At 40.7% G+C, this 72,089-nt stretch overlaps 1 protein-coding gene and 1 long non-coding RNA gene across 2 annotated transcripts; both read right to left on the reverse strand.

Moving 5' to 3' along the window:
- Positions 1-2,217: 2,217 nt before the first annotated feature.
- Positions 2,218-45,168, reverse strand: LOC133611276 (uncharacterized). Its single transcript, XR_009815969.2, has 3 exons — positions 44,982-45,168; positions 24,788-24,979; positions 2,218-2,462 (listed from the first exon to the last, which is right to left on the reverse strand). It is a non-coding gene; the product is annotated as an uncharacterized lncRNA (long non-coding RNA).
- Positions 45,169-46,676: 1,508 nt separating this feature from the next.
- On the reverse strand, positions 46,677-50,591 carry foxa2 (forkhead box A2). Its single transcript, XM_061967974.1, has 2 exons — positions 50,342-50,591; positions 46,677-48,310 (listed from the first exon to the last, which is right to left on the reverse strand). The coding sequence occupies exons 1-2, from the start codon at positions 50,411-50,413 to the stop codon at positions 47,063-47,065; spliced, it is 1,320 nt and encodes a 439-aa protein (XP_061823958.1). The 5' UTR covers positions 50,414-50,591; the 3' UTR covers positions 46,677-47,062.
- Positions 50,592-72,089: the final 21,498 nt, after the last annotated feature.

The raw sequence follows: 72,089 nt of genomic DNA on the forward strand, positions 1-72,089 counted from the left end.
GATTGTTTATTGAAAGTCTCAATAAAGTTATTATACATTTAAGAAAAGTACATGATGCATTTAGGGCCTGATTGACTCAAGGTTTGCGTGTACTAAAACGTGTCTATGTCATGTCTGTTGATCATGTTTTTGTTTAGTTATGTTCTGCTTGGTTTTTGGACACTTTTTAGTTCCTGCTTTCACTCCCTTGCCTTGTCACCATGACTACTCATTAGTTTCACCTGTCTCACGTTTTGCACTCGCGCACCTGTCACAAATCATGTCTGTATTATTTAAGCCCACTGTTGCCAGGAAGTCAGCCTGGCGACATCACCCTCTACGCACCCTTGTTATCCATGCTGCTCTTTTTCATGCTCTTTTCTCTTTCCAAGTAAGTTTTCTTTATTCATGCTATAGTTTGCAAATTTTGTTTTATGTCCATAGTTATGCCTTTGTGCTAGTTTTGTTTTATTAGCCAAGTTTGTTCCCCGCCTTTTGTTTTCACCTTTTGATAGAAAAATTAAAAGATGTCATTACCTTCACGTCGTGTCCGGTCCAGTCGCTTTGCACCACGGGAAAACAAACCACACCGTAGTCCAAGTCCTGACAGTACAAACCTGATCCCGCACGCAAAGCTAATCTACTAAACATGTGCAAAGTGGATTGCGTCTGTTAAGTAAGCAGAATAATGCGTGCAAACAATTTTGCCTCTCTGTCTTCATTAATATGCAAAATATATGCTCATCATCAAAACGCCCGCAATACTGGGAGGAAAAGATGCAAATATAATTATTTAGCACACGCTATGTGATTTATCAACACTCATCACCGTTTTGTGAGCACTGTTTTATTTTGCACTTGTGGGAAGAACGTGCAAACGAACAGTTTCACATACGGCTGCTGAATCAGACAGACGATGGACAGAGAATCCTCCATCCTACATGTGTATCAACATTTTGGACGGTCAGAAATAAAACATTTGAAACATTGTCTATTCAGCAACATCCTTTTATAATGTCATAGCCGCTAGATGATTTGAGGGGCTGATTAAAACAAATTCAATTGATGTGTTTTGGTGTCCTTTTTAGATGATGTTCATTTTTCCACATAAAATTAATAATATTTAAATATTTTTAATATGAAAAAACACCTCTTTAAGTATGCATTTTTTCGTGTTTTGAGGGGAGTAAGTGCCCCTCTCTCTAAAGAGCGCACTTTTGGTGGTTAAGTTTCAATGTAGATGCTTTGCCCATAAAATGAAGTACATGTTTGCTGTTGCTGAAAACAGGAAAATACCACAGGTTGGAGCATGAGAAAATAAATGTGCAGTAAGTGTCTCTGTGGCGATGCCCCATACAGTACAAACAAATTCCTCATTGAAATAAAGAGGTCTTCACCACTTTACAATTGTACACGCAGTCTTACTAAATTGCATGCAACACGATCACTAATAGTAAACACTATTTTATAGATTGCACATGCTCTTTAGCGCGTAGTATTTGGATCTTAGTAAATCAGGCCCTAAATGCACATACAAGTAGGAAGCATGTTGAATTAACAATCCAGGTTAGTATCATCAACACAGTTTAACTATACTTTACAGCAGGGGTCCCCAAACTACGGCCCGCGGGCCGGATCCGGCCCCCCAGCATCCAAAATCCAGCCCACAGGACGTCCCAAGTAGAAAAAATATATATATATTTTTTTATTTTCTATTTATTTTTTTTATTTTTTTTAATCTTTCCTTTCTAATCCATTTTCTACCGCTTGTTACTCTTGGTGTCTCCTAGCCGCTCAGGCAAATCATATTGTCTAAAAATAAATGTTCCCATCGATAACGTGACAATGTTAAATGTTGATGAACATCAATGTTAATTGATGTTAAATGACAAAACGGATTATAAAGACAATGTATATATATATATATATATATATATATATATATATATATATATATATATATATATATATATATATATATATATATATACAGCCTGGCCCCCGGCCAAATTTTTTTAACCCAATTCGGCCCCCGAGTCAAAAATTGTGGGGACCCCTGCTTTACAGGATAAAGGCTGAATTGTATGCTGTTAGCTTTTTGCTAACTTATAATGGACAATCGTATTGACAGGCTAACGTAAATTAGCATTGTGATCATTTTGAACTTGTACAAACTTTTCAGAAATAACATCTTAACGGAACAAAATTGACATAAAACATAAAATTTATTTTTAGTCACCAAACTCTGTGGAAAATAATATGTCCGCCACGAGTAAATGAATGTATGGAAAGCACTGATTAAAGTTTGAAAATGTCATTTAGGTAGTGATTGGCAGGAAGATAATAAACAGAGCAAGTCTTCCACGGGATGGGAAGACATTTTGCCAAGGCCACAATTAATTAACCCGGTCTAATCTCAGTTTGCTCTCCATCTTGAACTGTCAATGAGCCCCAGACTCATTTCACGCTCATCAACGGGTCTTCTGGAAAAGAGAAAAAAAACATGAATTCATTTTACACAAAGCAAAGGGGCCAAATTTATCTAAAGGGGAGATGATGTTTGCACAGCCACATTCTTATAAAGCTGCACTAAAAGGGTCAGAGACACTCTTATCTGCCTGTTACCAAAGAATTCCAACGGTTCTTTTTTGAACGCCAGTTCGAAACCCACCCTGACACGAACACCACCCCTCACGGTGCTACTAACACTGCATGAAAGTGGGACCACAAACATTTAGTGGTGGAAACGTGGCACAAGAGCAGTTAAAGTGTCCACTAGCAGGATGATGGTGTGCCTCAAGTCAATCATTAACGGGCGCTGATACCTGGGACTCTCATGGAGGTTTTGTTTCAGGGAATTAAGGGACTATCTGGCTGGTTTTTGCAAAAACGTCAAATGGAAATATTCCACTGAGCTTTGAAAGGGAATAAAGAGTAGCATTATTGATTAATAAATGATGTAATTATGTAAATGAAGGATTGTTTTTCCAGTGTTCATAAACAAATTGAATGAATGCTGTAGTAGCAGGGCATTGAATTGATGGCAACTGGACAATTCAAGTTGTCTTCGAAGATGTTTCGCATCTCATCCTAGCACTCTTCATCAATTTTATGCTAAAAAAGAGTAGATAGGACAGCTTTGTTCTACAGCTTAAATCAGGGGTAGGGAACCTATGGCTCTCAAGCCAGATGTGGCTCTTTTGATGACTGCATCTGGCTCTCAGATAAATCTTAGCTGACATTGCTTAACACGATAAGTAAAGAATAATTCTGCTGGTAATCACAGTGTTGAAAATAACGTTCAAAATATTAAACATTCTAATGCATTGTAATCCATCCATCCGTTTTCTACCGCACCTGTTCAAGAAGTTAATGGTAAGAAGTATGTTATTTGTTATTGGTTAGTTTCAGAATAACAATGTTATTAAAAAGAAAAAGAGACTTATTATACTCTAAAAATGTTGGTCTTACTTAAAAATGCACGCATTTAGTTGTATTCAGTGTTAAAAAATATTATATGACTCTCATGGAAATACATTTTAAAATATTTGGCTTTCATGGCTCTCTCAACCAAAAAGGTTCCCGACCCCTGACTTAAATACTAGATAGGACAGCTATAGTGGAGGATATAGCTCTGAGACTAAATAGGACAGCTCTAAGTTAAGTACCGGTACCACTGATAGTCACACACACACTAGGTATAGTGAAATTACTCTCTGTGTTTGACCCATCCCCTAGTTCCACCCCCTGGGAGGTGAGGGGAGCAGTGAGCAGCAGCGGTGGCCTCACTCGGGAATCATTTTGGTGATGAATTGCCCAATTCCAACCCTTGATGCTGGGTGCCAAGCAGGGAGGTAATGGGTCCCATTTGTATAGTCTTTGGTATGACTCGGCCAGGGTTTGAACTCACGACCTACCGATCTCAGGGCGGTCACTCTAGTCTACAGATGAAAGACTAGATAGGAGTACCAACCTCGTCATGTCCGTTGTGTCCTGAGCAAGACACTTCACCCTTGCTCCTGATGGGTGCTGGTTAGCGCCTTGCATGGCAGCTCCCTCCATCGGTGTGTGAATGTGTGTGTGAATGGGTAAATGTGGAAGTAGTGTCAAAGCTCTTTGAGTACCTTGAAGGTAGAAAAGCGCTATACAAGTACAACCCATTTATCAATTATTTATAGCTATAGTGAAGGCTCAAAAACTAGATAAGAAAACTCTATTCTAAAGCTCAAAGACTAAATAGGACGACTTTAGTCCTAGTCATAGAGATGTGGCGCTCACAACCAAGGTATGATAGCACTAAAGCTCAGATAAAAGATAGGACAGCTTTATTCTAGTCTATAGCTCAAAGCTTAGGTAAGACAGCTAAAGCATAGTCAGGTAACTTTAATAAGACAGCATAAGTCCAGAGCTCAAAGACTAGATAGAACCCCTCCATAGCGGTCTATAGATCAAAGACTAGATAGGACAGCTCTAGTCTAGTCTATAGCTCACAGAGTATATAGGACAGATTTAGTGTAATCTAGTTAAGAGCTCAAAGAGTATATAGGACAGCTATAGCCTAGTCTAGTATAGTGCTCAAAGCCCAGATAGGACAGATTTTGCCTAGTCCGGTCTAGAGTTCAAAGACTAAATATGTAAACTCTAGCCTACTGTACTATACTGTAGAGCTCAAAGCCTAGATAGGACAGCACTCGCCTAGTGTCGTAAACTGTAGCGCTCAAAGCCTAGATAGGACAGCTCTGACCTAATCAGGTCGAGAGACCTCATAGACTAAATATGATGCCTCAAGTCCATAGCTCAAATACTAGATAGAACAGCTCCAGTCTAGCCCATAACTCAAAGACTAGAATGGACAGCTAAAGTGTAGTCAATAGCTCAAAGGCTGGATAGAAAAGCTCTAGTCTAGACTCCAGCTCAAAGACTAGGTAGGACAGATCTAGTGGTGTCTAGTTTAAAGCTCAAAGGGTAGATAAAGTACCGCCAGTCTAGTCTAGTATAGACCTCAAAGACTAGATATGACAACTGTAGTTTAGTCAAGCCTAAGGTACCAATAATTGTCACACACACACTAGGTGTGGCGAAAATATTCTCTGCATTTGACCCATCACCGTTGATCACCCCCTGGGAGGTGAGGGGAACAGTGAGCAGCAGCGGTGGCCGCGCCCGGGAATCGTTTTTGGGAGCTTTAGGACTAGAAAGGATAGCTTGAGTGTGCAGTCTAGTGCTCAACAAATAGCTAGGACAGCTCGTTAGAGTCAAGAATCCAGTTGCCCTCAATGCCCTGAAAAAGTAGCTAGGACAGCTCGTTCGAGTCAAGAGTCCAGTTGCCCTCAATGCCCTGAAAAAATAGCAAGGACAGCTCATTCGAGTCAAGAGTCCAGTTGCCCTCAATGCCCTAATAAAATAGCTAGGACAGCTCGTTCGAGTCAAGAGTCCAGTTGCCCTCAATGCCTTGAAAAAATAGCTAGGACAGATCGTTCGAGTCAAGAGTCCAGTTGCTCTCAATGCCCTGAAAAAATAGCTGGGACAGCTCGTTCGAGTCAAGAGTCCAGTTGCCCTCAATGCCCTGAAAAATCGCTGGGGCAGCTCATTCGAGTCAAGAGTCCAGTTGCCCTCAATGCTCTGAAAAAATAGCTAGGACAGCTCGTTCGAGTCAAGAGTCCAGTTGTCCTCAATGCCCTGAAAAAAAGCTAGGACAGCTCGTTAGAGTGAAGAGTCCAGTTGCCCTCAATGCCCTGGAAAAAAAAGCTAGGACAGCTCGTTCGAGTCAAGAGTCCAGTTTCCCTCAATGCCCTGAAAAAATAGCTAGGACAGCTCGTTCGAGTCAAGAGTCCAGTTGCCCTCAATGCCCTGAAAAAATAGCTCAGACAACTCGTTCGAGTCAAGAGTCCAGTTGCCCTCAGTGCCCTGAAAAAATAGCTGGGACAGCTCATTCGAGTCAAGAGTCCAATTGCCCTCAATGCCCTGAAAAAATAGCTAGGACAGCTCGTTAGAGTCAAGAGTCCAGTTGCCCTCAATGCCCTGAAAAAATAGCAAGGACAGCTCGTTCGAGTCAAGAGTCCAGTTGCCCTCAATGCCCTGAAAAAAAAGCTAGGACAGCTCGTTCGAGTCAAGAGTCCAGTTGCCCTCAATGCCCTGGAAAAAAAAACTAGGACAGCTCGTTAGCGTCAAGAGTCCAGTTGCCCTCAATGCCCTGAAAAAATAGCTAGGACAGCTCGTTCGAGTCAAGAGTCCAGTTGCCCTCAATGCCCTGAAAAAAAGCTAACACAGCTCGTTCGAGTCAAGAGTCCAGTTGCCCTCAATGCCCTGAAAAAATAGCTAGGACAGCTCGTTCGAGTCAAGAGTCCAGTTGCCCTCAATGCCCTGAAAAAAAAGCTAGGACAGCTCGTAAGAGTCAAGAGTCCAGTTGCCCTCAATGCCTTGAAAAAATAGCTGGGACAGCTCGTTCGAGTAAAGAGTCCAGTTGCCTTCAATGCCCTGAAAAAATAGCTAGGACAACTCGTTCGAGTCAAGGGTCCAGTTGCCCTCAATGCCCTGGAAAAGATAGCTAGGACAGCTCGTTAGAGTCAAGAGTCCAGTTGCCCTCAATGCCCTGAAAAAAAAGCTAGGACAGCTCGTTCGAGTCAAGAGTCCAGTTGCCCTCAATGCCCTGGAAAAAATAGCTAGGACAGCTCGTTATAGTCAAGAGTCCAGTTGCCCTCAATGCCCTGGAAAATTAGCTAGGACAGCTCATTCGAGTCAAGAGTCCAGTTGCCCTCAATGCCCTGAAAAAATAGCTGGGACAGCTCGTTCGAGTCAAGAGTCCAGTTGCCCTCAATGCCCTGAAAAAAAGCTAGGACAGCTCGTTAGAGTCAAGAGTCCAGTTGCCCTCAATGCCCTGAAAAAATAGCTAGGACAGCTCGTTAGAGTCAAGAGTCCAGTAGCCCTCAATGCCCTGAAAAAAAAGGTAGGACAGCTCGTTAGAGTCAAGAGTCCAGTTGCCCTCAATGCCCTGAAAAAATAGCTAGGACAGCTCGTTCGAGTCAAGAGTTCAGTTGCCCTCAATGCCCTGAAAAAATAGCTGGGACAGCTCGTTCGAGTCAAGAGTCCAATTGCCCTCAATGCCCTGAAAAAATAGCTAAGACAGCTCGTTCGAGTCAAGAGTCCAGTTGCCCTCAATGCCCTGAAAAAATAGCTAGGACAGCTCGTTCGAGTCAAGAGTACAGTTGCGCTCAATGCCCTTAAAAAATAGCTAGGACAGCTTGTTCGAGTCAAGAGTCCAGTTGCCCTCAATGCCCTGAAAAATAGCTGGGGCAGCTCATTTGAGTCAAGAGTCCAGTTGCCCTCAATGCTCTGAAAAAATAGCTAGGACAGCTCGTTCGAGTCAAGGGTCCAGTTGTCCTCAATGCCCTAAAAAAAAGCTAGGACAGCTCGTTAGAGTGAAGAGTCCAGTTGCCCTCAATGCCCTGAAAAAAAAGCTAGGACAGCTCGTTTGAGTCAAGAGTCCAGTTGCCCTCAATGCCCTGAAAAAATAGCTAGGACAGCTCGTTCGAGTCAAGAGTCCAGTTGCCCTCAATGCCCTGAAAAGATAGCTCGGACAGCTCGTTCGAGTCAAGAGTCCAGTTGCCCTCAGTGCCCTGAAAAAATAGCTGGGACAGCTCGTTCGAGTCAAGAGTCCAATTGCCCTCAATGCCCTGAAAAAATAGCTAGGACAGCTCGTTAGCGTCAAGAGTCCAGTTGCCCTCAATGCCCTGAAAAAATAGTTAGGACAGCTCGTTCGAGTCAAGAGTCCAGTTGCCCTCAATGCCCTGGGAAAAAAAAACTAGGACAGCTCGTTAGAGTCAAGAGTCCAGTTGCCCTCAATGCCCTAATAAAATAGCTAGGACAGCTCATTCGAGTCAAGAGTCCAGTTGCCCTCAATGCCCTAATAAAATAGCTAGGACAGCTCGTTCGAGTCAAGAGTCCAGTTGCCCTCAATGCCTTGAAAAAATACCTAGGACAGATCGTTCGAGTCAAGAGTCCAGTTGCTCTCAATGCCCTGAAAAAATAGCTGGGACAGCTAGTTCGAGTCAAGAGTCCAGTTGCCCTCAATGCCCTGAAAAATCGCTGGGGCAGCTCATTCGAGTCAAGAGTCCAGTTGCCCTCAATGCTCTGAAAAAATAACTAGGACAGCTCGTTCGAGTCAAGAGTCCAGTTGTCCTCAATGCCCTGAAAAAAAGCTAGGACAGCTCGTTAGAGTGAAGAGTCCAGTTGCCCTCAATGCCCTGGAAAAAAAAGCTAGGACAGCTCGTTCGAGTCAAGAGTCCAGTTTCCCTCAATGCCCTGAAAAAATAGCTAGGACAGCTCGTTCAAGTCAAGAGTCCAGTTGCCCTCAATGCCCTGAAAAAAAAAGCTCAGACAACTTGTTCGAGTCAAGAGTCCAGTTGCCCTCAGTGCCCTGAAAAAATAGCTGGGACAGCTCATTCGAGTCAAGAGTCCAATTGCCCTCAATGCCCTGAAAAAATAGCTAGGACAGCTCGTTAGAGTCAAGAGTCCAGTTGCCCTCAATGCCCTGAAAAAATAGCAAGGACAGCTCGTTCGAGTCAAGAGTCCAGTTGCCCTCAATGCCCTGAAAAAAAAGCTAGGACAGCTCGTTCGAGTCAAGTGTCCAGTTGCCCTCAATGCCCTGGAAAAAAAAACTAGGACAGCTCGTTAGAGTCAAGAGTCCAGTTGCCCTCAATGCCCTGAAAAAATAGCTAGGACAGCTCGTTCGAGTCAAGAGTCCAGTTGCCCTCAATGTCCTGAAAAAAAGCTAGGACAGCTCGTTCGAGTCAAGAGTCCAGTTGCCCTCAATGCCCTGAAAAAATACCTAGGACAGCTCGTTCGAGTCAAGAGTCCAGTTGCCCTCAATGCCCTGAAAAAAAAGCTAGGACAGCTCGTTAGAGTCAAGAGTCCAGTTGCCCTCAATGCCTTGAAAAAATAGCTGTGACAGCTCGTTCGAGTAAAGAGTCCAGTTGCCTTCAATGCCCTGAAAAAATAGCTAGGACAGCTCGTTCGAGTCAAGGGTCCAGTTGCCCTCAATGCCCTGGAAAAGATAGCTAGGACAGCTCGTTAGAGTCAAGAGTCCAGTTGCCCTCAATGCCCTGAAAAAAAAGCTAGGACAGCTCGTTCGAGTCAAGAGTCCAGTTGCCCTCAATGCCCTGGAAAAAATAGCTAGGACAGCTCGTTAGAGTCAAGAGTCCAGTTGCCCTCAATGCCCTGGAAAATTAGCTAGGACAGCTCATTCGAGTCAAGAGTCCAGTTGCCCTCAATGCCCTGTAAAAATAGCTGGGACAGCTCGTTCGAGTCAAGAGTCCAGTTGCCCTCAATGCCCTGAAAAAAAGCTAGGACAGCTCGTTAGAGTCAAAAGTCCAGTTGCCCTCAATGCCCTGAAAAAATAGCTAGGACAGCTCGTTAGAGTCAAGAGTCCAGTAGCCCTCAATGCCCTGAAAAAAAAAAGGTAGGACAACTCGTTAGAGTCAAGAGTCCAGTTGCCCTCAATGCCCTGAAAAAATAGCTAGGACAGCTCGTTCGAGTCAAGAGTCCAGTTGCCCTCAATGCCCTGAAAAAATAGCTGGGACAGCTCGTTCGAGTCAAGAGTCCAATTGCCCTCAATGCCCTGAAAAAATAGCTAAGACAGCTCGTTCGAGTCAAGAGTCCAGTTGCCCTCAATGCCCTGAAAAAATAGCTAGGACAGCTCGTTCGAGTCAAGAGTACAGTTGCGCTCAATGCCCTTAAAAAATAGCTAGGACAGCTTGTTCGAGTCAAGAGTCCAGTTGCCCTCAATGCCCTGAAAAATAGCTGGGGCAGCTCATTTGAGTCAAGAGTCCAGTTGCCCTCAATGCTCTGAAAAAAGAGCTAGGACAGCTCGTTCGAGTCAAGGGTCCAGTTGACCTCAATGCCCTAAAAAAAAGCTAGGACAGCTCGTTAGAGTGAAGAGTCCAGTTGCCCTCAATGCCCTGAAAAAATAGCTAGGACAGCTCGTTCGAGTCAAGAGTCCAGTTGCCCTCAATGCCCTGAAAAGATAGCTCGGACAGCTCGTTCGAGTCAAGAGTCCAGTTGCCCTCAGTGCCCTGAAAAAATAGCTGGGACAGCTCGTTCGAGTCAAGAGTCCAATTGCCCTCAATGCCCTGAAAAAATAGCTAGGACAGCTCGTTAGCGTCAAGAGTCCAGTTGCCCTCAATGCCCTGAAAACTAGTTAGGACAGCTCGTTCGAGTCAAGAGTCCAGTTGCCCTCAATGCCTTGGGAAAAAAAAACTAGGACAGCTCTTTAGAGTCAAGAGTCCAGTTGCCCTCAATGCCCTGAAAAAATAGCTAGGACAGCTCGTTCGAGTCAAGAGTCCAGTTGCCCTCAATGCCCTGAAAAAAAGCTAGGACAGCTCGTTAGAGTCAAGAGTCCAGTTGCCCTCAATGCCCTGAAAAAATAGCTAGGACAGCTTTTTCGAGTCAAGAGTCCAGTTGCCCTCAATGCCCTGAAAAAATAGCTAGGACAGCTCGTTCGAGTCAAGAGTCCAGTTGCCCTCAATGCCCTGAAAAAATAGCTGGGACAGCTCGTTCGAGTCAAGAGTCCATTTGCCCTCAATGCCCTGAAAAAATAGCTAGGACAGCTCGTTCGAGTCAAGGGTCCAGTTGCCCTCAATGCCCTGGAAAAGATAGCTAGGACAGCTCATTAGAGTCAAGTGTCCAGTTGCCCTCAATGCCCTGAAGAAAAGCTAGGACAGCTCGTTCGAGTCAAGAGTCTAGTTGCCCTCAATGCCCTGGAAAAAATAGCTAGGACAGCTCGTTAGAGTCAAGACTCCAGTTGCCCTCAATGCCCTGGAAAATCAGCTAGGACAGCTCATTAGAGTCAAGGGTCCAGTTGCCCTCAATGCCCTGAAAAAATAGCTAAGACAGCTCGTTCGAGTCAAGAGTCCAGTTGCCCTCCATGCCCTGAAAAAAAGCTAGGACAGCTCGTTAGAGTCAAGAGTCCAGTAGCCCTCAATGCCCTGGAAAAAAAAAGGTAGGACAGCTCGTTAGAGTCAAGAGTCCAGTTGCCCTCAATGCCCTGAAAAAATAGCTAGGACAGCTCGTTCGAGTCAAGAGTCCAGTTGCCCTCAATGCCCTGAAAAAATAGCTGGGACAGCTCGTTCGAGTCAAGAGTCAAGTAGCCCTCAATGCCCTGAAAAAAAAAAGGTAGGACAGCTCGTTAGAGTCAAGAGTCCAGTTGCCCTCAATGCCCTGAAAAAATAGCTAGGACAGCTCGTTAGAGTCAAGAGTCCAGTAGCCCTCAATGCCCTGAAAAAAAAAAGGTAGGACAGCTCGTTAGAGTCAAGAGTCCAGTTGCCCTCAATGCCCTGAAAAAATAGCTAGGACAGCTCGTTCGAGTCAAGAGTCCAGTTGCCCTCAATGCCCTGAAAAAATAGCTGGGACAGCTCGTTCGAGTCAAGACTCAAGTAGCCCTCAATGCCCTGAAAAAAAAAAGGTAGGACAGCTCGTTAGAGTCAAGAGTCCAGTTGCCCTCAATGCCCTGAAAAAATAGCTAGGACAGCTCGTTCGAGTCAAGAGTCTAGTTGCCCTCAATGCCCTGAAAAAATAGCTGGGACAGCTCGTTCGAGTCAAGAGTCCAATTGCCCTCAATGCCCTGAAAAAATAGCTAGGACAGCTCGTTCGAGTCAAGAGTCCAGTTGCCCTCAATGCCCTGAAAAAATAGCTAGGACAGCTCGTTCGAGTCAAGAGTACAGTTGCGCTCAATGCCCTTAAAAAATAGCTAGGACAGCTTGTTCGAGTCAAGAGTCCAGTTGCCCTCAATGCCCTGAAAAATAGCTGGGGCAGCTCATTTGAGTCAAGAGTCCAGTTGCCCTCAATGCTCTGAAAAAATAGCTAGGACATCTCGTTCGAGTCAAGGGTCCAGTTGTCCTCAATGCCCTGAAAAAAAGCTAGGACAGCTCGTTAGAGTGAAGAGTCCTGTTGCCCTCAATGCCCTGAAAAAATAGCTAGGACAGCTCGTTCGAGTCAAGAGTCCAGTTGCCCTCAATGCCCTGAAAAAATAGCTGGGACAGCTCGTTCGGGTCAAGAGTCAAGTAGCCCTCAATGCCCTGAAAAAAAAAAGGTAGGACAGCTCGTTAGAGTCAAGAGTCCAGTTGCCCTCAATGCCCTGAAAAAATAGCTAGGACAGCTCGTTCGAGTCAAGAGTCTAGTTGCCCTCAATGCCCTGAAAAAATAGCTGGGACAGCTCGTTCGAGTCAAGAGTCCAATTGCCCTCAATGCCCTGAAAAAATAGGTTGGACAGCTCGTTCGAGTCAAGAGTCCAGTTGCCCTCAATGCCCTGAAAAAATAGCTAGGACAGCTCGTTCGAGTCAAGAGTACAGTTGCGCTCAATGCCCTTAAAAAATAGCTAGGACAGCTTGTTCGAGTCAAGAGTCCAGTTGCCCTCAATGCCCTGAAAAATAGCTGGGGCAGCTCATTTGAGTCAAGAGTCCAGTTGCCCTCAATGCTCTGAAAAAATAGCTAGGACAGCTCGTTCGAGTCAAGGGTCCAGTTGTCCTCAATGCCCTGAAAAAATAGCTAGGACAGCTCGTTCGAGTCAAGAGTCCAGTTGCCCTCAATGCCCTGAAAAGATAGCTCGGACAGCTCGTTCGAGTCAAGAGTCCAGTTGCCCTCAGTGCCCTGAAAAAATAGCTGGGACAGCTCGTTCGAGTCAAGAGTCCAATTGCCCTCAATGCCCTGAAAAAATAGCTAGGACAGCTCGTTAGAGTCAAGAGTCCAGTTGCCCTCAATGCCCTGAAAAAATAGTTAGGACAGCTCGTTCGAGTCAAGAGTCCAGTTGCCCTCAATGCCCTGGGAAAAAAAAACTAGGACAGCTCGTTCGAGTCAAGAGTCCAGTTGCCCTCAATGCCCTGAAAAAAAGCTAGGACAGCTCGTTAGAGTCAAGAGTCCAGTTGCCCTCAATGCCCTGAAAAAATAGCTAGGACAGCTTTTTCGAGTCAAGAGTCCAGTTGCCCTCAATGCCCTGAAAAAATAGCTAGGACAGCTCGTTCGAGTCAAGAGTCCAGTTGCCCTCAATGCCCTGAAAAAATAGCTGGGACAGCTCGTTCGAGTCAAGAGTCCATTTGCCCTCAATGCCCTGAAAAAATAGCTAGGACAGCTCGTTCGAGTCAAGGGTCCAGTTGCCCTCAATGCCCTGGAAAAGATAGCTAGGACAGCTCATTAGAGTCAAGAGTCCAGTTGCCCTCAATGCCCTGAAAAAAAAGCTAGGACAGCTCGTTCGAGTCAAGAGTCCAGTTGCCCTCAATGCCCTGGAAAAAATAGCTAGGACAGGTCGTTAGAGTCAAGAGTCCAGTTGCCCTCAATGCCCTGAAAAAAAGCTAGGACAGCTCGTTAGAGTCAAGAGTCCAGTTGCCCTCAATGCCCTGAAAAAATAGCTAGGACAGCTCGTTAGAGTCAAGAGTCCAGTAGCCCTCAATGCCCTGAAAATAAAAAGGTAGGACAGCTCGTTAGAGTCAAGAGTCCAAATGCCCTCAATGCACTGAAAAAATAGCTAAGACAGCTCGTTCGAGTCAAGAGTCCAGTTGCCCTCAATGCCCTGAAAAAATAGCTGGAACAGCTCGTTCGAGTCAAGGGTCCAATTGCCCTCAATGCCCTGAAAAAATAGCTAGGACAGCTCGTTCGAGTCAAGAGTCCAGTTGCCCTCAATGCCCTGGAAAAAATAGCTAGGACAGGTCGTTAGAGTCAAGACTCCAGTTGCCCTCAATGCCCTGGAAAATTAGCTAGGACAGCTCGTTCGAGTCAAGAGTCCAGTTGCCCTCAATGCCCTGAAAAAAAGCTAGGACAGCTCGTTAGAGTCAAGAGTCCAGTTGCCCTCAATGCCCTGAAAAAATAGCTAGGACAGCTCGTTAGAGTCAAGAGTCCAGTAGCCCTCAATGCCCTGGAAAAAAAAAAGGTAGGACAGCTCGTTAGAGTCAAGAGTCCAGTTGCCCTCAATGCCCTGAAAAAATAGCTAGGACAGCTCGTTCGAGTCAAGAGTCCAGTTGCCCTCAATGCCCTGAAAAAATAGCTGGGACAGCTCGTTCGAGTCAAGGGTCCAATTGCCCTCAATGCCCTGAAAAAATAGCTAGGACAGCTCGTAAGAGTCAAGAGTCCAGTTGCCCTCAATGCCCTGAAAAAATAGCTAGGACAGCTCGTTCGAGTCAAGAGTACAGTTGCGCTCAATGCCCTTAAAAAATAGCTAGGACAGCTTGTTCGAGTCAAGAGTCCAATTGCCCTCAATGCCCTGAAAAATAGCTGGGGCAGCTCATTTGAGTCAAGAGTCCAGTTGCCCTCAATGCTCTGAAAAAATAGCTAGGACAGCTCGTTCGAGTCAAGGGTCCAGTTGTCCTCAATGCCCTGAAAAAAAGCTAGGACAGCTCGTTAGAGTGAAGAGTCCAGTTGCCCTCAATGCCCTGAAAAAAAAGCTAGGACAGCTCGTTTGAGTCAAGAGTCCAGTTGCCCTCAATGCCCTGAAAAAATAGCTGGGACAGCTCGTTCGAGTCAAGAGTCCAGTTGCCCTCAATGCCCTGAAAAAATAGCTGGGACAGCTCGTTCGAGTCAAGAGTCCAATTGCCCTCAATGCCCTGAAAAAATAGCTAGGACAGCTCGTTCGAGTCAAGAGTCCAGTTGCCCTCAATGCCCTGAAAAAATAGCTAGGACAGCTCGTTCGAGTCAAGAGTACAGTTGCGCTCAATGCCCTGAAAAAATAGCTAGGACAGCTTGTTCGAGTCAAGAGTCCAGTTGCCCTCAATGCCCTGAAAAATAGCTGGGGCAGCTCATTTGAGTCAAGAGTCCAGTTGCCCTCAATGCTCTGAAAAAATAGCTAGGACAGCTCGTTCAAGTCAAGAGTCCAGTTGTCCTCAATGCCCTGAAAAAAAGCTAGGACAGCTCATTAGAGTGAAGAGTCCAGTTGCCCTCAATGCCCTGAAAAAAAAGCTAGGACAGCTCGTTTGAGTCAAGAGTCCAGTTGCCCTCAATGCCCTGAAAAAATAGCTGGGACAGCTCGTTCGAGTCAAGAGTCCAGTTGCCCTCATTGCCCTGAAAAAATAGCTCGGACAGCTCGTTCGAGTCAAGAGTCCAGTTGCCCTCAGTGCCCTGAACAAATAGCTGGGACAGCTCGTTCGAGTCAAGAGTCCAATTGCCCTCAATGCCCTGAAAAAATAGCTAGGACAGCTCGTTAGAGTCAAGAGTCCAGTTGCCCTCAATGCCCTGAAAAAATAGCTAGGACAGCTTGTTCGAGTCAAGAGTCCAGTTGCCCTCAATGCCCTAAAAAAATAGCTGGGACAGCTCGTTCGAATCAAGAGTCCAATTGCCCTCAATGCCCTGAAAAAATAGCTCGGACAGCTCGTTAGAGTCAAGAGTCCAGTTGCCCCCAATGCCCTGAAAAAATAACTAGGACAGCTCGTTCGAGTCAAGAGTCCAGTTGCCCCCAATGCCCTGAAAAAATAGCTGGGACAGCTCGTTAGAGCCAAGAGTCCAGTTGCCCTCAATGCCCTGAAAAAATAGCTAGGACAGCTCGTTCGAGTCAAGAGTCCAATTGCCCTCAATGCCCTGAAAAAATAGCTAGGACAGCTCGTTAGAGCCAAGAGTCCAGTTGCCCTCAATGCCCTGAAAAAATAGTTAGGACAGCTGGTTCGAGTCAAGAGTCCAGTTGCCCTCAATGCCCTGAAAAAGCTAGGACAGCTCGTTAGAGTCAAGAGTCCAGTTGACCTCAATGCCCTGAAAAAATAGCTAGGACAGCTTGTTCGAGTCAAGGGTCCAGTTGCCCTCAATGCCCTGAAAAAATAGCTAGGACAGCTCATTCGAGTCAAGAGTCCAGTTGCCCTCAATGCCCTGAAAAAATAGCTCGGACAGCTCGTTCGTGTCAAGAGTCCAGTTGCCCTCAATGCCCTGAAAAAATAGCTAGGACAGCTCGTTAGAGCCAAGAGTCCAGTTGCCCTCAATGCCCTGAAAAAATAGCTAGGACAGCTCGTTCGAGTCAAGAGTCCAGTTGCCCTCAATGCCCTGGAAAAAATAGCTAGGACAGGTCGTTAGAGTCAAGACTCCAGTTGCCCTCAATGCCCTGGAAAATTAGCTAGGACAGCTCATTCGAGTCAAGGGTCCAGTTGCCCTCAATGCCCTGAAAAAATAGCTAGGACAGCTCGTTCGAGTCAAGAGTCCAGTTGCCCTCAATGCCCTGGAAAAAATAGCTAGGACAGCTCGTTAGAGTCAAGACTCCAGTTGCCCTCAATGCCCTGGAAAATTAGCTAGCTCAGCTCATTCGAGTCAAGGGTCCAGTTGCCCTCAATGCCCTGAAAAAATAGCTAGGACAGTTCGTTCGAGTCAAGAGTCCAGTTGCCCTCAATGCCCTGAAAAAAAGCTAGGACAGCTCGTTAGAGTCAAGAGTCCAGTTGCCCTCAATGCCCTGAAAAAATAGCTAGGACAGCTTGTTCGAGTCAAGGGTCCAGTTGCCCTCAATGCCCTGAAAAAATAGCTAGGACAGCTCATTCGAGTCAAGAGTCCAGTTGCCCTCAATGCCCTGAAAAAATAGCTCGGACAGCTCGTTCGTGTCAAGAGTCCAGTTGCCCTCAATGCCCTGAAAAAATAGCTAGGACAGCTCGTTAGAGCCAAGAGTCCAGTTGCCCTCAATGCCCTGAAAAAATAGCTAGGACAGCTCGTTCGAGTCAAGAGTCCAGTTGCCCTCAATGCCCTGGAAAAAATAGCTAGGACAGGTCGTTAGAGTCAAGACTCCAGTTGCCCTCAATGCCCTGGAAAATTAGCTAGGACAGCTCATTCGAGTCAAGGGTCCAGTTGCCCTCAATGCCCTGAAAAAATAGCTAGGACAGCTCGTTCGAGTCAAGAGTCCAGTTGCCCTCAATGCCCTGAAAAAAAGCTAGGACAGCTCGTTAGAGTCAAGAGTCCAGTTGCCCTCAATGCCCTGAAAAAATAGCTAGGACAGCTCGTTAGAGTCAAGAGTCCAGTAGCCCTCAATGCCCTGAAAAAAAAAAGGTAGGACAGCTCGTTAGAGTCAAGAGTCCAGTTGCCCTCAATGCCCTGAAAAAATAGCTAGGACAGCTCGTTCGAGTCAAGAGTCCAGTTGCCCTCAATGCCCTGAAAAAATAGCTGGGACAGCTCGTTCGAGTCAAGGGTCCAATTGCCCTCAATGCCCTGAAAAAATAGCTAGGACAGCTCGTTCGAGTCAAGAGTCCAGTTGCCCTCAATGCCCTGAAAAAATAGCTAGGACAGCTCGTTCGAGTCAAGAGTACAGTTGCGCTCAATGCCCTTAAAAAATAGCTAGGACAGCTTGTTCGAGTCAAGAGTCCAGTTGCCCTCAATGCCCTGAAAAATAGCTGGGGCAGCTCATTTGAGTCAAGAGTCCAGTTGCCCTCAATGCTCTGAAAAAAATAGCTAGGACAGCTCGTTCGAGTCAAGGGTCCAGTTGTCCTCAATGCCCTGAAAAAAAGCTAGGACAGCTCGTTAGAGTGAAGAGTCCAGTTGCCCTCAATGCCCTGGAAAAAAAAGCTAGGACAGCTCGTTTGAGTCAAGAGTCCAGTTGCCCTCAATGCCCTGAAAAAATAGCTAGGACAGCTCGTTCGAGTCAAGAGTCCAGTTGCCCTCAATGCCCTGAAAAGATAGCTCGGACAGCTCGTTCGAGTGAAGAGTCCAGTTGCCCTCAATGCCCTGAAAAAATAGCTAGGACAGCTCGTTAGAGTCAAGAGTCCAGTTGCCCTCAATGCCCTGAAAAAATAGTTAGGACAGCTCGTTCGAGTCAAGAGTCCAGTTGCCCTCAATGCCCTGGGAAAAAAAAACTAGGACAGCTCGTTAGAGTCAAGAGTCCAGTTGCCCTCAATGCCCTGAAAAAATAGCTAGGACAGCTCGTTCGAGTCAAGAGTCCAGTTGCCCTCAATGCCCTGAAAAAAAGCTAGGACAGCTCGTTAGAGTCAAGAGTCCAGTTGCCCTCAATGCCCTGAAAAAATAGCTAGGACAGCTTTTTCGAGTCAAGAGTCCAGTTGCCCTCAATGCCCTGAAAAAATAGCTAGGACAGCTCGTTCGAGTCAAGAGTCCAGTTGCCCTCAATGCCCTGAAAAAATAGCTGGGACAGCTCGTTCGAGTCAAGAGTCCATTTGCCCTCAATGCCCTGAAAAAATAGCTAGGACAGCTCGTTCGAGTCAAGGGTCCAGTTGCCCTCAATGCCCTGGAAAAGATAGCTAGGACAGCTCATTAGAGTCAAGAGTCCAGTTGCCCTCAATGCCCTGAAAAAAAAGCTAGGACAGCTCGTTCGAGTCAAGAGTCCAGTTGCCCTCAATGCCCTGGAAAAAATAGCTAGGACAGCTCGTTAGAGTCAAGACTCCAGTTGCCCTCAATGCCCTGGAAAATTAGCTAGCTCAGCTCATTCGAGTCAAGGGTCCAGTTGCCCTCAATGCCCTGAAAAAATAGCTAGGACAGTTCGTTCGAGTCAAGAGTCCAGTTGCCCTCAATGCCCTGAAAAAAAGCTAGGACAGCTCGTTAGAGTCAAGAGTCCAGTTGCCCTCAATGCCCTGAAAAAATAGCTAGGACAGCTCGTTAGAGTCAAGAGTCCAGTAGCCCTCAATGCCCTGAAAAAAAAAAGGTAGGACAGCTCGTTAAAGTCAAGAGTCCAGTTGCCCTCAATGCCCTGAAAAAATAGCTAGGACAGCTCGTTCGAGTCAAGAGTCCAGTTGCCCTCAATGCCCTGAAAAAATAGCTGGGACAGCTCGTTCGAGTCAAGAGTCCAATTGCCCTCAATGCCCTGAAAAAATAGCTAGGACAGCTCGTTCGAGTCAAGAGTCCAGTTGCCCTCAATGCCCTGAAAAAATAGCTAGGACAGCTCGTTCGAGTCAAGAGTACAGTTGCGCTCAATGCCCTGAAAAAATAGCTAGGACAGCTTGTTCGAGTCAAGAGTCCAGTTGCCCTCAATGCCCTGAAAAATAGCTGGGGCAGCTCATTTGAGTCAAGAGTCCAGTTGCCCTCAATGCTCTGAAAAAATAGCTAGGACAGCTCGTTCAAGTCAAGAGTCCAGTTGTCCTCAATGCCCTGAAAAAAAGCTAGGACAGCTCATTAGAGTGAAGAGTCCAGTTGCCCTCAATGCCCTGAAAAAAAAGCTAGGACAGCTCGTTTGAGTCAAGAGTCCAGTTGCCCTCAATGCCCTGAAAAAATAGCTGGGACAGCTCGTTCGAGTCAAGAGTCCAGTTGCCCTCATTGCCCTGAAAAAATAGCTCGGACAGCTCGTTCGAGTCAAGAGTCCAGTTGCCCTCAGTGCCCTGAACAAATAGCTGGGACAGCTCGTTCGAGTCAAGAGTCCAATTGCCCTCAATGCCCTGAAAAAATAGCTAGGACAGCTCGTTAGAGTCAAGAGTCCAGTTGCCCTCAATGCCCTGAAAAAATAGCTAGGACAGCTTGTTCGAGTCAAGAGTCCAGTTGCCCTCAATGCCCTAAAAAAATAGCTGGGACAGCTCGTTCGAATCAAGAGTCCAATTGCCCTCAATGCCCTGAAAAAATAGCTCGGACAGCTCGTTAGAGTCAAGAGTCCAGTTGCCCCCAATGCCCTGAAAAAATAACTAGGACAGCTCGTTCGAGTCAAGAGTCCAGTTGCCCCCAATGCCCTGAAAAAATAGCTGGGACAGCTCGTTAGAGCCAAGAGTCCAGTTGCCCTCAATGCCCTGAAAAAATAGCTAGGACAGCTCGTTCGAGTCAAGAGTCCAATTGCCCTCAATGCCCTGAAAAAATAGCTAGGACAGCTCGTTAGAGCCAAGAGTCCAGTTGCCCTCAATGCCCTGAAAAAATAGTTAGGACAGCTGGTTCGAGTCAAGAGTCCAGTTGCCCTCAATGCCCTGAAAAAGCTAGGACAGCTCGTTAGAGTCAAGAGTCCAGTTGACCTCAATGCCCTGAAAAAATAGCTAGGACAGCTTGTTCGAGTCAAGGGTCCAGTTGCCCTCAATGCCCTGAAAAAATAGCTAGGACAGCTCATTCGAGTCAAGAGTCCAGTTGCCCTCAATGCCCTGAAAAAATAGCTCGGACAGCTCGTTCGTGTCAAGAGTCCAGTTGCCCTCAATGCCCTGAAAAAATAGCTAGGACAGCTCGTTAGAGCCAAGAGTCCAGTTGCCCTCAATGCCCTGAAAAAATAGCTAGGACAGCTCGTTCGAGTCAAGAGTCCAGTTGCCCTCAATGCCCTGGAAAAAATAGCTAGGACAGGTCGTTAGAGTCAAGACTCCAGTTGCCCTCAATGCCCTGGAAAATTAGCTAGGACAGCTCATTCGAGTCAAGGGTCCAGTTGCCCTCAATGCCCTGAAAAAATAGCTAGGACAGCTCGTTCGAGTCAAGAGTCCAGTTGCCCTCAATGCCCTGGAAAAAATAGCTAGGACAGCTCGTTAGAGTCAAGACTCCAGTTGCCCTCAATGCCCTGGAAAATTAGCTAGCTCAGCTCATTCGAGTCAAGGGTCCAGTTGCCCTCAATGCCCTGAAAAAATAGCTAGGACAGTTCGTTCGAGTCAAGAGTCCAGTTGCCCTCAATGCCCTGAAAAAAAGCTAGGACAGCTCGTTAGAGTCAAGAGTCCAGTTGCCCTCAATGCCCTGAAAAAATAGCTAGGACAGCTTGTTCGAGTCAAGGGTCCAGTTGCCCTCAATGCCCTGAAAAAATAGCTAGGACAGCTCATTCGAGTCAAGAGTCCAGTTGCCCTCAATGCCCTGAAAAAATAGCTCGGACAGCTCGTTCGTGTCAAGAGTCCAGTTGCCCTCAATGCCCTGAAAAAATAGCTAGGACAGCTCGTTAGAGCCAAGAGTCCAGTTGCCCTCAATGCCCTGAAAAAATAGCTAGGACAGCTCGTTCGAGTCAAGAGTCCAGTTGCCCTCAATGCCCTGGAAAAAATAGCTAGGACAGGTCGTTAGAGTCAAGACTCCAGTTGCCCTCAATGCCCTGGAAAATTAGCTAGGACAGCTCATTCGAGTCAAGGGTCCAGTTGCCCTCAATGCCCTGAAAAAATAGCTAGGACAGCTCGTTCGAGTCAAGAGTCCAGTTGCCCTCAATGCCCTGAAAAAAAGCTAGGACAGCTCGTTAGAGTCAAGAGTCCAGTTGCCCTCAATGCCCTGAAAAAATAGCTAGGACAGCTCGTTAGAGTCAAGAGTCCAGTAGCCCTCAATGCCCTGAAAAAAAAAAGGTAGGACAGCTCGTTAGAGTCAAGAGTCCAGTTGCCCTCAATGCCCTGAAAAAATAGCTAGGACAGCTCGTTCGAGTCAAGAGTCCAGTTGCCCTCAATGCCCTGAAAAAATAGCTGGGACAGCTCGTTCGAGTCAAGGGTCCAATTGCCCTCAATGCCCTGAAAAAATAGCTAGGACAGCTCGTTCGAGTCAAGAGTCCAGTTGCCCTCAATGCCCTGAAAAAATAGCTAGGACAGCTCGTTCGAGTCAAGAGTACAGTTGCGCTCAATGCCCTTAAAAAATAGCTAGGACAGCTTGTTCGAGTCAAGAGTCCAGTTGCCCTCAATGCCCTGAAAAATAGCTGGGGCAGCTCATTTGAGTCAAGAGTCCAGTTGCCCTCAATGCTCTGAAAAAAATAGCTAGGACAGCTCGTTCGAGTCAAGGGTCCAGTTGTCCTCAATGCCCTGAAAAAAAGCTAGGACAGCTCGTTAGAGTGAAGAGTCCAGTTGCCCTCAATGCCCTGGAAAAAAAAGCTAGGACAGCTCGTTTGAGTCAAGAGTCCAGTTGCCCTCAATGCCCTGAAAAAATAGCTAGGACAGCTCGTTCGAGTCAAGAGTCCAGTTGCCCTCAATGCCCTGAAAAGATAGCTCGGACAGCTCGTTCGAGTGAAGAGTCCAGTTGCCCTCAATGCCCTGAAAAAATAGCTAGGACAGCTCGTTAGAGTCAAGAGTCCAGTTGCCCTCAATGCCCTGAAAAAATAGTTAGGACAGCTCGTTCGAGTCAAGAGTCCAGTTGCCCTCAATGCCCTGGGAAAAAAAAACTAGGACAGCTCGTTAGAGTCAAGAGTCCAGTTGCCCTCAATGCCCTGAAAAAATAGCTAGGACAGCTCGTTCGAGTCAAGAGTCCAGTTGCCCTCAATGCCCTGAAAAAAAGCTAGGACAGCTCGTTAGAGTCAAGAGTCCAGTTGCCCTCAATGCCCTGAAAAAATAGCTAGGACAGCTTTTTCGAGTCAAGAGTCCAGTTGCCCTCAATGCCCTGAAAAAATAGCTAGGACAGCTCGTTCGAGTCAAGAGTCCAGTTGCCCTCAATGCCCTGAAAAAATAGCTGGGACAGCTCGTTCGAGTCAAGAGTCCATTTGCCCTCAATGCCCTGAAAAAATAGCTAGGACAGCTCGTTCGAGTCAAGGGTCCAGTTGCCCTCAATGCCCTGGAAAAGATAGCTAGGACAGCTCATTAGAGTCAAGAGTCCAGTTGCCCTCAATGCCCTGAAAAAAAAGCTAGGACAGCTCGTTCGAGTCAAGAGTCCAGTTGCCCTCAATGCCCTGGAAAAAATAGCTAGGACAGCTCGTTAGAGTCAAGACTCCAGTTGCCCTCAATGCCCTGGAAAATTAGCTAGCTCAGCTCATTCGAGTCAAGGGTCCAGTTGCCCTCAATGCCCTGAAAAAATAGCTAGGACAGTTCGTTCGAGTCAAGAGTCCAGTTGCCCTCAATGCCCTGAAAAAAAGCTAGGACAGCTCGTTAGAGTCAAGAGTCCAGTTGCCCTCAATGCCCTGAAAAAATAGCTAGGACAGCTCGTTAGAGTCAAGAGTCCAGTAGCCCTCAATGCCCTGAAAAAAAAAAGGTAGGACAGCTCGTTAAAGTCAAGAGTCCAGTTGCCCTCAATGCCCTGAAAAAATAGCTAGGACAGCTCGTTCGAGTCAAGAGTCCAGTTGCCCTCAATGCCCTGAAAAAATAGCTGGGACAGCTCGTTCGAGTCAAGAGTCCAATTGCCCTCAATGCCCTGAAAAAATAGCTAGGACAGCTCGTTCGAGTCAAGAGTCCAGTTGCCCTCAATGCCCTGAAAAAATAGCTAGGACAGCTCGTTCGAGTCAAGAGTACAGTTGCGCTCAATGCCCTGAAAAAATAGCTAGGACAGCTTGTTCGAGTCAAGAGTCCAGTTGCCCTCAATGCCCTGAAAAATAGCTGGGGCAGCTCATTTGAGTCAAGAGTCCAGTTGCCCTCAATGCTCTGAAAAAATAGCTAGGACAGCTCGTTCAAGTCAAGAGTCCAGTTGTCCTCAATGCCCTGAAAAAAAGCTAGGACAGCTCATTAGAGTGAAGAGTCCAGTTGCCCTCAATGCCCTGAAAAAAAAAGCTAGGACAGCTCGTTTGAGTCAAGAGTCCAGTTGCCCTCAATGCCCTGAAAAAATAGCTGGGACAGCTCGTTCGAGTCAAGAGTCCAGTTGCCCTCATTGCCCTGAAAAAATAGCTCGGACAGCTCGTTCGAGTCAAGAGTCAAGTTGCCCTCAGTGCCCTGAACAAATAGCTGGGACAGCTCGTTCGAGTCAAGAGTCCAATTGCCCTCAATGCCCTGAAAAAATAGCTAGGACAGCTCGTTAGAGTCAAGAGTCCAGTTGCCCTCAATGCCCTGAAAAAATAGCTAGGACAGCTTGTTCGAGTCAAGAGTCCAGTTGCCCTCAATGCCCTAAAAAAATAGCTGGGACAGCTCGTTCGAGTCAAGAGTCCAATTGCCCTCAATGCCCTGAAAAAATAGCTCGGACAGCTCGTTAGAGTCAAGAGTCCAGTTGCCCCCAATGCCCTGAAAAAATAACTAGGACAGCTCGTTCGAGTCAAGAGTCCAGTTGCCCCCAATGCCCTGAAAAAATAGCTGGGACAGCTCGTTAGAGCCAAGAGTCCATTTGCCCTCAATGCCCTGAAAAAAAGCTAGGACAGCTCGTTCGAGTCAAGAGTCCAATTGCCCTCAATGCCCTGAAAAAATAGCTAGGACAGCTCGTTAGAGCCAAGAGTCCAGTTGCCCTCAATGCCCTGAAAAAATAGTTAGGACAGCTGGTTCGAGTCAAGAGTCCAGTTGCCCTCAATGCCCTGAAAAAAGCTAGGACAGCTCGTTAGAGTCAAGAGTCCAGTTGCCCTCAATGCCCTGAAAAAATAGCTAGGACAGCTTGTTCGAGTCAAGGGTCCAGTTGCCGTCAATGCCCTGAAAAAATAGCTAGGACAGCTCATTCGAGTCAAGAGTCCAGTTGCCCTCAATGCCCTGAAAAAATAGCTCGGACAGCTCGTTCGTGTCAAGAGTCCAGTTGCCCTCAATGCCCTGAAAAAATAGCTAGGACAGCTCGTTAGAGCCAAGAGTCCAGTTGCCCTCAATGCCCTGAAAAAATAGCTAGGACAGCTCGTTCGAGTCAAGAGTCCAGTTGCCCTCAATGCCCTGAGAGTGATGACCTGCATGAATATGAATATTCACAGATGTATCAATAATGCAACATGCAATAAGTTTGTTGTTAAATTGAACCTTATATATATATCAGGTCACATGATAGCTAAGAATATCTCTTATGCTCATGCCGCCATAAAACTTGACCTTCCTTACGTGCAGCCGGACTCCACTGTAGAGTATTTATTTGCTAACCCTGGTCACTGACGATAAGGTTTGGCGTCCCCAAACTGTGGCTCCCTGCTAACAAGGTTTCCAACAACACATGCTCACCCAGCAGCTCACAATGAGCGCAAAATGGAGAACAAAACCTAGGTGAAAATAAATCCTGCTGTGGACGATGAGGAAATAAATTAGGTTGAGGCGAGTCAAAGGATGGGCTTAACAAGTGTACGCTTCTAACAACAGTTCCTGTTTCAGGAGGGGCGGTTCAGGTGTGATGGATGGCTGTGCAAACATAGTTGACATACCTGGCCAATGCCGTGGACCGGTCACAAGCCACGGCTGAGAGGGACATTGTGTGAGCGCTGGAGTGTGTTTGCGTTTGAGTGTGTGCAGCATCAGTGGAGCTCTTCCCCGCCGCGATCCCATCTTCCCTGCCAGGCTGCCGCTCCTTCCTCAGCCGCGCTCGGCCCGCCGGGATCACTTCAGTCAGCAGAGCCCTGTTTGACAGAGACACGGGCCGCGGATAAATTCCACCCTCCTATTTATGGGATGTGCACTTCGACTAGGACGCCTTCGATCCGTCCTTGGGGAGCCCGCATCTGAAAACAGTCAAATAGTCTGGGTGCAGCGATAAGCACTGGGGTGGAATTATACTCCCAAATCCTTAAAGAGCTTTGTTCCATCCCATTCACATCAATACAACCTGCATTTATTTACACAACATACAAGGTTTATTTAGCCTTATTTGTCTTTTTTATTTTTGACTTTAGTTTTTTCTTTCTGTGATCACACCAAAGCTACCATATTGCCTCTTTAAACGCAGGGAGTGAACAAACTATTCCTAATTGCGACACTGTGAAAATTTACCAGGATTTCACAACATTAAACAGTAGTTTTTCACAGTAAAATACTCTGATCAAAATTTCCTCCAAAAATGATTCTTAAACAGTAGTACGTGTACCACCAGTGGTGCGTGAAGTGAAGTGGAGTGAATTATACTTATATAGCGCTTTTTCTCTAGTGACTCAAAGCGCTTTACATAGTGAAACCCAATATCTAAGTTACATTTAAACCAGTGTGGGTGGCACTGGGAGCAGGTGGGTAAAGTGTCTTGCCCAAGGACACAACGGCAGTGACTAGGATGGCGGAAGCGGGGATCGAACCTGGAACCCTCAAGTTGCTGGCACGGCCACTCTACCAAGCTCGGTTGGTAGAGTGGCCCCTATCAAGTGGTACACCAAATAAAAAGAGAGTGTTTTTTTTTCTTCCTATATTCAAACACAGTATTACTGTCAAAATTATGTGTAATGTTACAATGGCCAAACATATTCATTATACGTGTTAAATAAAACCTCTGCCTTGTATTAATGAATACTTAGGCCTACTACGCTACCATATTTTTAATGTTGGTCATTATGGTGGTACTTGGAGAGCCAAGTTTTTTTCTGAGGTGGTCCTTGGTAAAAAAAAAAAAAAAAAAAGAACCACTGCACTAAAATGTACAACAAATGAAAACATTTTACAAGAAATTCCAACAAATGAGTGTAACAATTTTGATAACCTTATATTATATTGTATTTGATTACATTACCTGACACCATGTTAGCTACTTCTCTTTGTTTATAATGTTTATAATGTCTATTTTCTATTTCCTGCTGGATCCACTCTCTATTTTATGCTGCTGCTGTCACATATACTGTATATACTGTAATATTGTACATGTGTTGTATATATTGTATATTGTATATATTGTATATATGTTATAGACATAATATAATATATGTATGTATTCGTATATATGTTCGATTTTTTTATCGCTATATTAGTTTATTTATACCTGCATTGTCCTTTCCATCCTTACACTTTCCATCATTGTAACTGAGCTACTGTGTTGAACAATTTCCCTTGTGGATCATTACAGTTTGTCTAAGTCTAAGTCTAAGTCTAATCAACTGTTATTTCACAGTAAAGTGCTGTAATCATATTGCACTGTAATATATCACAACAAATGTAATCATATTGCACTGTAATATCACAACAAATGACTGTAAATTCAAACTGGTTTGTCTCTTAAGGTGTTCCGTAGACTACGTGTCTCACAGATTTACTGTAACCATACAACAAATTACTGTAAAAAAGTTTATTGTAAGGCAAATTACTGGCTAATAATTGCATTACTTTCACAGTAAAACCCAACAGGCACACATCAATAAAACAACGTTGAGAACTTGTTGAAATAGGTCTTGACATTGAGCAGCTCAAACATAACGTTAAAACAACAAGCTTTTTGACAACGTTTAATCAATGTTAGGTTCTGATGCTGATTTGACCATTGAAATGTATTAATTTTCCAACCAACAATGTGGATGCAACATTACACATAAACATTTACAATTTACAAATACAACTTTTTTGCAATGGTGTTTCAAAGTCAGTTTTAAAGGACCAGTATGTATAATCAACATTGTGTCAATGACGTATGCCTGCTGGGATTTACAGTAATTAACTGTAAAATGTCTTTAGAATAATTTACTATAACTGCAGTGCTTTAATTTTATGGTAAATTACAATAATGTTAGAACTAAATGCTGTAACTTCAAAATAGTAATTGTATAATGAATTACTCTGGCGGTTTAACAGCGCACCACCACATACTGTACAAGAGTGAGCAACATAGTCTACGAAACACCTTAAAAAACAAATCACTTTGAATTTACAGTAGCTTATCGAGGACTAGGATTACATTATTTTAACGTGCTAAAATTGTTCATTGCTGTGAAATATAAGGATATTGTCATTTTTACATCCATTTGTTGTAATGTTACAGTACATTTTGATTACAGTATATTACTTTGAAAAATACTGTTAAATGATGTGAAATTGTGGTAATTTTTTTCCAGTGCAAATATTAGCCAGTAATTTACTATGAATTTACAATAAACATTTTTAGTGTCTTTAACACATATTTGGTGATATCTTAATGTAAATACATGGAGATGAAAAGTATATCCAGTAGGGTGTTTATGTTTTTTGTTGTTGTTTTTTTTTACCGTGCATGGGAGATGGGTCAGTGCAGCCTGGTGGATGAGCGGTAAACCTTTATTGGGAACACCCAGGAATGTTTAGTTAACTCGCCCGTCACATTCAAGCATGTGTGCCAAAGGTGTTTACAGGGTGTTGACATTCACACTTTGGCACTGAGGCACAAGCGGCCATGTCTGACTGAGCTGGAAGAATGGAAAGTCCAAAATATTGCTCCCCAAATGTTTGCAGTGCAAGTAGTTTACTTAGTTAACAAAATAAATATCAACTAGTAGTAATAATATTGTAATTCCTACTTAGAGTGATATAGTTTTGAAATAAATATTGCTAATAAATGTATGTTAGTAAAGCAGCGTTGTGACAACCTAGAACACCATTCTTAATTAACCCACTGACATTATTATATTATAACAAAAAGTAATTACAAAATATTTACGGATCAAAAATGTTTTCATTTTAAAAATGATTTGATGCTTTCATTTTTACCTGATTGTAATCTGTGTTAGAATACGTTAATTATTTTTGGCATGTTTCTGTTCAGTTTAAAATGTTATCTTTTTTGCTGTGTGGAGTTTTAAATTGTTTTTATTAATTTAAAAGTGGTATGTTCACACACATTAAGTATTTGTTCAATACAATTACCTGTTATATTTAAATCAAATATAAGAATTATAAATTCCATGTATTATAATTCAAAATACTAAAAAAATGTAATTACATGTTTATAATGTGAGAAAACGATAATATTATGTTATTACTTGTTACATTGTTATGTTCATCAGATTAAACTATTGTTAAATACCACTAATTTGTATATTACTTACAATTTAATTTGTATTATTCATGCTACTACTTGCTCAACGTTATTGCACCTTTCTTTGTATATATTTTAAATTTATGTTGTATTTACTGTTATTCTTATTCATTCCTTGTCTATTTATATTTATGTCAATTTGCTTTTTTAAACCCTCTTAATTTATTTAATTCTTTAATCAATCTATTATATTGTTGTTTTCTTATTGTAAACTATCACTTTTTGTACTTGGTATTTTTTATCAAATTGTATTTTTTGTCTCACTCTTTTCTAGTGCTTTTGAGACTTTCTTTTTATCTTTTCTTCTTGTATTAGAGGTATTGTGATCAAACAGTTTTGGAGAGTAATATATTGTGTCTAAGTCTAAATATACAATTTGTATATTCTATAATATGGCTTCAATCTTATTTTTTAAAAACACTGTAAAAATTTACCAGAAAGTATTAAAACTATAATTTTTCACAATAAAATGTACTGTAACATAACAACAAATGACAGTCACAGTAAATTACTGTGAATCTTACTGTAAAAATATTGCAATTATTAGCAAGAAATTTGCTGTGAATTTACAATAAAATGTTTTACAGTGAGCATATTGTCAGTTTTACGATACAAAAACAGTTGTATCAGTTAAACCTGATAAGGTAAGCAATTAAACATAATTACATGGTCATATTTCCACACTGTCATAAAAATAAACACACAATATACCAAAAAGTATATAAATATATACACACACACACACACACACACACACACACACACACATAAACACACACACATACATGCACACACTCTTTTCAAAAGTCAAAACTGTTTTATCAATAAGACCAAAAATAGATAAAGAATTACTGCTTTATATTTTATGTATATGTTTTAAAATATAATTCTTATATTTATAAGACAGCTCTAAATACGTATATATATATATATATATATATATATATATATATATATATATATATATATATATATATATATATATATATATATATATATATACGTATTTAGAGCTATATATATATATACGTATTTAGAGCTATATATATATATATATATATATATATATATATATATATATATATATATATATATATATATATATATATATACATACGTATTTAGAGCTGTCTTATAAATATAAGAATTATATTTTAAAACATATACATTCAGATTCAGATTTAGATTTAGATTTATTGGTCCCCTTGGGGAAATTCATTGTCACTGCCGTACATTTAAACAATAGACATTACACATCACAAAAAAAAATATATATATATATATATATATATATATATATATATATATATATTTTTTTTTTTTTTTTTTTTTTTTTTTTTTTAAAGAATGTGTGTATGTATGTGTGTGTGTTTATGTGTGTGTGTGTGGGTGTGTGTGTGTGTGTGTGTGTGTGTGTGTGTGTGTGTGTGTCTGGCCCAGTGACCACCCACAGAGAGCATGGAGTGAACGTCTCCTGCCCAGCTCCCCTGCACTGACCCGGGTGACAAAGCCCACGTAGAGGTGTTTGTACACGTAGTGGCCTACATTCAGCGACAGAAGCACACTCCACAAGTGTGCAGGTATCACTCGGGCCAACGCCGTCTGAGGTAATTGGAGGAGTGTTGTAAGTTTCCTACATGACTCACTCGACTCTTCTCTGTCAGGCTGGAAGATTGTAGGTCTGGGTGAACTTTAAAAAAACCTGAGTCCTCTTAACTCATAAATTACCCGGCCGTGGACAACCTTAAGCGGTGTTGAAATGCCTCGAACAGAGCTTTATTTCAGTGCTGGCGGAGCGTGAAGCTGAGAACGCCGCCCCACAAGGAGCCCCGGCTCTCACGTGCACAAATAAAACAGCTATTTATGCTGCCATACCTGAGCTCTGACATGCTACCGAACATCCAGTGGAATAGAAATGTATTGTTGAAACTGTTCAAATTATCCTTAATTGCCACAAACACTTGGAAATGATGGATTAGGAAGCTTCTCGATAATGCATCGTGGTTCTGCCTTGTGCCAGGTCAAAAACACACATCAGGGGAATGTTTCTATGTTTTTGCTTCCACAACATCATATTGTGTAAAAATCATCCCCAGTCTGACCACCCAGGGGGTCCCTGACACGGCAACCTTTACAAAGGGGGATGGGTGTGTGTGTTTGTATTTAGGCAAGTGTCTGCTCACATGCATGAATATGCTCCTTCATCTTATGCGTATTGATCTTCCGCCGATTCTTTCTTTTCCTGGTTATTTGTTTGTTGCTATACATTGCTAGATTTGAAAGCCAAGTATCCTGGACTTGATTACAACGTTTTGATATTACACCATCGATTGGTGTTAAGAAAAGTCAACTTGATTGTTTTATTGTTTAAGAACAGTTCCAGTCATCTGTGTCGGTTATTTTATTCCATGCAGACCTAATTCCACAATTTTACATGCATGGAAAGCACAAAGAATACACAATCGGTATAAACGCAAACACAAACCAACAGGACCAAACAAAAGGGCACCACATGGATGCTTTTAACATCCAGCTGCACTACACTTGCTCTGTTTGCCCACTCTTCTACGCTTAGGTCATAGAACGAGTGTGTCTTATTTCTCTCTCAAGAGCCCTTGGAGGCTTTCGGTTGTAAAAAAAAAAAAAAAGCATCGTTTCTTGCCTCCTCTCCCATCGATGCTCTGCAAGAACCCCTCCGTGCTTGACTTGTGCTAAGAAGAGAATTAGGGGTCAGCCGTCATCCCCTTTCAAAGTGAGAGCCCCTAAACGGGAACACGTAAAGGTGAAGCAAGACGCGATAACCCCTCCAATTAGACAATGAGGACAGATAAATGACCATACAGTATGGCGTACAATGGGAATTAAAAGTATAAGGCAGCTGCATGGTTTCTTATCTGGGCCGAGTAAGAAGAAACCAGGCAACAAAGGGAGGCTAAGACTAAGAGGCTTGATGCATGGGAAAGCCATGGGCCGGCCATTGTGGCTGCCCTTCTGCTAAGCAAATAGTCCAAACTGTTCATTCCCCATCTCCCATTCTCTCGCCGGTACATTGTTTGTGTCCTTGCATTTCATTCTGACTGGGGAAGATTGCTCTCAGGGCCAGTGAGCAAACAGTCCAGAAAGGAGCCAGCTATCTCCTGCCTGTTCCCAGGAGAACTAGCATTTTTATTTCAGCTCCAAGCTGTCAAAGGATTGGAGAGTTTATGTCAGGATCCTGAATTAATTGCTTTAAGCCTCAAGGCTGACGCCGGCGTTTTTATCACCAAATGTTCAGTAAAATGTTTCCTGGCAAATTATGCAGGGACGACCCCCCACCCCTCCAACCGCCTGGTACTTCTATACCAGGGGTCGGCAACCCAAAATGTTGAGAGAGCCATATTGGACCAAAAATACAAAAACAAATCTGTCTGGTGCCGCAACAAATTAAAAGCCATATTACATACAGATAGTGTGTCATGAGATATACATTGAATTGAGATGACTTAAAGGAAACTAAATGACCTCAAATATAGCTACAGATGAGGCATAATGATGCAATATGTACATATAGCTAGCCTAAATGTGTACATATAGCTAGCCTATATAGCTTGCAGTCATGCAGTGACTAAATATGTCTGATTAGCACTCCACACAAGTCAATAACATCAACAAAACTCACCTTTGTGCATTCATGCACAACGTTAAAAGTTTGGTGGACAAAATGAGACAGAAAAAGAAGTGGCATAAAACACGCTCTAGAAAGTCAGAGAAAGTTAAACATGTAAACAAACTACGGTGAGCTCAAGGACCGCCAAAATTAGTAGGACAAAACGGCGCTCGCCAAATACTCGAATCAGTGAAGCATGTTTAATATAAACAGTGTGCTTTATAACAATTAGGGAGGTTTGTGTCATGTTTGTCCTCCTACAGAAACCATATTAAAACAAAAAATATATTTTTTCCCCTCATCTTTTTCCATTTTTCATACATTTTTGAAAAAGCTCCAGAGAGCCACTAGGGCGGCGCTAAAAAGCCGCATGCGGCTCTAGAGCCGCGGGTTGCCGACCCCTGTTCTATACCATCGCCTTGCATGTTATTGGATACATATTCATCTAAAATAAGGCATGGTTGGTGAAAGATTGGTTTAAATGAACACAACAAATGTTTGTGTGTAAGTGGGTGTGAAAGGCCAGCTCATGGCCCAACTAGTCAATGCAGTTGTTTGAGGCCACAACCACGATCACAAAGACCACTTACAAGTCCAATTAAATCGTACTGTTCAAAGGACCCATATTGTCCAGATCACTGTTTTTCAACCTTTTCTGAGCCAAGGCACATGTTTTTCATTGAAACATTTCTGAGACACACCACTGGCAGAAAACATTAAAACAATGAAAATCAGTAGCCAATATTGACAATAAAAAGTCGTTCTCGCAATTGTTGGATATGAATTGAAACCATAACCAACAATGCATCACTATAGCTCTTGTCTCAAAGTAGGTGTACCGTCACAACCTGTCCCATCCCGCCGTGACTTATTTAGTTTTTTTGGTGTTTTCCTGTGTGTAGTATTTTAGTTCTTGTCTTGCGCTCCTATTTTGGTGTCTTTTCCTCTTTTGTTGTATTTTCCTGTAACAGTTTCATGTCTTCTTTGAACGCTATTCCCCGCACCTGCTTTGTTTTCGCAATCAAGACTATTTAAATTGTGCAGACACTATCCTTCTTTGTGGGGACATTGTTGATTGTCATGTCATGTACGGATGTACTTTGTGGACACTGTCTGCTCCACACGCTATAAGTCTTTGCTGTCATCCAGCATTCTGTTTTTGTTTACTTTGCATCAGTTTTAGTTTCGTTTTGCATAGCCATCCCTAAGCTTCAATGCCTTTTCTTAGAGGAACTCGCCTTTTGTTTATTTTTGGTTTAAGTGTTAGATACCTTTTTACCTGCACGCTGCCTCCCGCATATTATGATCATGACAAACCATGTTCCTGACATCTACAAAGCAATTAGCTGCCACCTACTGATATGGAAGAGTATTACACAGTTACTCTGCCGAGCTCTAGACAGCACAGACACTAAGAAAAGGCACATTTGCGGATTATAATTACTGGTTTGCAAAAAATATTTTTAACCCAATTAGGTGAAATTACATAATCTCCCACGGCACAGCAGACTGTATCTCACGACAGTGGTTGAAAAACACTGGTCCAGATGACCACAATGTCAATAACAAGTTCTCTTCATGTAGTTTTACTCCTGTAAATGCATCTGGAAGTCATTTCTCGCATAATATCAATTAGTTTTTGAGTAATCTGTAGATAAATAACTGTACTTGGAACTCCTCCATACCATCACCAGACGCGATTTACCCCCTCCTGGTGTGATGTCATCTACAGAACTGCAGCCCATTTCCCCGCATAGACAGTGTGCATAAAGGCATGTAAAACTATTATTTTGATCACTTAATTGCCTGTTTTTGTCACCGTGGTTCATGATTACTTCTAAACTGATATGGTTAACATTATGAGCAAAAAATAGATAAATATATAATCATTTATAGACCCAAAAGCCTGTGTTTCCTTATTTTCAGTGTCTGCCTGTTATGGCTAGTTTATTAAGCTTATAGTGACTTTTCTAATGTTTTCTTGCATGCCAGTGTGTGTTCCCACCCTTGTAAAGCTTCTGGAAATATACATTTATGTTGAAGACAAACAAAGTATTTATCAATGTTTTTTGAGCATTTTCGCAAGAATAACTCAACAGTAGGAGAGGACGCAAAATAGAATAGTAGCAGTACCTTGTTTTCTTTTTCTCTTTTTCTTTTTCCCTGCTTTTTGAGCGTCGATTTGTTTGGCAAAGCCCATGCTGCGATAGTGAAGCGGCGCTCCACTTTTGTGTTTACGATACGAATCCTAATACGCTACATAATGTTGCCAAAGAGAAGTCGTAAAAACCGCAAAAAAAAACAGCATCTACGAAGCGAAAAATCTCCATTCCCCACACCACTGGACCGTTGTGTCTGCTCCAAGAAGGAACCACAACCTGCGGATAAATGTCGCGAAAATGTGAACAAAATGTACTTCTTCAAATTGTGCTCCAAAATAACATGATTTGGGATGAAGATGCTTCCAAAACATCTTCAATGCAACATGAACGTCTTCTCTGGGTTGCGCCAGCAGGCTGATCCAGGCAAGCCCACATTTTGGAGCTAAAAGTGGGCATTCCAAAATGTGCAAAAATTTGTTACAAAACAAGCCTAAAATCATGACGGTGTCTACTTTGGGGGATTTTTACCTGTAGACATAATTTGTAGGCTCTAAATAAGAGACAATGTTGTCAAGCATTAGAGGGGCCTTTTAAGGGTAGGTTCAATTAGATTAGCAACTTATAAAATCAAACTTTTCGGGCCAAAAAAAAAAAGATTGTTTAAGGCCACAAAAGGACTATAGAGCCGTGTGTGTGTGTGTGTGTGTGTTGTCCCCTCCCTCGCCATGACGGTAGGTGCACGAGCCAAGCTTGGCAAGAAAACGAGTACCCTTACAGATGCCTCAATAAACCATAGCTGTTCAGACATTTGGTGGACCAGGTTTTTAAGGCTCCAAACTGTCCTCAGAACTGCCAAACTGTCTTCAGAAGCGTCTGCCGTGCTCAAATGCCTACTTAATAACGTATACGCAGTATATGATTTATCGCAAGCTGCAGAATCATTAGCAACTGTGTTGTTGTTCAACACAGCCAAACTTTTCAACACTTCTGACATATTATAGCCTATTATGTGAACCCGAAATAGCCAATTGATCCGGTGCTGACATAAAACATCATTATGTTGGCATGGCTACATGTGTTGTCAGTGTCTGTTGGCTCTTAACGTGAAGAGGCCAAAACCAACAAAGGAGGAAGCGGCCCGGCGGTTCCAGCCCTCAGCGCCACACGTCAATAACTGAACCTGAAGCCACCATCTGGAAATTGCTTCTCTTTACACAAATGCATCTGACGGCGTCTGGGACCAATATATTTGCATGTAAAACGGAATTGTTTGAGCGTGTCGCATGATACAGTGTGTGTCGCCGTATGCAAAGGGGCGTCTATGGAGGGATATTGTACAGGGGCCCCAAGCAAAAATTTCAAATGGCCACAAACTCAGCACCATCATTTTGGTACAAGAATGAGGTGATAGAAGAAAGGTAAACAGATGATAAATCTACCTAATGCAGAGTAGGAGAAAGTTATGGCAAGTTCACTTTTGCATCTCATTGCCCATAACTGTGGTGTGTTCAAGGATACATCGATAAAAGTTGGAAACAGAGGTGACACTGTAGGTTTTAAAGACACATTTCTTATTACACACCGATGAAGCAGTTAATTGCTGGTTTACACTCTAAAGTAGTGAAGTGTGGAGTGAATTGGATTTATATAGCGCTTTTCTCTAGTGACTCAAAGCGCTTTTACATAGTGAAACCCAATATCTAAGTTATATTTAAACCAGTGTGGGTGGCACTGGGAGCAGGTGGGTAAAGTGTCTTGCCCAAGGACACAACGGCAGTGACTAGGATGGCGGAAGCGGGGATCGAACCTGGAACCCTCAAGTTGCTGGCACGGCCACTCTACCAACCGAGCTATACCGCCCCAAAGTAAAGAAAAAGTTGACAGATTTATAACGATAGGTTATTCAAATTTGTATTCTGGCCACTTTATGGTGAATTTGATGACACGTTTTTGAAAAAAAAAAATATCTCGATCTGTTTAATACATGTTAGTCCCACCTTAATAAGTCAAAAATCAACAAATGCTTTAAAAAGCTGGTTTCAACCAAAATAAGGCAATAGTTTGTTTTTTATGCATGTAAACGTACCAAGTATGTGTGTGTATAGGGTGGGGATGAAATTTTTTTTAAATATAATAAGCAAATATATGAATGAAATAAAATAAATACATAAATAATAAAAAATAAATGAAATACAAAAAAAATCACATTCAAATGAAAAAATATATACAATAAAACAATAAGAAACACATTAAGTTCAAAAAACGTAGAGTGCCTTTCAGGAGTCTTGTCTATGGGGCCCAAATATTGGTCCTAGATCCCTGTGTATTCACACAAGAGTTGTTTCTGAAAGGTGCAAAAGTCATCCTACAAAAATCGCTTTGCATTTGAAGGAAAACTCCAAGCGATATTTGCATGCTTCTTTAAACACAACTGTTTCTAACGCCGTGACCTCACCCGCTGACATGTTGGAACAGGCCTTGAACACACCGCTCATTTAACTGCAACCGCAAATGCATCATCTCCAGGATGTGCACCTTTCATTATCTTTCTGCCCGGGCACTTCAAGATAAGAGTATCCAGGCTCCTGCCAATAAATCAGGCAGTTGACTCCTTAATCTGAGAGGATATTAAGTGACAAACACGGCGATGTTTCTGTCAGCGTCAAGCATGCGAGGGTTAATAGTGTGTATCAGGGGACTACTCTGCAGCGGGGAGAACATACAGGCCTCGTAATCTGCTCAGCAGCCTTGTGGACACCTCCCAGCTTTCCTCAATCCTTCACCCAAAGCATCCTCCTTTCCATTATAAATAACACAGCCATTTATACCGGATTAAATTGGGGATTAATTTGATTCCAGTCCGGGTATGGGAATTCATTAGCGATCTGACAGTGGCGCTATACATGCAAGGAATTTAATTTGGATCCCCCTGAGGGCAGGCGGGGTATCCTCCTCCACACTTTGAATTTGTGCAAAGTGGTACTTCATTGCTGTTGATTCCTTGTTATTACGCTGAAATACTATTAGTGGAGTGTTTTGGAGACGGTAATTCACGTTTGGCCAAAAAAACAACATTTGGCTCCCACTCATAAGGTATTAAAATGAGCACATTATTTGAATGTCATTGATTCTCCTGACAAGCTGTGTGGTATAAAGTAAAGACGTGCAATTCAAGAATCCATGCACGCCCCCCAGCACCAATCTGCTGCTCACTAAATTGGACAAGTCCCATTGTAAGGAAAGCTGTCTCCATGCACATGTCTGCACAGGAGAACATATGCAGGACAAAATATTCCGTAGTTTGTTATTCCGACGACGGCACAGGGGGCACACTGGCTTGTTTGCCTTGACTGGAAGAGGAGATTGGATTGGGGGTTTAAATGAATCGCTGGCGCACCACATTTATAGGTTTCATTAACTTTTAATGAGTTGGGTGTCCTTCGCCGTGATTGGCTGGCCTTCACTTCCTGGAACTGGAGCTGAGGGGAGAGTTTGCAGTTGGACCAGTTGGACTGAATGGGCCATACTGCCATGGAAATGGGTTATTATCGTGTGATACTATTTCCAAAAGCCCCCAGATATCCATCAGCACTGCAGGCTGCAGGAGAATAAAGCAACCTTGGCACATCCATCCTGCAGTCAGGCAGGCGTCTTTTTAGCACCGCTGACCAGGGGCGTCCAAGTCGGGATGTTGTACTAGGGGCCCCGAGCAGAGAGATGGCCCCCCTGGGCTTTTGTCAATTTTGAAGAATTGTTTTTCTATGATAAAAAACAACAACCTCATAAATGTAAAGATAAAATGAATATGGCCGTTGTCGCGGCCCGGGCACACTCCAGTGCGCACCACTCCGGCTGCAGCAAGCAGCTGCAATCAATCGGCAATCAATCAGCACTCTACACACCTGTCGCTGATGAGCTTCCTGGGCTTCTTAAGCCAGTGCAAACCTGCGTTCCGGCCAGAACGTAGCGACCTGTTCCAGTACAGTACGCCGACTTATCTAGCTCCATGTTCATTCTCTCTCTCCGTGTTTCCCTACCTCTGTGCTCATTGTGTGTTGTCCTGTGTCGTGTTCCAGCAGCATTCCTGCGTTCCCGCGTCACAAGCTGTGTGTCTCGTCTCCCCGTATTCCCTCTGGTTCCCTAGCTGCCTCAATGGATCTCGACTTCCCGCCAGGACACGGACTCTGACGCCTCGCTCCTGCCCTTGACCTCACACCTGCCCACAAACCTCCGAGCTTGCCTAGCTCCCTTGGACTTCCGCAACTCGCTCAACACTTCCGGTAACACTCTACAGATACTCGCTACACATAGTCACACACATACACATTTAGGATTAGTTTCACAATCCATTGTATTGTAAATATATAATAAATATAGAGCTAAACAACGTCCTGCTTTCTGTGCCGTAGTCTTCCACAGCCGTGAACGTATAATAATAAGGTTGCTTGAATCAAATGCATTTTGGTATGAGGTGGTAGACAAAAGGTAAAACTACACTAAATCTTTCAAGACCTGTCACTCTAGGTCATACCTTTGTTTTGTTTTTTTGTTGTATTCTTTCTGTAGTCAGCATTTGTTTCCGTTTTTCAGGGCTCCTTCCTCTTGTCTACTTCCTGTGGGAAGTCATTGTCAGTTTACTTCCGAGCTACATGCTTGTGCTTCAGGTGCAACCCCACGCTGCACTCTCTTTGATTTTAAAAATGATCCGGCCTCTGTTACGTTTCCGTGGCATTGTTGTGGTATAGCTGGGACCCCAAGATGAGGAGATAGAATATGGCATGCAGGTAAGAAGTATATTTAGTTCACATAAAGCCAAGCAAGTGCAGCATGGGGGTGCACTTGAAGCATAAGCATGTAGCTATGAAGTAAATTCACATAACACCATGCATGAACAGTAGACAACAAACAGTAATAATCCAGCATCAAGAGGCAGGTGATACTGGACTATAAACCCTCTTGATTAGGATAGGGGACAGGAGCAATCAGCACGCCCACAGGAAGAAGACAAGAGGAAGGAACGCTGAAAACGGAAACAAACACTGAACACAGGAAGAATACAACACAATACCAAAACAAGGTATGACATGTTGGCACAGGTCATAACAAAATGTACCTATTGCAGAAAAGAAAAAAGTTTTGCACAAGTTTCACTTTTGCATCTCATATAAACTTTGGTGTGTTCAATGACCCTAAATTGAAGTGATGAACTGAGGCATAACTAAGTTTTAACGACAGGGGGGAACTTATCCCCCAGGAGATGCACTACTAATAATATAATCATAATAATAATGATGTATTATTATGTTTCGTACAGTATGTAGCCACTGATGAATCAGCTAGTCATAAATGTTAATACAAAATATGTGTAGCCATAAACACTAAATTGATAAGGTTGATTGAATCAAAGTAAGAATGTTTAAGACTACCTATACCTTTCAAAAATCCGAAAAGGATGGTACAACCTGGATAGCAGCAAACCTAACTTTGAACGATTCACTCAACACGGACTTCATAGCATCATCAAGGCTCATCTTTAAGCATTCTCACACAGCACCAACATTTTTCGGACAAGAATAGAAGATATGTAAAAATATAATAAATATATTTGTGGCAAAATGGAAGAAAGTACTAAATAGAAAGTACAAGTTTCACTTTTGCATCTCATTGCACATAACTGTAGTGTGATCAAGGACCCACGATTAAAGTTCAAACAGAGTTGTTACTAGTTTTTAGAGGGGGACTTAACTCTGAGGAGATGCACTTTTAATAATATAGTAATAATTAATTAAAGTATTGTTTTGATGATAATCCTATGTGTATCAGATAATGTCTATTCTATACACTCTGAAGTAAAGGAACACTTGACAGATGTATATTTAAGTGAGTAATGACAGGTTATATGATTATATAAGATCATATTCTGCCCACTTAGATTGAGTTTCTTCACTTTTTTGTTAAAAAAAAAAAATTCTAAACTAAACTCAATGATTTGGGGGGTTGTATAGATATTTACCAGATATGTTTTTAAAAAGTCAAAAACCTAATTAAAGTTTTTTTTACATGTGTTTTAAAAAGCTGGTTTCAACCAAATCAATGCAAAAATGTGTTTTTTAGTGCACGTAAACATAACAAGTGTATGTGTATGGGGCGGCTAGGTTGGGATTAGGATGTGATGGGGGGGCCTTTAGGAGTCTTGTGGGGGCCGAGAATTTGGTGCTACCCTGTCGCTAACTGGCTGAGTTTATATGCTAGCTTTACCCGCAAGGCTTGATCTCAAAGGCGGGCATGAGGCCTGCTGGGAAATGCCAAAGAACAGCATCAAGCGTGTGCACCTCATGGGCTACACCCAGTTTGCAGTGTTGGTCTATATATTGCACTCTATGTTTTTCTAAAGGCAGCATTTGCATGTAGCAATATTTCACAAAGATAAATACTGACCATCCATCCACTTCCAAGCGTATAAAAGCAGCAAGGCAGAGAGAGGCGCCCCATGCTGGCCTCAATAGAGCGCCTGTAGGTCACTGCATGTCCCACCAGCTGCTGCCTCCCCCAGTACTCAATGGCCATTGTTGATGGACCTCTCTCACTCCCTTTTTTTCTGTCTGTCTTGTTTCACTCTCTCTCTCTCGCACGTCCTGTCACCCCGACATGAAGGAGTCCCACACTGGAATGTCACAGAGTCATGTCAGAAGAGACGCGGACACATCACAGTCAGCAGCCGCATTCTCGCCCTGTCCATCCTACTCTCTCTCTCTCGCTTTACCGCTGTCTGCCCTTCAAACACACACACACACACACACACACACCTTGCCAGCCCAACACATCCTCAAGATGACCCTATATGTCTAGATTTTCAAAATAAATGTCACACCTGTCGGTTTTGTTCAATGTAAAAGTGTAAACTCTAAACCTGAATAAATGTTGAAGAGTCCTTTTTACACAATTAAATGCAATTCATAACATAAAATTATATATTAATATATTGGCAATAACACATTTCATCATATTTATTATTTAAGTAATATAGATGTGTTACACGTATTCCTATTTTTTTAAAAGATACATATTTTCAAGTGTGTCATCTTAATTTTGGATCCTTCCATCCATCCATCCAACCCCGTGTTCTTTATATCTTTTTCTTTTGACTTCTTTAAAGCACATGTATATTGTATATTTATTAGGGCTGCGAATCTTTGGGTGTCCCGCGATCTGATTCAATATTGATTCTTGGGGTCACAATTCAATTCCAAATCGATTATTTGCGATTCAGCGTGATTCTCGATTCAAAAACAATATTTTCCTGATTCAAAATGATCCTCTATTCATTCAATACATAGGATTTCAGCAGGATTCACCCCAGTCTGCTGACATGCAAGCAGAGTAGTAGATTTTTGTAAAAAGCTTTTATAATTGTAAAGGACAATGTTTTATCAACTGATTGCAATAATGTAAATTTGTTTTAACTATTAAATGAACCAAAAATATGACTTATTTTATCTCTGTGAAAATATTGGACACAGTGTGTTGTCAAGCTTATAAGATGCATGCAAGTGTAAGCCACTGTGACACTATTGTTCTTTTTTTTTTTTTTTTATAAATGTCTAATGATAATGTCAATGAGGGATTTTTAATCACTGCTATGTTGAAATTGTAACTAATATTGATACTGTTGTTGATAATATTCATTTTTGTTTCACTACTTTTGGTTTGTTCTGTGTCGTGTTTGTGTCTCCTCTCAATTGCTCTGTTTATTGCAGTTCTGAGTGTTGCTGGGTCGGGTTTGGTTTTGGAATTGGATTGCATTGTTATGGTATTGCTGTGTATTGTTTTGTTGGATTGATTAATTAAAAAACACCTATATATGAAAAACAAATAAACAAATAGTTTAAAAAAAATAGATTTAAAAAAAAAATGAGAATCATTCTGAATTGCACAACGTGAGAAACGTGATTCGAATTCGAATCGATTTTTTCCCACACCCCTAATATTTATAGTAGATAAATATGCAATATATATTGCAGCAAATCATGATCTAAAAAACAAAATGTAGCACAACAATTAATTTGAATGTGTAAAATAATAATAAGAACAGTAATACTAAATAATGGTTATAGTTATAATTTATTTCGAACAATATAGTTAGCACATCATATATTATCAGTTTTAATTCCAACATATCATTTCATGAATAAATAATGTCATACAATGTGAAAAGAAAAAAAATCATGGTAAAATCACACTAAATTACTGGCTATTAATTGCATTGCTTTCTTACTTACTTTGGAGTTAGACACAGCTGAATATAAGGGTACTGTTATTTTTACAGTAATTTGTTATAAGGTTACAGTACATTTAGATTTTTAATTATTTTACTGTGAAATAATCCTGTGAAATCCTGTAATTACAAGTGTAATAATTATGCCTTGCGGGGCAAATTAGATTCGTTCAAAACTAAAACATAATGTTAATGATTTTTGAATGCAGCTGAGATAGGCTCCAGCGACCCCCTGCGACCCCAAAAAGGGACAAGCGGTAGAAAAAAATGGATGGATGGATGGAGAAATAAGCGGTAGAAAATTGATGGATATTACAATTATAGTTCGGCCCTTATAATTTGTGTTTTCCCCTCACATTACATAATTTTTAATTGAATTAATTTTAAATAAAACTTAATTTGTCTCCAGGGGGGCAATTAAAGGCACATAGAGCAGTAAGAAGTCAGCAAATGCATATCAAAAAAATGGGCTCATGTTTAAAATGCAAGAATACTAAATAGTAAGTTAGGAAACTAATCAATGGGGGAAATAATGAAGAAACGCTTTTACGGCTGCAAGATGGACAGACCGCCTGCTGGGTGGCTTATATCGTTTTGACTTGCGGTGCCTTTAATAAAGCGAGCTAGGACAGTTTACCCTGCTAAAATATCGGATTAAGAGTATTTTTCCTAAAAGAGGAGTTAAGTTGGCCTCGTCGGTCACTCCCTTGCAAAAGCCTGAGACAGAATTACAGCTTGTTGGACCGGTGTCCCGCTGTTGCCATGGAGACAGCTCGACTTGGGTGTTCCAATCGGCGGGCTGCGGCTGGTTTTGGACTGAAAGGTGCGTCAGACACCCAAACATATCTGCCTGAAAGCATCTATATTTCGGCATGCATATACACCACTGCCATGCATGTCCTTATATGCAACAATTAGCTTAAGACTTCAATATTTTTGGAACAAAGAAAATATGAATTGGGATTGGTAGCATTGCTCCACTCAGTTAACACCCATGGGTGGATGCGTTAAAGGCTTAGAACGCATTGAAATGCATTGCTGCAGGGAGAACGTCTCACTTTGGCAGCAGAAGATGATAATCATACTACTCATACAGGCAGGCTTTATTTTACCATCAATAAAAGACAGACAACATGCCTGTATAATGGCCCGACTGCTGTGAGGTCTAATTTGAAGGCATTCATGGAGAAATATGCAAATGCAACTGCATGGGAATTGCAGATAAATCAGGTTAGCAGAGTAAAAGGATCAACAGGCTGGACGAAGCTTTATTTTGTTGCTATAACAACACTTGTCTGGGATGGTGCATGCATCAGGAGATGAGGAGCGTTTTATTTTATTTATTTCATTTATTTATTTTCCATGAAAAGATGAGGGAGGTGGAATGATGTGGCCTTTTGTCCTTCACTACAGATTGGGGTTAGTTACCTTTGAACTAGTAGACTTGTAAAAGGCCATTCCCATCTTCTGCTCGTCAAGTGCACTATAGAGGCTCCAATAGGAGATTGATTTATTGGAAAACCTCCCACTATTATTAGCATTTTTATGATTTCTATTATTATTATTATTATTATTATTATTATTATTATTATTTTAAAATGTTATAGCTAAAGATTATTAAATATTAGTTTATAGATCGCTTATATGCTAGTGCTGTATTATTGGATAAATAATAGTATATATAATATTTTATTAGTAGTATAAGTTTTAATTGTGTTTCTAAGCATTGTTAAAACTTAGTAAGAGTGTGTATGCAAGTGCTGTATTATTTGATCAATTATAAAATAGTAATATATTAATAATAATGATATAACATATCAACAGATGTTATTGTTATTATCATAATATGTTATTATTATTTGAATGATTATTATGTCTTAAATAATACATCACTTATACTCAATCACTAACTTTTAAAAGGTAGAGGGTATAATAGGATTGTTTATAGGCAAGTGCTGTATTACTAGAGAAATATAAATAATATTATTATTATAATAATAATAAAAATGATAATAATTTTTAATATGTATAATTTTCATGTGTTGTTATTATTATTCGTATATTAGTAATATGTATCTACAACTTGCATATACACAGTCTTACTATACCCTAACTTTTAATAATTCTTAACATTTTAAAATAATGATAATTAATCAGATGATCATATACGAAACAGAATGTTATATTTACAAATGGGATCAATATTAAAGTAAATGGATGTGATCAATGCATGATTGATCAGAGCAACAAATATGTAAGTCATGCACATTGCCAAAATATAAAGAGATTGTTAAATTAAATATTTTTTCATTTAAATAAGTCACCACGCATCATTAAATCACCACAAATACAAAAACATATGATGCACCATGCATGCATCCTTACCATTTATTATTTTACACATCATATTGCATTCTAGTTGCTTTTTTCCTCTCAATCCTTTAAGTGCAACAAGCTGCAAATCCTGTCAGCTTTGTTCTGAAATCCAATCTCCTTTGTAGAGAATGCTCACCCACCACCTTCATGCACCACCATGCGCTGCTATCATGCATCCATATGTCTCTCAAGAGGACAAGATGTATTTATAACCCTTTTAGAAATGTCAGGAAAAAATCCCTACCTGTGCAAAACGGTGCTTGTTGTGAAGCCCAACACATGCAGGAGCCCATTGTGGAAGCTTTAATGCCTGCTGCCTTCTGCAAAGGGCTGCAGACATCACGGCATTTATTTGAGCTCAAACTCAGTCACTGTTGACTTTAGCACAAAGCAAAGATTTCACTGCCCTGCTAGTTAAAAAAATGATTATTTTACAGAGATATCGATCAGTGTGTTATAAAAAAAAAATCAGCTTAACGTGATATGTCTAAAATGAATAGAGGCAATTTTAATGTCTGTGTAAATTTACAGAGCTGCTATTCAGAGTTTACATATTGGGTGCAATTGTGTGTGTGTGTGTGTGTGTGTGTGTGTGTGTGTGTGTGTGTGTGTGTGTGTGTGTGTGTGTGTGTGTGTGTGTGTGTGTGTGTGTGTGTGTGTGTGTGTGTGTGTGCTCTCCCTATATACGTAGGCCTAGCCTCCACTCCATTGTTTACTGGCGTTGTTTATTCGCAGATCACTCTGTTTAAAGTGGGATGCGTAAAGTGGGGTCCAGAGAATAAAAGCACACTTTTACGCACTACCTGTTCAGGTGCAGAGCGGCTATGGTGTTGTATCACATATATAGGCTCGCCATGAGGGAGGTGTGCTTGTTGTGGAGACTCTGTGGGTGCGGTTAATTCAACTGTCTTATCTAACAAGATGGGAGGGTCCCACCACTTTGCAACTTAGACAGGAGGAGACAATGGAGGCCCAGATGGAGAAGTTAGAGCAGCACATCCCAGCAATCATGGCAGCCTTTTTCCCCAACAGTTCTCCTGCGCCACGGGAGGCTGATTTATGTGACAAAAAGCACTTGTACTATATTCACCGAACAAAATGTTACTGCCGTGCATGAACATGCACATTCCAAATGACTGAAAGTTTGCATCTCGTTGCATTCTCATGCGCATGTGCATGGCGCGCAAGAAGCCTGCAGCTGCAATTGGTTGATGCAATGCTCTCAATTAAATTATTATTTGTCTGAAACATATAGATATATGACATTAAAATATAGTTGTTTTGAATAAGCAATTATTCTTATTATTATTAATACTGTATATTTTGGTTAGGGTCAAAACACTCGAGATGAGTAAATCCATAATAATGATATTGATATTATTACCATGTTTATGCTAAAAGCGCATCATGTAAATAAAAAAATGCCACTCTATGAAAAAATATATATATAATATGAGTGGATTTTGGACTTGCTGGATCATTTCATTCAACTTAACAATACTGGAATATAAATCTGCTTTTCAAAAAAAATGTTCATGCGTTTATATGTAATATTAGCATGATTAATTATAGTGTATGCATTATGAATCATGGCACTAAGTCATGTAGATTGAATTTAAACTGCATGTAAACCTCGTAAAATGTGGCATTATTTAAAAAATATGTACACTAATATAACAGCTTATAAATAATGTAGCTTGTTTAACTGTATTCTAAAGTGTGTGTTATTGATTTAAAAGTATTTAACTTTGGATAGATCGTTTTTGTTAATAATAACAAAACAAATCATTATTATTAATAATGTTATCATTATTATTATTATTATTATTATTATTATTATTATTATTATTATTATTATTATCATGAGGATGCATGGCAACTTTAAGAAAACGTGTGCACTATGTAATAATTTCACAGCGAATCATCATCTTGAGAAAACATGACCAATAACACTTTAATATAGATTCTGCTCTTGTCACTACAAGAATACACATATACAAGCCATAAATAGGAATTACACAAATGATTGAAGAAATCCATGTGTTTTTTTGTTGTTTTTTTTTGTTGGTGTTTTTTTTAATTCAGTTATGCAGAAGTTCTTTTTTTTTACAGCTCATTTTCTTTGGAGTCCATTCCTGCATGCTGCAGACAAGTTTTCAACAATATCCTGTGGGAAATAATCAGGCTAACTAAAACGATGAGAAACGTCCAAAATATGTGAAATACATATTGTTCACAAATTCTATATTGCGTTTTTTTTTCTTTTTCCTTTTTTTGTTTTTTGTTTTTTCTTTTTTTTTACAAATGTACAGATAAAAGTCATTTTTATGAGGAGTTCATGATGGGCCGGGAGTAGACACCCTGGTAGTAAGAGGAGTCCGGTATGGAGGTGTCCAGCCCGGCCTTCCCCGCCATGGAGCCCATGGAGAGGGCCCCGGTCATGGGGGAGCCGTAGCCCGAGTAGTGCATCACCTGCTCGTATGTCTTTAGGTCCATTTTGTGGTGATGGTGGTGGTGCTGCTGCTCCGAGGACATGAGGTTGTTGATGGAGAAGGGGTGGTTGAAGGAGTAGTGGTGCTCCGGCTTCATGTGAGGGTCGTGGGTCAGCACCGAGTGATGCTGGGCCAGGAGGTGCTGACCCTGCGGGGAGGAGGCGGAGGCCGCGGCGGCTGCCGCTGCTGCTGCGGCGGCGGCGGCGGCGGCAGCGGCGGCGGCGGCGGCGGCCGCGTGCTCCGGACTCAGCGCCTCGTGTCCGGCCTTCATGTCCGACATGGACCTTTTGTGCTCCCCGGAAGACGAGTTCGAGTGCGGCGACTCGTTTCCGTTACAGCTTTCCGAGCTGCTGTGGGACGAGCCGTCTCCCGCCTTCCGCCCGGACTCCTTCCCGGGCATCTTCTTGTCGCACTTGAAGCGTTTCTGTCTCCGCAGGTAGCAGCCGTTCTCGAACATGTTCCCCGAGTCCGGGTGGAGAGTCCAAAACGAGCCCTTTCCGGGTTTATCCGGCGACCTGGGCACCTTGAGGAAGCAGTCGTTGAACGACAAGGAATGGCGGATTGAGTTCTGCCAGCGCTGCTGGTTCTGCCGGTAGAAGGGGAAGAGGTCCATTATCCACTGGTAGATCTCGGCCAGGGTGAGCATCTTACTGGGGGACTGCTGGATGGCCATGGTGATGAGAGAGATGTAGGAGTACGGAGGCTTGGCGTGCGTGTAGCTCCTCCGGTACGTCTTCGGGTCTCTGGATCGGTTAATGTTGGACTGTCCGTAGATGGGACTCATGGCGTTCATGTTGGTGTAGGACGTCAGCGCGTTCATGGAGGCCGGCTGCCCGGTCATGGGGCTCATGCTGGGGCTGAGGGCCGCGCTCATGGCCGTCATGCCCGCGCCCATGCCGTTCATTGCGCCGGTGCTCGGCGACATGCCGGTCATGGAGGGACTCATCGCGGTGTTGACGTAGGACATGTTCATGGAGTTGGCGGACATGTTGGCGGAGGTGCTCATGCCGGACATGCTCATGTAAGTGTTCATTGTGTTGAGGCCCAGGCCGCCGTTCATGTTGCCAACGGAAGTGTAACACTGTGGATGATCAATGAAAAATATCATTTAGTAACAAAAACATTTTCAAGTATAATAAACAATACAACTTCTGTCATGCTATAGTGCCAATAAGCATGTTTTTGTATTGCTATTAAACAGTGCACTATGACACTACTACTTAAATGTTGTTTTGCCAGTGGAATTTCTTAGTGTACTGATAATACAACTTATAGTGCACTGATACTGCTATTAAACAAGGCTATTAAATATTGCAGTGTTCTTTCTAATAGACAATGTAATATAGTGCGCTGATACAGGTACACATAGTGCACTAATATTAAACAGTGGTATAGTGCACTAATTAAATAATATTGAATAGGTCGCTTACTATAGTGTTACAGTGCACTGTTACTAATAAACAAAACAATTGCACTAATACTATTTAGTATCATTGTTTGATAGAGTGTCAGTGCACTATATACTACAATGTTATGATACCACTACTACAATGTTAAAGTGTACTGATGCTACTATTAAACAATTATATTAAATAGTATTACTGCAAAATGTAGTATCATTGTTTATTAGTGTCAGTGCACTGTAACACCAGTAGTATATATTGTTTAAAAGAGTATCAGTGCACAATATACTGCAATGTTATAGTGTACTGATACTATACTATCAAACAATGATGTTAAATAGTGCACTGATAAACAAAGTTTTGTTGTGCACTGATAACAATAAACAATGTTAATGTACAATGATATTAAACAGGGTGTAATGCATGCACTAAGTATTGCTCTTAAATAATTGTTTAAAAATAGTGTACTGATATTACAGTGTTATAGTGCACTGATACTACCAATAAATAGTGTTTTAGTGCATTGATGACGGTATAATGCACTATGTATTGCTAAATATTGCAGCAATGCTAACATATGCTCTTTCAATGTTATTAATTGGTGAAGTGATACTACTATATAAAACATATATTGTGCACTTACATTAAACAATCGTTGGTGAACTTACAAAATACATATTATGTCAGTGCACTGACGCTAAAACAGTGGTTTTGTGCACTGCAGTGGTATTGAATAGTGCATTAATACTACTAAACAGTGGCATCACCTATAGTCCACTTAAAATGTGTGTTAGGTTACTCTTAAATTATTAAATAGTGCACAGTGGTATTTGGGCACTCATTTTAGAATGTGAGTTGTGTTTGTGGTATTAAATAGTGCACTGTCACTACTAAACAGTGGTTGGCATTTGTAAAACGCATGTCCAGTTAGTGCATATTTAAATAGAGCACTGTTAAATTGCATGTTGTTATAGATAGTGCACCGTGAGTGCACTGACTAAGCATGTTGCGTCTGTGTATCAGTACACACATATCACCGTTTAATATTTTAAACAGTGATATTACTGCACTGATACTGTTAAAATGCATGTTGTGTATTTATTAAATAGTGCACTACAGTGGTATTATTGCACTGGTACTATTACAATGCATTTTGTGTCTATGTGGTATTCAATGGTGCACTTATACAATAAATAATTGGTGGCATTAGTGCAATGATATTACAATTATGTACTAGTATTAAGCATGTGTTAAAACATATTCGGGTGTATTGTTCAGAAAGCTCCTATTGATGCAGGTTGTTGTGAAAGTTACATTTAATGCCGACATTGCCACCAGAAGAGCGCGCGCACACACGCGCACACAAGAGCGCATCCCAAATATTTGAACCAATCAGCTCCCCCAAATCAAACATGCCTGCTGTTTGTCGAGTGAAAACATGAGAGAGAGAAAAAAGTAGTGTGATTTGCTGAAGATAGGTATATAGACTAAAATTATAATCCAAGTGAAAAGTTGCCCCCCTCCTCCTCCTCTACATGTCAAGCAACTTTGTTAGGATAGCGCGCGGCGTGGAGATGGGGGAGGATTTGGAGGCGCCTCAAGTCAATATTTGATCACAAAGTTAATATTATCTCAGGGCTAATATTGAGTTGTATAAAATGGGATCGGCTTTCGACAAGAGGGGGGAAATATATATTGAAGGTACCCACCTCAGGCTCGCCATAGTAGGTGCTCCAGTCGGTGTGCTCGTGTCCTTCCATTTTAACTGCTCCGAGCATCATGGAGGACTTTCAACCGAGCGTCTCCCAGCACAGGAAAGAGAAGGGAAAACCAGCCAGAAGTGTCTCTAGGATATATCGCCGCCGACTGGGGGACCACCGGTGGAATAATGTGCCGCTGGTGTGGCTGCCTTGTGCCTCCAAGTCCAAGTGGCGCACAAAAGGAGAGGCAGCCGCGCAATACGTCAGCAGTGCGAGCGCAGTTGGAAATGACGCTGGCTGCAGCCAGTTGACGCAGTGATATAGCAGTGTGCGCCAGCCAAGCCTCCAATCCCCATTTGTACGCCTTGGGCCCTATTTGAATAATCTCCTCGCACCTAGGCGTGAGCCTCCTCAAACTTCACCCCCCTCCAGCACCACCAACACCCCCCACCCCACCAAGCCCTCCCCGTGCATCCACCCCAATTGTACACCTGCATGCACTTTTAAAGGAACACCTTTATGTATTCCATATCTTGCATGGGGCGCTTTTCATTCTGTGCTTATTGTTCTGCACGTCTGAACTGAGCCACTGTGCATTATCTTAACGTATCTTAATGTTAAACAACGCTCAACTCTATTCAATACAGTAAATATAAATATGAAACATTGAATTCTAATGTTGACTTGTGTTACTGGAAGCACTCTTCCTTTAACTTTGCATTAAAATTATTGTTTTTGCAGCTGATTTGTTTACTTTTTATTTATTTTAGTGTTTTTATGTGTCTGGAATAATAATAAAAAAAGTTGAAAATTCATTGTCAAATAATTCAATATAATAAATATGAATAACAAATATTTCATTGTAATGTGGACTATTGTTGCTGGAATCACCCTTCCTTCAAAACTGCGTTCAGAAAATAAGATGTTCTTCTTTAGTTGTTTTATATCTATGTTATAGTTTGTTCATACTGTTTTTATGTCCACAAAAGTAATGTTAGACAATGCATTAGAATTAAAAACAACATGTATTCAATATAAATATGAATATGTTGATTATTGTTCTTGAAAGCATTATTCCTTCAAAAAGTGCATTACAAAAGTGATATGTTCTTGTTCGAGCAGCTGATTTTTAACTTTGTGTTGTTTTATATCAATTGTATAGTTTGTTTACAGTGTTTTTTTATATATCTGGAGTAACCAAAATAGTGTAATATTAATGTCAAAAATGGTATTATAATGTAAACAATTCTCTTCCGTATTGTATATGATAAATATGAACAATAAATATCAAGTGGACTATTGGAAGCACTTTTCTTTAAAAACTGCATCCAAGAAGTTTTAGACTTAGACTTAGACTTAGACAAACTTTAATGATCCACAAAGGGAAATTGTTCCACACAGTAGCTCAGTTACAAAGGATGGAAAGTGTAAGGATGGAAAGGCTAATGCAGGTATAAAGTAGACTAAAAAAGGACCGTAGTAACAATATAAAATATAACATATATGTAATATTTACATATTATATATACAGTACATGATATATACTGATATATTATTTTATATCATATTTTTATATAATATATACAATATATAACAATTACCATGTACAATATCACAGTATATTTAACAGCTGCAGCATAAAATAGAGAGTAGATCCAGCAGAAATAGACATTTTAGCAGTTGTTTTTTTACTTGTTATTGTTTTATATCAATTTTAGTTTCTGTATATTGTTTTTTATGACTGGCAAAACAAAAAAGTGTTATAAAAAGTAATTTCTTTATCATTAGGAATTATGTTTTTAGATTATTATTCTGTAGAATTACACTTTGATATAATATTTTTTAAGACTTAATATTGAAAGATTATCATCTAAAATATGATGAATGGTTTTGTTTAATCTTAACTTTCTAATGGCGAGATCAAGTGTTTTGTAATTAGTATTAACTGCGTGAGCGCGCCCTCTGTCGGCCAATGAATCTTCCTTGTGCAAGGCGTGCATTGAAGCAAATATGTTTTTGTACATTTAAAAAAACAGGATTTTGTTTGGTATTTGGTTAATAAGTACATATAAAATATATGCATCCGTGCTGACTGCACACGCCCAAACTAATGCACTGATTTCTCTTCAGCAGATGCATTTTAGTATTGAAATGGGGCGTGCAGCCTCCCTTCTTGCAGCTTGTACTGTATATTTGTATGACACAAACACGAAGGTGAGGCCACGCGTCACTAGTTGTACATCTATTTGACTGCATATTTACGCAGGAGCATAACTATCAGTATAGAGCCCCATTAGTATAGGCGAGTAAACCTGACTTGTTGACGAGGGACCAACAGACTCTGCTTAACTTGGAAATGAGATCATGAGAAAAAAAGAAGCTGTCAGTGTTTGAGAATCGGGGATTGCACCGTGCATGTGCTGCAATGCTAGGACTACCCAGAAGGTGTTTTTTTTTTTTTTTTAAGCTTTCATGTATTTCTTTTGTAGTTTCTGAACACAATCGAGAAAACATTTGAGTAATTTTGCACGTTTTATTTGTACAAAAAGAAAATATTTGTGGAAATCTTTGAAATAAACTATATACAAAATGAGGGAAGTCCAAGCCCAAAATGGTCCTTGACCTGGCTGACACTGTGTTCCTGAATGCAGCATGTTGCTAATTCCATTAATCATCAACCTGCAGTCTCTTCACATGGGTGAAGGTCACATTTTAGATTTTGGTGAAAATAAAATCTGCCATCAGTTTTGTGTGTTTGTCACGTCTAGCATTGGCGTCAGTATTCGTTGTATTACATACACACAATAGCGCAGCTGAGTTCCTTTTTGTGCACCATAACACACATGCTGTCATGGGCCCTAACGGTCTGCTGCAGTTGGTGCACACAGTTGATAACATCCAACCTGATGGATGCAAGGCCCCAGGTCAACTGGACAATAGTGGTTGGAAGTGCATGGCCGCCTTACACTTATACTTGTTATCAATGCAGAAAATATACTTTATTAAGGAACTTGGCGTGATTGCAGAACACATTGTTTTAAATTGGGGTGGGGGTCGGGGGGTAGGGGGGTGTCATATGAGTTAAACAAAACTTCAGAATCAGGTGATTGATTATAAGAACGTGATAAAGTATACATTTTTATTTTATTACATGCATCACTTGAGAGTTGCCAATTCATAAGTTTTTGCTTATTTTAAGTATTTGTTCTTACATTTTGTCTCTTTCTTTAATTTTTTTTTAAATACACACATCTATTTTTGTTTTAATTCTATTTATGAAGTCAGAGCTCATGATACTTAGTTTGTTTTGTTTTTTGTTTTTTTAAAAAGTGTTGAACTCCAATTATAGGAAAATAATCGTTGGGACAAGTAGTGTTATTTTGTATCTATGACTATAATTAACATACAATTTAATAAATATAGAATGAGTCCCAAACTTGATTAAAATAAGTACAAAACTATTTTTTTTCCAAAAGACTGTTTGCGTCTTCCTCATTTTTGGACAGAAAAGAATGCAGAGGTTTTAATTACTCATTGTGATGGAAAAATAGTCTAATTGATGTTTTAATTAAGGCTGGCCACAATATTTAATGTGGCCGTTCCCATTATTTGATGTGATCTGCCACATTATTTTGTGTGGCATAAATAAGAAAGCTTTTTCTGGCTAAATGTATCTATTCATTATATTTTTACAGAAAATGTACTTCATGCAATTGCGTATGTTCTACACTTTTGTATTATTATCTGATTATGTAACAAGAAGTTCCAAGTATTTTTAGTTGTCAAAAATAAATATCTGCTTGTAACTTTGACCTACGATTTCAAATCATGTTATCCCTCAATTGTCAGTAAAAATGTAAATATCAAAAAAGTTGCCTGTACAAATTGTGTAACAAGTTTATTCACTGCTACTCTTAGGGCATCCATAGTTGTGGTAATGGCCATTAATAAAAACAAGTTTGACACCCATGAATTGAGGCATTGTGTTGTCATATCCTGTATTAATTTATTGAGTTTATCGTGCAATGTTATGTTTTCTTTACCTCCCTTATTTTTTATATTTTATTTTACTGAATAAACTTCATTATCTTTTTTTCAGTTTTAGCTTTTCCCTTTCAGGGAGCAAGTCAACTGCATTATTGATTTTGTCTATATAGATTTTACGTTGGATTCCCTTCCTGTCGCAACACTGGCCTGCCTGATGGGAATCAAACCCATGCCCCTCTGCTATATTAAAGGTAGACATGTGTACTTACTATAAGTTCACTAGTATACATTATTCATTATTTTCCCTAGTAGAAAAATGGTGACCTGGTATGATAAGTGAACAGACCAGATTGCAGTATAAGGGTTAAGATTCAATAAACTCTGCTTCTTCCTACTCCTTTTCAGGCTTGTTAATTTGTGTAAGTTTAATAATGTGATACACTTTGCATAACAATGTTTAACTTTTCATACAGGTCCTTACACATATTGATATATGTGGTAAAATAGAGTGGATTACACGGTTTTACACGTCCATGCATGCCTCGACAATATGGAATCATATTTGAATCCAAACTGTAAGTGCAAAATATTAAACTGTATTAGTGACTAAAAAGTGTGTCAGGAAATCCTATTTCGTTTTTTAGGAATTGATTAATAAGATGGTTTGCAGGATAATCGTGGTGTATATGCCCACTTGCACGATCTTAAAAGAGATACCCCACACCCCCAAAAATACACAATGCATGTTGTGTATTAAAATACACACCATGCATTTTAATACACATTCAGATTATTTACACTCAAGAACTGCAAATAATCATTCTGGGAGCTGTTTTGTCCCTCTCATGTTGTTAAAAAAGGGTTTAGTAAAACATTCAAATCAGCTCAAAGTACAAATTACAATGAAAATTGAAGTAAAAACAGTGTCAAGCAAAACTGAGCAAACAACAACCGCATTACAGAAGAAGTCTAATATAGCAACAAACATTAAAATGTAGTCAAGAATACAAGTAAAAATACATATTTAGTTGCAAAGTACTGTGTGTAAAGTATCATAAAACAATACATCAAATAGATGGAAACCTTTATTTTTACACACCCCATTTTTACATGATTTGTTCCTATTGCATTTTTTAATTGAGTGAGACTGCAAAATAATCCACCACAAGGTCGAAGAAAGTTGCGAGTGCCAGCACTTTGATAAAGAAGGTAAGGAATGCTATTGTATTCAAGACACCATTAGGTGTATAAAGTACAAATAAGAGTCTTCAATAAAGGTAAAAGTGAAATCAGGGGTGTCCAAACGTTTTCCACCGAGGGCCCAACACTAAAAAATGAAAGGATGTGAGTGAGTGAGTGAGTGAGTGTGTGTGTGTGTGTGTGTGTGTGTGTGTGTGTGTGTGTGTGTGTGTGTGTGTGTGTGTGTGTGTGTGTGTGTGTGTGTGTGTGTGTGTGTGTGTGTGATTTAAAAACAAGTCAATGTAATGCTAAACTGTTTGAAAAACATTGTTAATTTAGCTGTGTGTTATACTGTGGATTACAAAGCAAATAATTGTTGGTGTTATACCTAATAATGATAATGAATTCCTTTAATTTCGAGAACATGGTCAATAAAAAACTTTAGCTATGGGCTGCATTTTAGAAACCCTATCTATTTAATTTGTAATTTATATATGTTTCACATTATTTTTTGTATGTATTCACTACAAAATGTATTTTGTGTTGATGTTTTTGGGAGTCTAGAATGAACTCATCGGATTTATATTATATATGATGGTAAACATTGCTTTGGTTTACGTATACTTTGGTTTTCAGCAGAAATTTTGGAACCGAGTTCGATGTAGTTGTTTGAAAGGCTAAGAAATAAAAGTGCATTTTAAGAAGAGTTTTAAAATGTGACAATGAGTTGGTCTGTCCAAGGCCGGCCAGTAGCATAAACGCTATATGCCATTGCTTAGGGTGCAAACACTAAAGGGGCCACATGACCATGGCCTGGGCTTTTGTCAAAAATAAATAAATAATAAATAAATGTAATATTATTATATCTCTTTTAAATCTGTCAGTTTAAAATACACTGTCATAAAAGTTAAGATGAAATAAATGTTTCTGTCAAAGTTCAATAATACTGTTGTTTGAATCAAAATAGTGTTGTTAAACACAACCTAAACCCTCTTGCAAATGATTCATTCCTTCTGGTGGCGGCAAACCCAGCATTGAACACTTCACTTTGATGCACTCACACATAGCACCAACATTTGGGAACCAGGAAGCGGTCATAGAAATAATTTAAAAATATGACAATACGATTTGTGGCAGCATCAGAAAAAGTTATGTTTAAGCTTCATTTTAGCATCTAATATAGTGTGATGCATTCAAGGACCCTTGGTTAAAGTTCAAAACAGAGGCACGCATCACTACTCTTAGAGACGAGGGAGGTTTAACTCCCGGTAGACACACTAATAATAATAATTGTAGTAATGACCAAAACATAAACATGTAAATATTGTGGGCTTTCTGATCATGGAGTGCGCCATCTACTGTGGTTCAAGGTTATCACTTTGGGGAGACTGGCATGTAGAATGCCAAATAAAGATGGGAGTCTTTACATGTGAGAGGGAACTGGTCTACAATCACATCATCTAGCTATGTTCATCCCATGTTTCAATTGTCAAAAACCTTATATAGGTTTTTTTCAATTGAACATTTGAAGATATTACAAGCGGCATGCCGCTGTTTTTACATGTGTTTGAAAAAGCTAGTCCCAACCGATTTAAGTCAATCATAGAAACTGTAAAAAATGTTTTTGTAACATTACATGAACTGTATTACTTTCACCACAACATTTACAGTAATTGAAATAACTTTACAGCAATTCCCTGTAACCGCAGAGCTGTGATTTTACAGTTAATTACAATAAAGTTACAACTAAATTCTGTAACTTCACAAATGTCATTTTATTGTTAATCGCTCTCTTGTTTTAACAGAATACCGCCACCTACTGTACAAGAGTGTGCAACATAGTCAACGGAACCCCTTAAAGAGGAACTGCATTTATTATGAAATTTTGCCTATCGCTCACAATCCTTATGAGAGACACGAAGACAACATTTTGGTTGGGTTTTTTTTGCATTCTAACTCGTAATAATCAGTTTGTTCTCAGTGTTTAGCAATGCAGCTAATAGGAGAAATCCATTCTGCCTTTAAATTGAATCCAAAAACCGGCAACAATACTTCATTTACGTTTCCTAACATGTATAATAACCAAGCTGTAGCAACATTGTTATTGTAAGAGCAAACACTGAAGAACTATTTTGCTTGCGTAGTAATACATCACCATGCTACAGCATTAGCCATAAGCTAGCTACAGCAAGAGGTAAGCTAGCTTTTGAGTCAGTTTTGAGTTTGTAATGCACAACATAATGGGATATGACACCAATCTGTACTGACTGAAAAACATGAGCAATCATATTATAGTGTCTGTAAAGTATTATTTAATGTTTGGTTTGGACACAGCTAGCTCGACAGCCTATTTACGGTAGTTGTACGGTGATGTGCTTGTATGATTCATGATCAATGTTATAGTGCATGGGTGTCAAACTCTGGCCCGCGGGCCCTTGAGGTGATATCAAATTAACACTAGAGCTGGCCCGCCAATTATATACAGCGGCGGTGCCGCGGTAACACTGCATTCACCGCTAATTCTCATACTTGCCAACCCTCCCGGCAGACCCCCAAATTTCAGTGCCCCTCCCGAAAATCGTCACGTCGCTTTTCATCCAGTCCAACGAGTGCTGGCCCAGTCACATAATATTTGCGGCTTTTGCACACACACACAAGCGAATGCAATTCATACTTGATCCACAGCGATACAAGTTACACTGAGGGTTGCCGTATAAACAACTTTAAGTTTTGTTAGAAATACACGCCACACTGTGAACCCACACCAAACAAGAATGACAAACACATTTTGGGAGAACATCCGCACCGTAATGTGGGGTATGAAGAGTTAGTGCTGCAAAGGGTTCTGGGTATTTGTTCTGTTGTGTTTATGTTGTGTTACGGTGCGGATGTTCTCCTGAAATGTGTTTGTCATTCTTGCTTGGTGTGGATTCACAGTGTTTTGTATATTTCTAACAATATTAAAGTTGTTAATATCACCACCCTCAGTGTAACCTGTATCGCTGTTGATGAAGTATGCGTTGCATTCACGTGTGTGTGTGTGTGTGTGTGTGTGTGTGTGTGCACAGAAGCCGCAGATATCTTGCGGCTGGGACGTTGTTAGAATGGATGAAAAGCGGACGTGACGACAGCTTGTAGAGGACGTTAAAAGCAGTGCATTTAAGGCACGCCCCCAAGACTGTGGTCCGGGTGGACTGATGAACACCTTCATTCGATAATGAAGGTTGCCTCAGCTCAAAGCCTGAGCCCCGACATTAATGAACTAGCATCCAAGAAAAGATGGCAGGTATCTGGCTTGGGCACATCAGATTAGACCAGTGTGTTGCAAACTGAGCAGTTTAAAGTCCTGAATGGTTGGTTTATTCATTGTTATTTTATTTTCAAATTTATTAGCCTGTGGAAAAAGTTAATGTTGATATTTACCTCAGAAGGCTGCAAATAAAAAAGAGGCATTCAATTTTTATTTAAATTGTATTTGATATGCCATTGATATTTTATTATTATTATTATCATTATTATTTGAAACTCGATTTTGCATGTCACTCTAAAGTTATATAAGCCTTGCTTGTTCAACATTCAATGTAAAACTTGTTTGGGTCTCTATTAAAAGGTTAATTTGTTCAACCTTGGCCCGCGGCTTTGTTCAGTTTTAAATTTTGGCCCACTTTGTATTTGAGTTTGACACCCCTGTTATAGTGACTAACTCAATGGACAGTTTTCTGTTTGGTTCAGCTGGCCGGGAACGTTTCCAGTTGATTTGGGTAAGCACTCCATTTATGTCGGCATAGCTCGGCTCAAAGTTCCATATTTGCTGTGTGACCAAGTCACGCCGACCTCACTCTCTTGGCTTCCGCCTGCGCCAACGTTTCACCCTTCCATCGTGCTCGCTTCTACAACCAGAAATGTATCCTCCCTATATTCAGGTTCAAAAATATAAGGTTGTGAATCCTCATTTGTCCAAAAATATATATTGTTATCATCTGTAACCAAGTCTGCCATGATTACAACACACTCACGTTTGTTACCAGAAGTAGGAACACAAATGTGCTGCCGGAAGTCAGAGGTGCGTTGCTATGGAAACGGAATAAATGCTCGGAGGAAATAAATTATGGTATTGCTAAAAATTACCAAAATATGGTAAATATTGAACATATTACATATTGTTATGATCGTGTCTGTTAATACATTATATATAGACTTGCAATGTGCATATAAAACTTTGATGGAGGGTTTTGAAATTGTCTTAGAGGAGTTTAAAGGCTACAATGGGGACTCCCATTAGCCGCATCTTCCAAGCATGTTTTATCATCTTTAAAATCCTTATAATGTTCTTGTCTCTCATAATGATTATGAACCATAAGCACAATTCCAAAAAAAGTGCAGTTCAACTTTAAGAGACAAATCAGTTTGAATTTGCTGTAATTTGTTTTGATATTATACAAAAGGATTATCATAACACTATTTTACTGTGAAATAGCAGTTCATTGCTAAATGATGGTAATTTCAGGTAATGTTACAGTACATTTTGAATAGACTACTTTACTCTGAAAAATACTGTTAAATGCTTTGATATTCTGGTAAATGTTTACAATGTAAACATACTGAGTGTGTGTATGTGGGACGGTGCTGTTAGGTTTAGTATGATAACAATAATGCTAATAAACAAGTAATAGAAAAAAACAACATAGGGACACAAACCAAATTTTGTTTAGGGTCAAAAAAATCCTAGGATTGGCCCTGGGTCTGTCTGGCGTGTCAAGGAGATCATTCCATACTTCAGGAGCAGAATGGACAAGGCTGCATCCCCTTAGGGGTTATATTATATATATGAAAACAAAATATTGCTATAGTGTGGATGTTTCAGCATTTTACAATGGCTGCTTATTTAGATTAAAATGTTTGATTTGTTGTCTTACTTGAGAATTGTGTCAAAACTGCTAAAAAAAAAAAAAGGAGTGGCGACAATCCAATTATCCACATCTTATTTTGCAACACAAAATAGTGTGACAGCACAAGATAAAGAAAGACAAAAGGCTGCTCTTTCTCTGTGGTGGATGAGTTAACGGCCATGATGGGCAGTGTTACATTTCACACATGCAGCATTCATTCAATCAGTGCTAAGTGTGGAAAGTGTGGAAAGTTTAATGAGAAAGTGCAACACCTGCCTAAGACAACATTCTGTCATAGGACTTCAGATGCTGCAGCCTTGCCAGGGGGACGATAGTGGATAGAGGGGCACGCTGCCTGTGGGAGGGACATTCCCCCAAACACCCAGGAGTTGTTTGCAGGAATGTGTTAACTTTAAGTTTCAACTTTCAAAGTGACTTTTTTTTTTTTTTACAAGATTGAAGAATGCTCCTTTTTAGGCCCTTTGTATCCTTTTAAGCGTCCCCACAAAGCAGCATAAGCCAATAGTAATTCATCAAAATGAAATTAATAACTTAGAGGTCCTTTTCTCTTATAGAAAGAAGTAAAAAAAAAAAAAAAATGTTTGCTGCCAACTTGCCTGTGGTGACAGTAAACATTCCAGAGCCGGGCTGGAGTTTGGACTCGCCATTATCTGCCACAGCTGTGACAACGCCTGTTGGCTGCAGGTTTGTGGCTGGCCACGCTGTGTTTACCTGGAAATGAATCTGAAAAGCGGCTGGACTGGGAAGGCACACAAAGGCAAGCTAAATAAAAAGTGGCCAGTGCAATGAGATGCATGTGGGAGGGAGTCCAACGTTATTGCACTACGGCCCCCCCAGTGGGTCGGGGCGCAAACACAGGCGTAAACGTGCTAAGGATATCCTCAAATACGCACCTTTTGATATTAAAAGGAATGTGGGCAGGAATGCCGTCGGACGTGCTTCGTGTTGACTGTAGCCAAGACCGCTGCCCGTCTTTTATCACACGGGCTGACAGTTCATCTGTAGGACCACAGGAGGAGAATACCGAAAGGTGGTGCACCGATCACATGACACTCATTCGTGCACGCAGAAGTGCACTATAATCAATGTTGCTACAGACAGGTTGCTCATTTAGAGGACAACAAAAAAAGAAGAGGATGATACACCTTAGGTCAAAATGTTATCAAATGTTTTTAAGGCACATTCATTTATTTGTGTTTTCAAAGTGTTTCTGCCATTTTGCCTCTCTGTAATAAGACAGCACCTGCTACCTCACAAACACCCCCCTCAACGTGAGAAAGAGCAATGTACGTAAGGTCAGGTACCTTTCCCATTTGAATTCCCGGTACCTGGAAATCAATACCAGTATTCAACGGTACCAATTTTTAGTACTTCAGTGTGTGTTAATAAATGTTCTTTTGTTTAATACTAAAATCATTGTTTTTTTAATCTAAAGGGGAACTGCACTTTTTGGGGAATTTTGCCTATAATTCACAATCCTTGTGTAAGACATATTTTTATCTTTTTTTATGCATTCTAAATTGTAAATAAATGTGAGCAAAAGTGAGCTTACAATGGCTCTATTCCGCCTGTAAAACGCTTAAAAAAATATCCAAACACCTTCATCAACGTTTTATGTAGGCCCTGTGAGTATACTGTATATGTAATGTAGTAACAGGCACATTTAAAATACCATTTAATATTTACGTGTTTTGATCATTTTAAGCATACAACAGCGCATTAGTTTCACAAAAGCATCACAAAAGTCGCTTTTTCCTTGGACAACATCACTGATTGCGAATGAGGACATCATGAGAGCCAACAAACATAATAAAACATCGCTTACTGTACAATGTCTGCTCTCACTGGGATGTCAACTGTTGGGATAATGAGAAGAAAAAGGTTGTGGAACCAAGAGTGGTTTCATGTCTTTCTCAGCATTTCCGGGTCTAACTTGGGTACCAAAGTTGACCAACTTGTCCGATTATGTCCTCATCCTTCTACTATCCAGGTGAGAGATATTATTTATAATCTACAATAAACTTTCACAAGCTGTAAATGCATAACTGGAGTATTTTTTGCAGTTTTGGGATATTTATTTTGACAGCTTGATGGGCAGAATATTGACTCCATTGACTCCATTGTAAGCTGATTTTTTATTTATGAGTTCGATTATAATTAAAACAAATGTTATCTGTCTTTTTGTCTCACATAATGATTGTGAACAATAAGTACAATTCCAAAAAAAGTGAAGTTCCCCTTTAATATGTAACAGTGGATAACTATGCTGTCCAGTTGTTATATCTCATTTGCAAGTATTATGTAGTAGATTTTGCGTGCAGCTGCACTTCCAAGACATTAAAGGTAGTACTGCATAGACTACGGCACAGGTGTGAAACTCAAGGCCAAATCTGGCCTGCCACATCGTTTTGTGTGGCCTGTAAAAGCGCGGAAATAATATGCGTCAATAAAGTACTTAATCTGTCCATCATTAATACATGTACTGCATGCAGTTGAATATATTTGAAACTTTAGTATTATTAATAATGCAACAGTTATTATACTACAATATATGCATATGTGTATATACATATATATATATATATATATATATATATATATATATATATATATATATATATATATATATATATATATATATATGTACATCATTTTATTTATAGAGCACAATTCGTACACAAGGCAATTCAAAGTGCTTTACAGAAAATTAAAATAAGGATAAATAATTCAAATTAAAATCAGAAGTACCAATATACATAGCCAAATTGTAAGTGTGCAATAGGCCTTACTTATTATTTATTACTAATTTTTAGTTTTTCATTACGCTTTACTTTTGTTACTGTATGTAAAAATCTGCAATTTCCACATCATGGGATAAATAAATGTATATACTATTCCAAACATGTTTTTTCTTTGTTTTTGTTTTTTTTAAAACACCAAAATATTTGTTCGACTTTTATTTCAAAGCAAATTATCCATCAAATTGTACACTGTAAAAATGACATTAGATTTTACAGTAAAAAGAATTGGCAGCTCTGTCGCCAAAATAAAAAAAACTGTGGTACGGTTTTTCCATTTACAGTAATATATTGTAAAAACCATCGTACATTTTATGGTAAACTTCTGCCGACTGAGCTGCCAGTTTTTTTAACTGTAAAATCAACTCTCTTTTTTCAGTGTACGGAAAAAAATATTAAATAATCAAATGCATCGGCAATTATGTAGCAAAATTATGAGGCAAAACATTATAGGTTTATATTCGTATATTATTCTCTGTTACAAGTGTCCTTCTGAGGGTAGCCATAACAATAAAACAAGTGCTATTAAAGGGAAACTGCACTTTTTTCGCAATTCACAACCATTATAAAATACTTTTTTTTAAATGCATTCTAAATATTAAATAAACGTAAATAAAAGTGGGAGCTCCACTATTTCGCCCATAGAATTGAATAAATAACCATTCAAAAAGCACCAACCTTACTTGATTTACATTGTGTGACTTGAATATTAAACAATTAGTGATATTGTTATGATAAAGCAAACGCAGACAAACTATTTATAGCGGTGCCGTGATCACTACGGTGTGTGCTTATGTTTCCAACTTTAAGTGGTCTGCTGCTTCCTCGCTTCCCTGTTCCATCCATCCATCCATTTTCTACCGCTTGTCCCTTTTGAGGTTGCGGGGGGTGCTGGAGCCTATCTCAGCTGCATTCAGGTTCCCTGTAAGTTTATACTAGATCATAAATCATACCTCTCACCTGGACAGAAGGTGGCTGTTGATATAATTTGACAAATTGGGACACGTTGACAGCCACATAGGACCTGGAACTGGCGAGTACAACACGAAAAGCACTGAGTGTTTTCTATCAGGCATACTTGCTTTGTAGACATTGAAAATTGGAACATTACTTAGAAACAGTTCCACTGAGTGCTTGTTTGCCCGCCAAGTGTTTGAGGTTTAAAGTTAGGTTTATGTGAGGTACTCTCAGATCCCAGTATCAAATTTCCAGGCATGTCTCTTCTTTTTTTTGGCAAAAGACGACTTTTCCATGAGCACATACACAACCGGTCGTGACGCTAGGTGCAACAAAGATATTGAAATATGGCACCATTTGATTGTATGTGAATCGATACCCAGTAGTACTGACAAAATTTGGTCGTGCCTATCAAAGTATCAAATTCGGTACCCATCCCTATCTCATCGTATGACCTTTCTCTGCAGTTTAGTTTCCGAATAGTAAGAATAATGATGACACACTTACATTACATATATTTCCCAGGCTGTAGAATTGCATGATGTATAATTTGCGCAGTCTCATTATTTAATCAGGAAATGTACAAATTCAGTGATTCCATAAAAATATGTTAAAAGTGATTGAAATCAGAAAAAAAACATTCATAGCACAGTTCAATGGACAAATATTCACATTTGTATTATGTTATTACATTCATCATCATTACTGAAGGCAGTAGAACTTTATATCCAATTTACCAAACACGTGTGGTTACAATTTTTAATTTCCATGTATTTCATTCAGTGCTAGATAAGAAACAATGTATACTTTAAATATTGTGCACACTACGAGAGAATGCTTGTAATGTATACCTGTACTTATTTTTTAAAACACCCTGTACATGTGATTATAAAAATAGATGTACATGGTTTTGCATCACCACTTTAAAATATTGACCTTTTTTTAAAGTTGAGTTTTTATTAGTCGTAAGCTGTAATCAACAAAATGATTAATAATACATTCTTGGAATATTTCACTCTGTGTGTAGTGAATCTATAGAATATCTGTAAAAAATAACTGTATGTACAGTATATACCTGTGAATTTTAAAATAATGAAACCAGATATAATTGCACAACCTCAATGCTTTTCTTTCCCTATTAGGAAATGGTAACATTTACCAAAAGGAAGTCAACAATATGGCATTAATGCTAAGACATGAAGAAGTGGTATTGGATGAAATCATCACTGCTTCTTCCTACTCATTTTCAGACTTTTTTCAACTGTAAATATGGCCATACTCATATTCAAAAACTCAAAATGTGTATTGCCACCTTAGGCAACTATAACATTTTCATAACAGGACTGAAGGTAACAGGAGTGAGTTTTTAGCACATGGCATTTATGCTAATATCATGTTGACATTTTGCACACTACAGGTAATCAACAAAAATAAATGTTTGAAAAAATAAACAAACAACATAAAAAATAATGTAGGCCTACAGAAGATTGAGTGATGCAACTTCCTGTGGACCATGTGACTTGTGGGATATCCCACAATTTTCATCGGATATGTTAGGGTAACACTTTATAATAAGTACACATTATCAAACATTAAGCATTAGTACCGTAAATACTAACTTCATCATTTATAACATATATTCCCAACATTTTTACTCATTAGTATGCAGTTTATAAGCACAGTTATACATGTTTTAATAATAATTATAAAAGTTAATCTGTAAAATTCTTAATGGTTGCATTGTTCTACTTTGTAAATGACTAAGTTATCATTTCTACATTAAGTATTACATTGTTTTGTAAACATATTGGTTTCTTTATGAATCATTAATTCAGATTTACTCATTCTTCACGAGCTTAACAATAATGAGCAAAACATTAATAAATGTGTTCATAAACTGCCTAATAAAGAGTAGTCATGTTGGCAATATGTTTTATAAATTATGATTATAGTATTTTTTAAATCTTTATTAATGCTTATTATAAAGTGTTATTATGGTCGGTTGTGGTCCATCCATCCATTTTCTACCGCTTATTCCCTTTGGGGTCGCGGGGGGCGCTGGAGCCTATCTCAGCTACAATCGGGCAGAAGGCGGAGTACACCCTGGACAAGTCGCCACCTCATCGCAGGGCCAACACAGATAGACAGACAACATTCACACTCACATTCACACACTAGGGCCAATTTAGTGTTGCCAATCAACCTATCCCCAGGTGCATGTCTTTGGAGGTGGGAGGAAGCCGGAGTACCCGGAGGGAACCCACGCAGTCACGGGGAGGACATGCAAACTCCACACACAAAGATCCCGAGCCCGGGATTGAACCCAAGACTACTCAGGACCTTCGTATTGTGAGGCAGATGCACTAACCCCTCTGCCACCGTGCTGCCCCGTCGGTTGTGGTAATTGTATTAATTAATTTCGAACATGCATACAGTTACAACAAAGTGCATCACAAGTTTGTCATTACAACATGTCCAAAAAGGAGTAGGAAGAAGCAGAGCTTATTTAATCCTACCCCTTTTTCCGTTTCATAGGAAATTGCTATCAAATTTGTTTGTCACTAAACACAGGGACATGGCTAAAGTGTGAATATTAACTAAATGGTTGTTTTGTACCAAAACAAGTGTACTGAAAAATATAGTTGTGATTAAGAGTAACACAAATACAGTGGAGCTTCAATTTACGAACTTGATTGGTTTGTAAATTGAAAAGTTTGTATAGTGAAGCAAAGTTCCCCATAAGAAACACTGTAAACAGGAATAATTGGTTGATGCCTCCACAAAAGTCACTATTTTGGTCAAAGACTGCACACTTTGCATGAATTATACAGGGCAAAAGTTTGGACACACCTTCTCATTCAATGTGTTTTCTTTATTTTCATGACTATTTGACGTGTCCGCCAGTTAGAGCAGAGTAATCTCGTAACTTTAGATGTTGCGGACACATCTGCTAGCGTTAGCTGTAGCGAGCTAACTAGCCCAGCCTGTAGCAGTCCTAAGCGGCCTACAAGCTACGGTGTACCGGTTGAGACGCATAATAGATTTAGCTCTTTAGCTAGTCCTACACCCCAGTCTACCGGGCACCACACCTTAGTCATAGGGGACTCCATCACCCGAAACATAAAGGTTAGCAAACCAGCCACAATTAAGAGCATCCCGGGGGCCCGAGCACCTGACATTGAGGCTAATCTTAGGGAGCTAACTCGCAACAGGCCTAGTAAACACGTACGACAGGCTAATCGCACCACTAGTTATGCGAATATAGTTGTACACGTTGGCTCCAATGACACTAGAATGAGACAGTCAGAGATTACAAAGAGAAACATAGCCAGGACTTGTGATCTCGCTAGAAAGATGTCCAGGCATCGAGTAATTGTCTCTGGCCCCCTGCCTGCGAGAGGCAATGATGAGAGATATAGCAGATTAGTCTCGCTTAACAAGTGGCTGGCTAGCTTCTGTAGACAACAGGGACTAACGTTTATTGATAATTGGCCCTCTTTCTGGGGCAAACCAGGCTTGCTGATGAGGGACGGCCTTCACCCTAACCAGGAAGGCGCCATCATCCTGTCTAAGAATATAGACTACTGTTTAAGTCACATTTGACTAACTACACTAGAGCAAGCCCGGTCACAGGCAATTACAGAGCCTGCTAGTCCGGGTGAGGAGTCAGTTAAGCTAGAACTAGCCAGCACCAGGCTGGATAATTCCTGTACGCATAGCAATTTTCTTAGAATAACACACAACTCACATAATGTGTTTTCTGTTGTGAATGTGTCCGGGGTAGATATGCATTCTACTGAGGTGGCAAATCATGATGCGTTCAGTCGATCGCAGCATCAAGCAAACAATCTGAAAATTCCCGTCGTATCAATTCCTAGATATGGTCGAAACTATTTAAAGTGCACTACGTATAATAAACGCAACATTATTAATATTTCTACTACGGATAATTTAAACAAAAACTCGTCAAAACAGCCCAATACTTATAATATGGGCTTTTTAAACATAAGATCATTGTCTCCCAAAACGTTATTAGTTAATGAGGTCATTAGAGACAACAATCTTAACGTCATTGGTCTTAGCGAAACCTGGCTCAAACCAGACGAATTTTTTGCGCTAAATGAGGCATCTCCTCCTAACTATACGAATGCGCATATTGCCCGTCCCCTTAAAAGGGGTGGGGAGGTCACACTAATATATAATGAAAACTTTAACCTTACCCCTAACTTAAATAATAAATACAAATCGTTTGAGGTGCTTACTATGAGGTCTGTCGCACCGCTGCCTCTCGATATGGCTGTTATCTACCGCCCCCCAGGGCCCTACTCGGACTTTATTAATGAATTCTCAGAGTTCGTTGCTGATCTAGTGACGCACGCAGACAATATAATCATAATGGGGGACTTTAATATCCATATGAATACCCCATCGGACCCTGAGTGCGTGGCGCTCCAGACTATAATTGATAGCTGTGGTCTTACACAAATAATAAATGAACCTACGCATCGCAACGGCAATACGATAGATCCAGTGCTGGTCAGGGGTGTCACCACCTCCAAAGTTATGGTACTCCCGTATACTAAAGTAATGTCCGATCATTACCTTATAAAATTCGAAGTTCTGACTCATTGTCAACAAACTAATAATAATAATAACTGCTATAGCAGCCGCAACATTAATGCCGCCACAACGATGACTCTTGCTGACCTACTGCCTTCGGTAATGGCACCATTCCCAAATTATGTCGGCTCTATTGATAACCTCACTAACAACTTTGACAATGCCCTGCGCAAAACCATTGATAGTATAGCACCGCTAAAACAAAAAAGGGCCCCTAAAAGGCGCACCCCATGGTTTACAGAGGAAACCAGAGCTCATAAATTATCATGTAGAAAGTTGGAACGCAAATGGCGCGCGACCAAGCTTGAGGTTTTCCATCAAGCATGGAGTGATAGTTTAATATCGTATAAACGCATGCTTACCTTAGCTAAAGCTAAATATTACTCAAATCTCATCCACCTCAACAAAAACGACCCTAAATTTTTGTTTAGTACAGTAGCATCGCTAACCCAACAAGGGACTCCCAATAGCTCCACCCACTCGGCAGATGACTTTATGAATTTCTTTAATAAGAAAATTGAACTCATTAGAAAGGAGATTAAAGACAACGCATCCCAGCTACAACTGGGTTCTATGAACACAGATACAACTGTATCTACGACGGATACTGCAATACAAAATAGTCTCTCTCTTTTTGATGAAATAACATTAGAGGAACTATTACAGCGTGTAAGTGGGATAAAACAAACAACATGTTTACTTGACCCACTTCCTGGGGAACTTATCAAGGAGCTTTTTGTATTATTAGGTCCATCAGTGCTAAATATTATAAACTTATCACTTTCCTCTGGCACTGTTCCCCTAGCATTCAAGAAAGCGGTTATTCATCCTCTGCTCAAAAGACCTAACCTCGATCCTGACCTCATGGTAAACTACCGACCGGTGTCCCACCTTCCCTTTTTCGAAAATCCTCGAAAAAATTGTCGCACAGCAGCTAAATGAACACTTAGTGTCTAACAATCTCTGTGAACCTTTTCAATCCGGTTTCAGGGCAAATCACTCCACGGAGACAGCCCTCGCAAAAATGACTAATGATCTACTGCTAACGATGGATTCTGATGCGTCATCTATGTTGCTGCTTCTTGATCTTAGCGCTGCTTTCGATACCGTCGATCATAATATTTTATTAGAGCGTATCAAAACACGTATTGGTATGTCAGACTTAGCTTTGTCGTGGTTTAACTCTTATCTTACTGACAGGATGCAATGCGTCTCCCATAATAATGTGACCTCGGACTATGTTAAGGTAACGTGCGGAGTTCCTCAGGGTTCGGTTCTTGGCCCTGCACTCTTTAGTAATTACATGCTGCCGCTAGGCGACATCATACGCAAATACGGTGTTAGCTTTCATTGTTATGCTGATGACACCCAACTCTACATGCCCCTAAAGCTGACCAACACGCCGGATTGTAGTCAGCTGGAGGCGTGTCTTAATGAAATTAAACAATGGATGTCCGCTAACTTCTTGCAACTCAACACCAAGAAAACGGAAATGCTGATTATCGGTCCTGCTAAACACCGACATTTATTTAATAATACCACCTTAACATTTGACAACCAAACAATTACACAAGGCGAATCAGTAAAGAATCTGGGTATTATCTTCGACTCAACTCTCTCGTTTGAATCACACATTAAGAGTGTTACTAAAACGGCCTTCTTTCATCTCCGTAATATCGCTAAAATTTGTTCTATTTTATCCACTAGCGACGCTGAGATCATTATTCATGCGTTCGTTACGTCTCGTCTCGACTACTGTAACGTATTATTTTCGGGTCTCCCTATGTCTAGCATTAAAAAATTACAGTTGGTACAAAATGCGGCTGCTAGACTTTTGACAAGAACAAGAAAGTTTGATCATATTACGCCTATACTGGCTCACCTGCACTGGCTTCCTGTGCACTTAAGATGTGACTTTAAGGTTTTACTACTTACGTATAAAATACTACACGGTCTAGCTCCGTCCTATCTTGTCGATTGCATTGTACCATATGTCCCGGCAAGAAATCTGCGTTCAAAGAACTCCGGCTTATTAGTGATTCCCAGAGCCCAAAAAAAGTCTGCGGGCTATAGAGCGTTTTCTATTCGGGCTCCAGTACTATGGAATGCCCTCCCGGTAACAATTAGAGATGCTACCTCAGTAGAAGCATTTAAGTCCCATCTTAAAACTCATTTGTATACTCTAGCCTTTAAATAGCCCCCCTGTTAGACCAGTTGATCTGCCGTTTCTTTTCTTTTCTCCTCTGCTCCCCTTTTCCTTGAGGGGGGGGGGGCACAGGTCCGGTGGCCATGGATGAAGTGCTGGCTGTCCAGAGTCGGGACCCGGGGTGGACCGCTCGCCTGTGCATCGGCTGGGAACATCTCTACGCTGCTGACCCGTCTCCGCTCGGGATGGTGTCCTGCTGGCCCCACTATGGGCTGGACTCTTACTATTATGTTGGATCCACTATGGACTGGACTCTCACAATATTATGTCAGACCCACTCGACATCCATTGCTTTCGGTCTCCCCTAGAGGGGGGGGGTTACCCACATATGCGGTCCTCTCCAAGGTTTCTCATAGTCATTCACATCGACGTCCCACTGGGGTGAGTTTTCCTTGCCCGTATGTGGGCTTTGTACCGAGGATGTCGTTGTGGCTTGTGCAGCCCTTTGAGACACTTGTGATTTAGGGCTATATAAATAAAGATTGAGATTGATTGATTGATTTACATTGTAGATTGTCACTGAAGGCATCAAAACTATGAATGAACACATGTGGAGTTATTTACCTAACAAAAAAAGGTGAAATAACTAAAAAATGTTTTATATTCAAGTTTCTTTAAAATAGCCACCCTTTGCTCTGATTACTGTTTTGCACACTCTTGGCATTCTCTCGATGAGCTTCAAGAGGTAGTCACTGGAAATGGCTCTTACTTCACAGATGTCAGAGTTTTGATGCCTTCAGTGACAATCTACAATGTAAATAGTCATGAAAATAAAGAAAATGCATTAAAATGAGAAGGTGTGTCCAAACTTTTGGCCTGTACTGTATATATATATATATATATATATATTATATATATATATATATATATTAGGGGCAAGCGGTAGAAAATGGATGGATGGATAGGGCTGTCAAAGCTAACGCGATAATAATGCGTTATTTATAAGTTCCTTTATGGCGCTAAATTGTTTCGACGTGCGATTAACGCGCACAACTATTTTTGGAAAATGTAATGGCATTCAGTTCTTGTTGAGCCACAAGCGAGACAATAGCGAACATAGTTGCACAAATAAAAGGTACAATTGTTGAATTACCAAGTCC

The sequence above is a fragment of the Nerophis lumbriciformis genome, linkage group LG08 (genome assembly GCF_033978685.3).
Source record: "Nerophis lumbriciformis linkage group LG08, RoL_Nlum_v2.1, whole genome shotgun sequence".
Classification (NCBI taxonomy): domain Eukaryota; kingdom Metazoa; phylum Chordata; class Actinopteri; order Syngnathiformes; family Syngnathidae; genus Nerophis; species Nerophis lumbriciformis.

Bases quoted from the DNA above. Each gene is read 5' to 3' on its own strand.
- foxa2 (XM_061967974.1), bottom strand. From the start codon at position 50,413: ATGATGCTCGGAGCAGTTAAAATGGAAGGACACGAGCACACCGACTGG. The intron at 48,311-50,341 runs GTGGGTACCTTC...GATCATCCACAG, and splicing joins CCTACTATGGCGAGCCTGAG to TGTTACACTTCCGTTGGCAA.